We start from the raw sequence: 72,089 nt of genomic DNA, 5'->3' as shown, positions 1-72,089 counted from the left end.
TGGCCATTCTGACTCAAGAAAGATTTAGGATTGAGCTAGTATAAACATTTAAAAAGCCCATGCCACATTCCAGCTAATAATAGAAAAGATGTAACATGGCAATGTGCTCTATCCAAAAAAGAATCTCTTAGGCTATACTATTTTTCTATATTTCTTTATTTATATTGAATATTCCCATTGCCAAAACATCACCATTTGCACAGTGTTTTAATCCCAGCCCGCAGAGGTAATATTCACATTTAACTCCCCCATGTCACATGTCTGACTTATGCACTTACATGGCGTCTTTAACCTTAAGATTTTCTTTTTTTTTTTTTTTTTTTTCAACGTTTATTTATTTTTGGGACAGAGAGAGACAGAGCATGAACGGGGGAGGGGCAGAGAGAGAGGGAGACACAGAATCGGAAACAGGCTCCAGGCTCTGAGCCATCAGCCCAGAGCCTGACGCGGGGCTCGAACTCACGGACCGCGAGATCGTGACCTGGCTGAAGTCGGACGCTTAACCGACTGCGCCACCCAGGCGCCCCAAACCTTAAGATTTTCTACTAAGTGTGTGAAAACTTCTAATGCCTGAAATAAAAACAAAGAGAAGCCAAGTCATTTTGTTTTGACAAATTGATTCCCTTCAAATTGATGAAGGGATGATGATTTGACTTCATAAATCTCTTAACTCTGACATTTTCAAATGTACTAAACAGAATATATGGAAATGAAAGATGGAAGCGCTTACAAAGTAGACTATGACATTTACTGTGAAGGCCTTATACAGCTAATGGAGCTAAGTGAAGTAAAAACAAACCTCTGGACAAGGATGATACCCCCATAACATCTGTTAACACAAGTCCTTAAGAAAAAACAACAATAAGACTGCAGGCAGTTTTTCCCAATTGTCACCTGAGGACTTCTGAGCACCATAAGGACAGCTGCACTATCAACAGTCTCTTGGAACACATGACTTGATGATATACATGTAATGTTAATAGTAACGATAATGGTAATAACAACGTGTTAGCATTCTTGACTTCTTCCTGTGCTCCAGAGCCCTATGTTAAACACTTAGTAAACATTCAATTTACAAACAAAACCCTAACCACAGACTCATAAGGCTATAATTTTGGTTTGATTGAAGAGACTGAGGTTTAGAGAGAGCACTTTCATGGATTCAAATCCAGATCAATTCCAAATCTTGAGCTCCCAAACATTATATATTCTATTAAAAAATATTCAAGGGGCACCTGGGTGGCTCAGTCTGTAAAGCGTGTGACTCGGCTCAGGTCATGATCTCACGGTTTGTGAGTTCAAGCCCCGCGTGCGGCTCTGTGCTTACAGCTCAGAGCCTGGAACCTCTTCAGATTCTGTGTCTCCCCCTCTCTCTGCCCGTCCCATGCTCATGCTCTGTCTCTCTCTGTCTCTCAATAATAAATAAATGTTAAATTCTTTTTAAATATTAAAAAAACATATTAAGGAATACTCATTTAGGAAATCTTTTGTGTGAATTAAAAGAATTTTAAATTAGTTAAATTAAAAAATATTTTAATTGTACTTTAACATTTTTTAAATATTTATTTTGAGAGAGAGAGCATGAACAGGGGAGTGGCAGAGAGAGAGAGAGAGAGAGAGAGAGAATCTCAAGCAGGCTCCCCACTCTCAGTGCAGAGCCTGAGGTGGGGCTCGAACCCAAAAACTATAAGATCATGCCCTGAGCCAAGATCAAGAGTCAGATGCTTAACCAACTGAGCCACTCAGGTGCCCCTATTTTAATAAAATATTTTAAATAATATTTATTTAATATTGAATAAAATGTTTAAACAGTTAAAGTTTATAAAACTTTTTTCATATATACTTAGCTAAAAATTTCATGCTATTTTCTCAAAATGTATATATAATACTTTTTTCATCTCTCGTTGCCTTCATTTTCTATATATCATGTTTATTTAACCAAGCAATGCCACTTTTTTTCAGTCAGCAAAAATTTGCTTTGCTAACTTATAAGTTTTTCATAAAACTGGTTAGGCTCTGAGAGTTTAAATAAATAAATATACAAATATAATTTTGCATACCTGGACATTCTGAAAATATATCCTTATATTAGTTAGTACAGGCAAAAGAAAACATACAGCATGGGAAAAAAGGAAATCAGGACTAATCTTAAGACCTTATGTCTAACCTTTTTCCCTGATAACATTTCCAGCTTTAAAATCTTCAATCTTTATGACTTTTTTGTGGTTTGTAGCTTGGACATCAAGTGAGAAGGAGAAACACAGGATAAATTTGACAATTGTCTTTTATGAGGTTCTGATTCTCATTTCTATTGGAATCCCATTTTTTTTCCAGGGTAACAGAATGGGAATGTTTCTACATAGCTCTAAGTATATCTCAAATTAGATCTATTCCATTCTTCTTACAAGCAACAGGAAAATTAAAATTAAAAACTTCTTTAAGCTAGGATAGGCCAACTGTTTTGCCCACAGAGCTCTTAATTATTTAAGGGAAATGCTACAGAACTATACATAGTTACATATTTAATACTAAGGAATTAATGTACATTAAAGCTGATGTGGAGGAGAGCCTGGATGGCTCAGTTGGTTAAGCATCTGACTCTTGGTGAGGTCATGAACTCATGGCTTTGTGGGTGTGAGCCCCACATCATGCTCTGTGCTGATTGTGTAGAGCCTGCTTGTGATTCTCTCTCCCTCTCTCTGTCTCTTTGCCCCTCCCCTGATCATACTATCTCCATCTCTCTCAAAATAAATAATAAATTTTAAAAAAACTAAAAAAAAAAAAACAAAAAACTTATATGGCAATATTGGGGTTTGGAGCTAATGGCCAAGAGAGAATTCTTGAGATGTCTTCAGTGCAAAAAGGTGGTTTTATTAAAGCATGTGGACAGGGCAATGGGCAGAAAGAGCTACATTGGGATTGTGGAGAGTGACTGATTTTGAACCCTCTATATTATACTCATGAGAAATTTTAATTCATAAACAATGTCCTGAATAATGGCATCTGTAGAATTCTATTGACTATCATTGTGAGAAAAGGCTACTGTAAATGATTGTAAAACATTTTGTGTGCCATACAAATGTCCAGTAAACAGTGAATGTTCTCAAGTCACAGTACATGTGACTGATTTTTTTTCACTCTCTATTCCAAGGCAAGCCCTATTCCAAATGGTAAATTCTTGATGATCCCCAAGCAGTAAGTATAACCTTTAAACCATCCTTTATCAATGAATGCATTAAAAGCATGAAACTGGGGGAAGACAGGCAAGGAAGACCCTTAGAGGTGTTTGAGTAATAGTTTGTAAGCCTAGACAGAGAATTTTGTTCTCAGAAAATACACAGCAGAGAAAGTAACCATTGGGTAGAAAATGTATCATCAAATATCTACTTGCTTTTAAAAACTAAACTAATTTATTGCCACGGTTGAAAAGTATTTTTATCTTCTTTTTCAAAATCCCATTCAAATGCCATCTAAGCCATAGGGAAATTCTTCTGACTTATGGTCCCTTTTTATTACTTCAATAGAATGTCTAAATTAGATGCAACTGCTTTAGGTCCTGTTCACTTCTTCAGTTATTTATACCTGTTAGTGGGAAGGGAACACTGTTCAGAACATGAAGGCCTATGTTTTAGTCCCAACGATTTTACTAATGAGCTATATAACCTTGGGGAAATCACTCTACTTTCTAGAAATGTAGTTTTCACATTTAGAGGAAGAGAAGGTTGAACTAAAGATCTTTTTTTATATATATTTCTAAGATTTTATATTTTCAAGGACATTTAGCTACTTATTTATTATTCATTATACTTTTTCATGTGATGCTAATTAGTTTTTTGATTATGTGATCAATATATAAATCTGCACTATTTTTGGACTGTTCAGTTTTAAATATGTATAAGTAGATTTTATTCACCCACTCCTTCCATGCAGTGGCTTTGCCTTCCTTAAATGGAGAGCAGAGTTTGTTCAATGTGGCAGAGAATGTTGTTATGATTTTTGCTGATTTCAATGAACGATGATTTAGATTCCCAAACTTTCTGTTCATATCAGTTTCAATTTCATAAAATTGGAACTCTAAGCTATTGTGCCTTATGTAAGAAAGAAGTTCATTTCTATATCATATAATAATGAATTGACAGCTTTGCAGTCTAGATTAGAGCAATTCCAAGTAGCACAAAAAAATCCAGGCCCATTTTATCTTCGGACTCTACCATATTCTAACTGTGAAGGTCAAAGGAAAATATTCATTCTCTTAATTATTTTCTACCTTCTAAAAGAGAGGTATTTTCATTTAAAAAAAAATAATAGCTACCTGCAAACTTGTATTTAGGTCTAGAGACTTGGTTGGAATAAAAAAAACATTTTTGGCAAGGAAATTTCATAGACAATATCACATATTTTATATTATATTACATCAGGAGGCATATAATATCAGGTTGTTCCTTATTAGTGATGCTAATGAGACCATTTAATGTTTATTTATTTTTGACAGAAAGTGGGAGAGAGAGAGAGTGTGAGCAAGTGGGGAAAGGGCAGAGAGAGAAAGAGACACAGAATTTGAAGCAGGCTCTAGGCTCCGAGCTGTCAGCACAGAGCCCGTCGCGGGGCTCTAACTCATAGACCACGAGATCATGACCTGAGCAGAAGTTGGGATACTTAGCAGACTGAATCACCCAGGTGCCTTTTTTTTCGTTTTTGTTTTGTTTTGTTTGTTTGTTTTAAATGAGGCCATTTTATTGGTGGTTGACTGTAGGAGTGCTGACAATACTGACTCCATCTTTGGTCCTCTTCTTGTTCGTGTCTGCTACATGACCTCTCTTGGGGTTCTGGGCCTCTTGGAGATTCACATACATACATTAGAAATGTCCACCAAGGCAGTAATGTGGGAAGGCTTGCTTTCCCAAGAAATCTATTAAAGGTAACATAGCCTTTCCCTTTCCTGACACAGGTGGCACCACAAGATCTAATTATGTTAGCTGTCAATTCGGTGTGCAGGTAAACCCTTTTAAATGTGTATGAACCCTTTGATCTCATTATAGTGCCCTTCTGCATGTCCCCTCACTCTACAAAATCTGTAGACTAAGGTCTAGATTTTGCAGAGAATAGGTGCACAGATGTCTGATCACCATCCACCTGATTGTCCTGTTGGTAAGTTACCCTGAATAAAACTCTGTGTAAACTGTATGGAGTTGCCTGCTTCATTTTTTGGTCTCAAAGCACCGTCTCAGTTTGAAAGATACTTTATAGTCCCTCCACCCTCCAAAAATTGCCAGATCTCTCTTTTGCAATGGTACCTTGTTCCTCTGCAATTTATAAGTGACCTGAATAGTGTTATTTTGGCACCATGCTGATATATCCTGTTCCCCTACAACTTTTTACCTAATAGTTATAGTATCCATTGATGATCCTTGGCTAAATAGTTATTATATGGAGAGTCACAGTATGGCAATTGTCTAATTGTATCATTCCTTCTTCACTTATTAACTAACATTCTTTTGTAAAGATGAGCTCCTCTGGCACAATAAATATTCTAGACCCTCAAAGCAAAACTTTGCTGGACAGAGGTAAATGGACAAAGAAAACTTTATTCAAGATTATTCCAATAGGGGAGATTGAACTCAACTCTGCTGAAACAAAAGGGCAATTTTAAACCCAGTAGAAGATACTAGAGGATATAAGGGGGAGTGGCTGGTCAATGTTATCGGGCCATCTGTGTTTTCTAGTTTTAGCTCAGTTAGCTAGTTAGACTCCTATCTTCCCTCCCGTGGAGACTGGGAGATAGGACAGCTATCTGTCCTGATTATTACATTTTAAAGGGATTGTCCCAGGCCCTTGAGAGTAACATTCTTGGTCTGTAAATCTGACAAGAGACTGGGATAAGATTTATATCTCATAGAGGCAGACAAAGAATTTACAGTTGAAAGTTTTCTAAAATAAATGCTCTAAGGAAAGGAATGTAATGGTCCTTTGGTCAGGAAGAAACCTATCTAAAGTTCAGTCAAGCTGAGGGAACAACTCATCTTGTACTTTTCCATGAGATAATACACATGGCCTCCATTTTCAAAGTCATTTCTTGGTCCAAAATGACTGCTGAAGTTCCAGCCATCACGACCATTTGCACGTAGCAGGAGGTAGATAATTTAAAGAGGGAAACACAGCATGCCAAGTATCTGATTTTCAATTAAGGAGGCTTAGAACTACTAATATGTAACCGGCCATGGGCAGCTATAAGGGAGATTGAGAAATATGGTGTTTTAGTGGAGCACAATCCACCCAGAAAAGTCAGGAATTTTAAAAGATGAAAATTTTTAAAAGATGAAAATGGCTATTGAGCAGGCAACTAGAAGTCTCAAACATACTGATAAACACAGATGTCACAGAAAATAAAAGCACTGGTACCACTGAAAAAAGGTTCAATAAGTTGTTCTTCCTCAAACCTATATCACATCGTATTTTCTGTTTTATTAGGAGTATATTATAAGCTTAATGTTTCACATCTGCTTTCAGAAAATCAACCCAGTGAGATATGAGGATAATAATCTTTTTAAAATCCTTAATAATATTTAATCAATATTAGTTGGCAACTACTAAAAACTTACACAGTATATTAAAGTATCATATATTTGGAATAAATTTTGAGATCCACCTTTCCAGGGGCGCCTGGGTGGCTCAGTCAGTTAGGTGCCCGACTTCGGCTCAGGTCATGATCTCGTGGTCCATGAGTTCGAGCCCCGCGTCGGGCTCTGTGCTGACAACTCAGAGCCTGGAGCCTGTTTCAGATTCTGTGTCTCCCTCTCTCTGACCCTCCCCTGTTCATGCTCTGTCTCTCTCTGTCTCAAAAATAAATAAACGTTAAAAAATAAATAAATTAATTAATTAATTTTAAAAAAATTAAAAAAAAAGAAATCCACCTTTCCAAAAACATAAAATATTTTATATTTGAATATAAATATATATAGATATATATTAACATATAGACATATATTAATATGTATAGTACTTATAGTATATATATAGTATATATAAAGTATTTTATATTTGACTATAAATACATATAGATATATATTAATATATATAGAATATAAATATATAAATTAATATAAAGAAAATATAAAATGAAGTAAAGTAAAATGAAATGTAGAAAATACTTAGGATGTTGTGGTATCTAGAATCTGACCCACCATTTTAATCTGGTTTCATAAATTTTTGCTTTAGGAATGGTGAAATAAACCGTAAAAGTCTGTAAGAATGAACTTTTAATGAATGGCCTTCAGATCTTCTTAGAACGGGATCAAGTCAGAACTGAAAGTTCCAGATTAATCCTGTCTGCCTAATATTCCATTTGTGTAGTATTGCTCCAACAAACAGCCGAGGCTTCAATAAAAATCACAGCTCTTCCCATTCATTAAGTATAAACTGGAAGAAAAGTTTCAAACCTCAAAAAATGTTCCTAGTCAGGCAGGGCCAGCTTCCAACTAAATCAATATTCTAAGTTTTCTCTTGATAGAATTGCTTCTGCTATAAAAATACATCATGCATAATCGTTTACATGTTCTATATAATCTCTAAGCATCCCAATGAAAAGAAAAATCAGGAACTCACTTGGATTCATAATCATGATGCACATACACTTGTTTTCAGGATTGCATTTTTCTAACTACATTTTTAATCCTTACCTGATAGCATTATTAGAGTACTATACACATAGTCCATACAGACCATATTTTATTTTATACCTAAAAAACTGAGCTGAGAATTTATATATATAAATATATTTAAACTTCTATAAATAAAAATTCCAACTATGAATTATTATTTTCTTTAAGTTTCCAGCCACAGTTGCAGCTTAATTCACCTGTAAGCATATATATCGAAGAAAATACTGACCTTGCCTAATTATTAAAGTTTTTCTTAATCAGTATATGGTGCCCTTTACCAACATCATAATTATTTAAATAAAGTATTAATTAAATTCCTACTAAATACCTAATATTAAGTTAGAACTGAGAATACACACTATATGAAATATGCAATCTTTACAGAGTCCAACTGAAGAATACAGATGTGTGTACAACAATTAAATATCTTTTGATAGTCATTTGATTGAATTGTTATTTATACAAACATCCTTACTGTATAGTGTGTTTATACATAAAACAAAGAGTAACTCAGAGTTTTCATCTTGTGTATAGTTGTCTTAAAATACCTAGTTTTTGAAATTGAACTAAAGAATATAAAGAAGTCCTGCCATATAGCTAAGTGAAAGCAAATTAGTCATTCTATTGTATCTTTCCAAAATACTCGATTTAAAAGCTTCTATAAACCTGGGTGGCTCAGTCGGTTGGACGTCCGGCTTTGGCTCAGGTCATGATCTCACAGTCTGTGAGTTCGAGCCCTGCGTCAGGCTCTGTGCCAACAGGTCAGAGCCTGAAGCCTGCTTCAGATTCTGTGTCTCCCTCTCTCTCTGCCCCTTCCCCACTCACACTCTGTATCTCTCTCAAAGTAAAATAAAAACATAAAAAATTTTAAAAAAAGCTTCTATATGTCAGTGGTCTCAAAAGGAGTAAAGAAAACTTCTGTTTTATGTTATATTTCATCCAAACAGAAAGCTGTATTGTTCTTCTAAAATGCACTTTTAATTTAAAATGAAAAGTATCCATCCTTTTACAATGAACATACTAAAAAAGGAGCTTTATAATTCTTTTTTTTTAAGATTCTCCCCTTTTTGATGCAAATGCCATCCTATCCCACTATCACACTGCTTTTATGGATGCAATTTTCTATAATAATGAACAATAAGAACTATCAACTACATAAGGCTAAGAGGACAACCAAGACTCCCTATGTTGCAAATAAAACTTAGAACTTTCAAAAAGTTTTTATTTCTTCGAAAATTAAAGAATTCCTTTTAAGCACTAAGATCTACTAGATCTAATGAGAGCTAGATCAGAGTTCTCCAAGAATAGGTGAATTCATAATACCACAATGAATTCTATAAATTAAACTGCTACATTTGATTACTTTCAGCTGAGGTTTGAACATGAATGGGCATGGAATCATAATTCTCACTTGGTTTTCCTGATTGACAAAAGGGACAGTTGACTGCTATCACATGTTACCCAGATATAATGTATCAATAACTATCAAGAGTAGTACTCATAAGAACAGAGACAGGGAGTTTTCACACCTGGATGGGATAGGAGAAAGAATAGTATCTTCTAGAGTAGCCAGTGACCCAAATGAGCAGGTGCCATTCAAGACATTCTCCTTTCTACTCATGGATGCTGTTGCTTCCCACATGTACACAACTTTCTCACCTTCATATTAAAGCTAATGATAACAATTTCTTTGGGAATTCTCAGGAAAGAAAAATCTACCATTTGTGAAGCGTCACCTTTTTGGGCAGGCAGCATGCATTGATGCTTCATACACAATATTTCACTCAAAATGAATAATACTACATTATAAATTTGAGGAAATTGGTCCTCCATATGACAATCCAAGAATTCCCACTAGGTCTGTATAAGGTTAAAGCCTTTTCTCTGTCCATCCTGTGGCACTGGATATATAAGAATACTTGAGGCCATTGTCAACCACTTATAAATGGACATAGCAAAGGGTATTTCCTTTTCTAGAGTGTAATGGAATTGGCCATAGTAGTCATTCTGGTTGCAGCTTGCCAGATCGTAAACTTAATGTGACACAAACCTGCACGATCTCTCCCACACTTGGCTTAGAGACAGAAACCTGGGATGACCCTTCATTACCACAGAGCCATCAGAAGCATGTATGAAATGTTGGGATTTTAAGTACTTTTGTAAAAAAGATATGATACTTTGTGGACATCAGGGCTATCTAAATTCTGGTCAAATGAATATATGAAGGGGTAATATACAGTATCAACTGACAAGTGTAAGGAATTTCCTGGAAATATACTTTCCAATAAATCTACATTTCTTCCCTTGTAAGAATGCCTTTGAGAGACACAAGTGGTAGAGCCTAAATAATTTTGAAATGTGGGTAATGAAGGAAAATATGTAATGCATTTCAGGGAAATATATGGGTTTGAATCCGTCAGAAAATTAATACAACAAGCTGCAATACTATGTGAGAACAATGAATACTTAGGTTTTGTTTGTGCAAGGTGAGTTGAAGTATATGCACGAATAATCTCATTTTATACTAACTGTATAAACTTTATTTTTGAACTCCTTTGATGCTTGTGACTTTGAAGTAATAAAAAACCAATGAAAATCATTTGCATTCACCTAGAACTCAAAGAACAAAAAATTGTTCATCAACTACTTATAACAAATAGAGCTCCAATGAAGAATGACCCCTTTAGTACATATGGCCTCACAAAGCACCCTGTACAAGATAAATTACAGGTTAAAAAAAAAAAACCCTCGGGGTAAAGCAGAGCTAAAAACTCACTAAAGCCTGCAAAAACATCAAAGAGTTATGCTTTATAAACAAATTCTGATTGCTAGAAATATTAAATAGGGGTGCCTGGGTGGCTGAGTCAGTTAAGCAATCTACTTTGGCTCAGGTCATGATCTCATGGTTCAGGAGTTCAAGCTCTACACGGGGCTCTGTGCTGACAGCTCGGAGCCTGAAGCGTGCTTCGGATTCTGTGTCTCCCTCTCTCTCTCTGCCCATCCCCCCACTCCCAAAAATGAATAAATATTTTCAAGAATTTTTAAAGAAGTATTAGTAAATAAAAATGAGCACATTGATACAGTTTGTTAACATCCAATGCTATATATATAGTGCAGACAAAGCTTTATGCTATATAAAGTACTTTCAAACATACTATCTCAATTGATTCTACAACCGTATGGCAGCCTTCATTATCATACCACCACCACCACCACTATCCTCCCTCCATAGTGAGGAAGATAAAACTCACAGAGCTTACTCTACGCAACCAGGTTTGCAGGGCTACAGCTAGTCGTAGTGAAGCCCATGTTCACCCGACACAAAGTTAATGCAATTTATTTGTTCCATGAGGGCAAACATATATCGCAAATTTGGTCAATCATTGCCTTCAGTCTCATAAGGGCCCCAAATAAGAACATTCTGGCCGGGGTATCACGGTTGGCTTTCTTAACCCTTATTTTCCAAGCAGGGATGCCAAGGGCTGACTTCCAGATACCACTACGGAGAAGGTGAGTCCCGGTGTGACCTGCAGCTTGTGATGAAAACGTTCAAGTACCGGTAAGCACACAGGACTTCTCCTGGCCTCAGGCTGCCACAGCATGACATTCAAGCTCCAGGATCTCATTTATTCCTCTTTGCAGATTACGTGAACTATTCACACTCCACTGTTGAAAACAAAAGTGAGAGTCTGTTTCTGAGACAAAATGGATTAATCACACTAAATCAGAATAAAAGTAGGATATAGTGACTTACATGATTGAAATTAAGCCAAGTTTCTAAACGTTCTTTACAGACTCCCAGTATGGCTATTTCTGTAAATGTGGCCCAGACCAAAAAAAAAAAAAAAAAAGTCTTGCCTCTCATTGATTAGGTAGCAATGTGGCCAATATCACTAAAGGGATGACTTCAAAACATATTTTTTTTTATAAAAGCCTGATTCCCATTGTTCCTCTCACAGTCCCACCACTCAAAACACTCCTGGCAGCTACCACAGTAGAAAGCAGTGAGTAGATTGTGAAATATTCCACCAGCATGAGACACAGGAAGGAGTCTGAAATCAAGTGGCTCTGCAAGTCAGGAAAACATCAGAAATAAAGAGAGTTCAGAAATCCACAGGAATAAATTTAGGCAACCAGGATCAGGGCCCCATCCGCTCCAGCATGTGTCAAATAGACAATGAAGCAGACAGCTAGCTAAGAAGATGTTTGCCATTGAGGGAAAGTGGGAGAAGGGAGGCAAGATGATATGTGAAAGACAGATGGAAGAAAGAAGGGACGGAGGGAAGAGGGGAGAAAGAGAGAGAGAGAAGGAAACAAGGAAGAAAGGAAAGAAGAAAGAAAGAAGAAAGGAGAGAGAGAAAGAAGGAAGGAAAGAGGAGAAAGAGAGAAAGAAAGAAAGAAAGAAAGAAAGAAAAGAAAGAAAGAAAGAAAGAAAGAAAGAAAGAAAGAAAAAGAAAAGGAAAGGGAGAGAGAAGGAAGGAAGGAAGGAAGGAAGGAAGGAAGGAAGGAAGGAAGAAAATTTCAGTCCTCTGGGCAAGTGTTCTTTATCTGTAGCACATAGGAAGCAGCCCGAGCTACAGAGATGGCAATGGGATGAATAAAAGACGGGAAGGATGCAGAAGCATTATGAAAGGAAAAGGGAAGCAGCATGTCAGATAAAGAGAGCACAGGGAAGGAATGAGCCTATGAAGACAAATGCATGATCTCACGAGGCTTTGTGGAGAAGAAGCCTGCCAAATGATCAAGTTTGTGGGTGTATTTTAGAAATCCACACAGGGGCCCAAATCCTGAGGGCTGAAAGTCAGCAGGTTGTAGCCAGCTTTATTCCAATTACCTAGAACAACAATAGCAAAAATAAAAACACGGACACAAAAGCCAGCCTTTCTTTGGCCTAGTAACTTTCCACTGTGTCAGGGGCCTTCACATTATGTCAAATTTGCCAACCAAATTTGAAATGCAAATCACACCATGCTCCTGAGTGGGCATTGTGAGGATTTGCCTGCAAGGACTATGACAAACCATCTGCAAAAGCATTTTGGAACCTATAACATTTGCTGTGAGCATTACTTCCATCATTATTGTCCTCGGTGCCTAGTGAAAAAATAGAACTTCCAACATCACAAAACAACCGTGGCCTTTGAGGAAACAGAAATAAAAGATGAAATTTCCATCATCTGTGCATGATCCAAAGGTCCAGTGCTTCTCTTTTTCAGCCAAGGCTCTGGATCAAAGTCAACATTTGAGTCCGTTTCACACGGGGGGGGGACCCAAAGCAGTGGCCTCAGATGATAATCAGTCTTCTTACCAGCGTGAAAGTGGGTCCTGTTCTTCCTCCACTGCATACCCCAAGCTCAGGGCTGCAACCAAGCCCCATCCCAGTTTCCTGAGCAGAGGTAATTGTCAGTATAAAAGGGCAAAGAATGAATCAGATGATTTCACCAGAGAAATATAAACATGAGTTTTAAAAAAACTAATATAGTTGCCCACCTTTCTTTATTTCAAGGGGCAAGTGTTTTAGACTGTTCTCCTTTCAAATGCATCCAAGACCCTGCACATAGCTTCCAAATAGAGTTTCCAAATAGAGACAAATTAGTTCCTGGAACAATCTGTGGGCAAGTTGTTTACTGGAATTCATCCTGAGAGTCATATTTCCAGCTTCATGCTCCCCTAAGTGACAGCTGAAAATATTATATATATGCATGCGTGCGTGTGCGTATCTGTGTTCATAAATGATGTACTGGGAAGAATAGTGAGAGGCTAGAAAAAGCAGAATACTTTCAAAAGCAGAGATACTTTCAAAATCCGTGTCCCAGGTACCAAAGGTTTATTGAAGGTCTTGGTTTCTTTTCCTCTGGCTAATGTTTTCTATAGGACGTAGACAATAAAAATCATGAACTGTGTGGAAGAATATACAGAGAGGCACTTTGAGGGGGAGGGGATGAGTAAATTGGGTACTTTAATTTTACAGAGCAACGTAGACTGAGGTAACACCAAACAGAGATGACGTGCGGGAAAAAGATACCCTTGCTAGTTTCACTTGTGCCTGAGTCGGTGTTTTGGTGCTCATTGTAATGACACAAATATTTACCAACCTCCAGAAGATAGGAAAGCAATATATATGGGAGTTGTTCTCACAATAAACATAAAATAATAACAGCTATGGCACGTTTGGTAACTAGTATGTGCTATACTGTGAAAGGCACTCAGCATGTATACTCTTAACTGTTTATTTTCAAAACTACTCTGCAAAGTAGGCATTAGTATTCCCGTTTTATTCATGATAAACTGAGATATAAGAATAAATAACTGTCAAAGGTCTAAAGTGAGAAAGATTAAAAAACAGAATTTTTTCTAACTCAAAAACTATGGTTACTCCATTATGCTCCACTGCCTAAAAATAAATATTTCAAGAGTTAACATCAGATGAACCTCAGCAAACACAAAAATAAGATTTGAGTTTGCTAAGTGATACTGTTTTAATTAAAATCACTGTTTTTTTTTTAATTTTTGTAACGTTTAGTACTTTTTTGCAAGTGAGCTTTCACTACGCCCACTCCAAAGTCTAGGAGAATTAAATTAATGTATATAAGTTGAGTCACTATGTTAAAATGTGTCATTATTTTACCCTCTGTGCCTAAATAATCCTTCTGAAGGGACTGCCCAAGGATCTTGGACATATTCTTGTTAGCAGACTCTCCCAACAAATAACACTGAAATACCAGGAAATCAGAGGTAGAGGTGGGAAACTTGTTAGGTTAATTCCAGACCTAAGAAAGGATTACCTTACCTGAAGCTCACCTGTGAGGGGACTGCTGTATTTGCAAAAATATAGCTGAACATTTATCAAAATGGGTAACTGCTTCTCTGAGTTACTGACTCAATTTCTGAATTAAAAAAGATATCCCCATTTACATGATCATATCTGAACACCTAACATACTTACATTTAATATGATATAAGAGATGTCATACATCTCTTTAGCAGTTCCTGATTGTTTCTTTAAAAACCAGCAAAGTGGGGAGTGCCTGGGTGGCGCAGTCAGTTAAGTGTCTGACTTCTGCTCAGGTTCATGATCTCATGGTTCAAGAGTTTGAGCCCTGCATCAGGCTCTGTGCTGACAGCTCACAGCCTGGAGCCTGCTTGGATTCTGTCTCCTTTTCTCTCTGCCCCTCCCCCACTCGTGCTTGCGCTCTCTCGCTCTCTCTCTCTCTCTCTCTTTCTATCTCTCTCTCTAAAAAATAAATAAATATATTTTTTTAAAAAGCTAGCAAAGGAAGGCAAGGGATCATGCTTCTCTCAAGCATGCTATGAGGGGGGAGTAAATGCAGGAACTTTTGATTATAAAAGAAAATATGTTCAATTTAAAAAGTTTATAAAATTCAGTGAAGTATAAAATAACTCATCAAAGGACCTATTTTAGTCCATTTCTTTGGCATTTTTCCAAGGACTAACTTTTAGTCCATTGTATTAAGACTTTATTCTTTGAATGTATATTCTTTAATTGGAATCATTCTGAATATGTCTATCATGATTTTATTTTTCCAGTAACATTCCATTGTGGGTATTTTATTATAATGTATTTTATTTACATTGTGGGTAAATATTATATACATGTGGTATTACATCATGTGTGTTAACATAACTTACTTTGTTAATTAGGGATGAGGTCATCAGGGACCACAGTAAGAAATTAAAACAAATAAACTGTTCCCAGCATGTTTATTTTTCAGCTTCACTGGCCCTTGAGAACGGCCCTGTTCCTGGGAAGCCCACCAACTTGTTCAACAGAGCAGATGTTGGAGAACAAAGAAAATCATAACTGCTCCTAGAAAATTGCAGAGTTAAGCAAACCCCTTTTAAGCTGTGCTTGAAAGATTACAAAGGTTTTACTAAGTTCCTGTGACCGCTTCCTAATTGCAAGAATAACTGACCAAAAGGCTGCCAGCTGGCAGTATAAAAGCAGCTCTGAAGTATGTGTTGGAAGAGACAGTGCCATGAGAGCTATCTCCCTGTCTCTGTACGGGTAACAAGTCCCAAAAGTTCTTTGCTTTCAACACTCCTTTGGGTTATGTTCAATTTAATGCACCCAAAATGGCAATATCCTTGAGTTCAAATACTGTTACTTTGTTATTAGACATTGTTTCCAATTTTTCACTACTGAAAACAGAATAATAAGCACTTTTTATGTAAACCTTTGTTACATCCCTGATTATTTCCTTAGGATAGCTACTGGGGATCATTGAAATGAAATTAATAGGCCAAAGGTTATAGAATTTAAAGGACACTCAATACACATTGATTAATTGCCTTCCTGAAAAGTTTGTAACAAATCATGTTTCTAGATTGTCATTTCATGTCATTCTCATCAAATTTGGAAGCTTTTTTCTTACTCATTTAAGTAATCTCTACATCTACTGTGGGGCTAGAACTCATGACCCCGAGATAAGAGACTTGTGCTCACCCCCAGCTTTGTAGTCTTTTAAAGTTCAGTTTTCCCAAGAGGTAAAGCATTCCTGGAACACATCAATTTTCTACAAAGACTTTTCATTAGCTTCATGAATCAAAAAGTCACAAGTATTTAGACCATGAGTCAACTGAAAGGCAGGTTCTGTCTGTTTCTGGGCAGTATTTCCTGGTACCATGCTTTCCATATTCTAAGTGTTCAATGAATATTTGTTAAATGAAATGAATGAATGATGATCCAACTTTGTTGAACTTGAACTTGGATATGTTAGCCAATGTGTGTTTTACAAAGGGCTTTAACCAATATGTTTCTAATCAAATTATCACAACTACCCAGTGGGGAGCTACTATGACTCCAGTTTTAGATAAGAAAACTGAGGTGCATTAAAGTCCCACGATTTGCTTAGTCATAGTAAATGATGACACCAAACCCTGTCCCCCATAGCACACTCTTTCAAGTGCTTTCGTCCCACAGCAAAGGGAGACAGGCTAAAGGGAGTCATGAATGCCATACATGCTCTGTGCTCCAAACCAATAACATGAAAGTCTAATAATCACCCGATATATTGTGTTTTCTAGACAGCACTTGTTTTTTTTAACATTTTAAAAAATTTTTTTACATTTATTTATTTTTGAGAGAGAGACAGAGCACAAGTGGGGGTGGGGCACAGAGAGAATAAGACACAGAATCCAAAGCAGGCTCCAGGATCCAAGCTGTCAGCACAGAGCCTGATGCGGGGCCTGAACTCACAAACTGTGAGATCATGACCTGAGCCGAAGTCGGATGCTTAACTGACTGAGCCACCCAGGCGCCCCTAGACATCACCTCTGAACAATGTCATTTGCTTCACCAAATGTGACACTTTCTTTCAAAGAAATAGAATTTGTTTAACTAACTTACATTTAAGTTTTTAAGCAGTGAAAAGGAACACTAAACCTAGGTATAGTCCTCAATTTTTCCTGAAAATAGCAATGGTTACTGTAATGTTAATGAGATAATAAAAAGAGTAGTTAGAATCTGTTGAGCATTTATGATGTGCCTAATAATGTACACTATGTCATTAAAGCCTGACAACCATTGTATAAATTGTTATTCTCATTCTTACTGCAAAATGGAAATTATCAATTCCATATCATATATAGCAGTTCTCATATGCTAGGGTACACCTATATCACCTGGTGGGCTTGTTGGAAAATAGATTGCCAGGTTCTTCCCTCAATGTCTCTGACTAGGAAGCTGGCCTGGGACATGAGAATATGTATGACTCAAGTTTCCTGCTGATGCTATAGGTCCAGGGACGCTACATCAAGGTGCTCTGACTTTCCCCCAATAAATGGGAGAGCTAGGATCTCAACACAGGTTTGGCTGACTTCAAAAATAAGGCTACATGCCTCCTAGTGGAAAGACTTTGAATGAAAATGTTTTCAATCTTAATTTGGTCTTTGAGCCTTGTATATAAATTAATAAAACAGGGGCTAAGAAATTTACATTGGACTTCAAAGAAAGATTAAAACCAAATTAATCAACTCTCATTAAGAATTAAATTAGCCAGGAGGGGCCAAGATGGTGGAACAGCATGGAAGTTTTTTTAGCATCTCTCATCCCTGAAATACAGCCAAATTAACACTAAACCATCCTGCACACCTAGAAAACTGATTTGAGGATTAACACAACAATCTGCACAACCTGAACCCAGAAGTCAGCAGGTACACGGCACGGAGAGGTGAATTGGGGGAGAAAGCCATGGACGGCAGGGAGCTGTTTTTGCTTGTAGAGAGAGGACGGGGATGGGGGGAGAGTACAGAAAGCATCCTCCCCCCCGCCAGAAAGCCGCTGGAGAGAAAAGAAAGAGTATGCAAGGGCCTGAACAAAAAAAGGAGAAAGGAGAAAGGAGAGGGTTTAAATTCCATTAAGACTCTATAATCAGGGGGAGTGCAGAGTCTGAAACTCCACAGCTCGATACCTGGTGGTACTTTGGTGGGAAGGGCGAATTCCCAGCAGCAGAGCAAGGTCCTTGGGGTCCTTGGGCCACACAGGGAGAGGAAGTTCCCCTGCTGGGAGGACATTTGGTAGAGGCTGTGCAGCCACCCCACAGGCAAAAGTCCCAGAGGACCCTGGAGAACAACTACATTTGCTGGTGCTGGAACAAGGATGTCAAGGGCAAAGCCTGGCGCCAGATGTGTGTTATGATTTTCCATAATCCCTGAAACGCTGCTACTACATGATCGTGCGAACTTTTTCTGGGGCAGGCTGGCACCCAGGTGCAGTCTCTGGACATTGGCAGCAGCGGTCTCCTGAACTTCCTGGGGGTGGGCCAGCACCCGGCCATTGCTCAGCGAGACCCTCCCCCAGGTCTGAGCAGGTCAAAGCCACAGTCTCTTAGGGGTGAGGTGCTGGGAAACACACTCCCATCTGAGGTAAAACTCAGGAGGGAGGTGCTATCTGGCAGCCTGCTGGCTTGGTCATGGACAGTGTAAAAGCGGGGAGTGGACGAAAGCTAGAGACAAAGGACCGGTGTGTGATTGCTGGTCAGGGAGAGCAGAGTTATGATACAACAGACTGGGTAGCTGGATGATGCCATTTTCACCCCTCCCACTCATGCCCATACATGCCTACATGCACCACAGCAATCCACTCTGGTAAGCTAAGCAACGCATCTGTGGAGAATGGAGCCATTACACTAAGCCCTGCCCAAATGGGCTAACCTCGTTCTTCAGGAACAACACAAGTCTCTCTGCCTACTTGGTTTATGGACTATAAAGTGCTTCATTTTTTGACTTCTAGGGGAAACCGATGTACTGCCAATCGTACTTCAGTGTGTTTGCTGGTGAATCTATTCAATTTTTTTTCTTTTCTTATTCTTGAATACAGAAAGAGAAAAAATTATTTTTATTTTCCATTTCTATTAAAATAATTTTCTTTAATTTTTTTCTACTATATTTTTTACTTTTTTGTAAATTTTTCAAATTCTATTTTACTTCCATCATTTCATTTTATTCTCTTTCATTGTATTCACTGTTTTCTCAAATTTTCAAAAGTTTTCTCTTTTTTTTCTTTCCTTTTTTATCTTTCCCTTTTTTCTCTAATCTATCAAGCTCCTTTCAACAACCAGATGAGAAAACACCTATGATCTAGCATCCTTTATTTGATTTTTTGAGTGTTTTTTTTTACCTTTTTAATTTTCTTTACCTTATTAATTCCTTTTCTTCCTTCCAAATGATGAAATGAAGGAATTCACCCCAAGAGAAAGAACAGGAAGAAATGACAGCCAGGGACTTAATCAACACAGATACAAGCAAAATGTCTGAACCAGAATTTAGAATCATGATAATAAGAATACTACCTGGGGTTAAAAACAGATTAGAGTCCCTTTCTATGGAGATAAAAGCTAGTCAGGATAAAATAAAAAATGCTATCACTCAGCTGCAATCTCGAATGGATGCCACAGAGGCAAAGGTGGATGAGACAGAACAGTAAATCAGCAACATAGAGGACAAACTTCTGTAGAACAATGAAGCAGAAAAAAGGAGGGAGACTAAGGCAAAAGAGCATGATTTAAGAATTAGAGAAATAAGTGAATCATTAAAAAGGAATAACATCAGAATCATACAGGTCCCAGAAGATGAAGAGAGAGAAAAGGGGTAGAAGGGTTATGTGAGAAAATCAGAGTGGAAAATTTCCTAACCTGGGGAAAGACACAGACATCAAAATCCAGGAAGCACAGAGGACTCCCAATAGATTCAACAAAGCCAACCATCCACATAGTCAAATTCACAAAATTCTCAGGTGAGGAAAGAATCATGAAGGCAGCAAGGGAAAAAAAGTCCTTAACATATAAAGGAGGACAGATCAGGTTTGCAACAGACCTATCCACAGAAACATGGCAGGCCAGAAAGGAGTGGCAGGATATATTCAATGTGCTGAATAGGAAAATTATGCAGCCAAGAATTCTTTATCCAGCAAGGCTGTCATTCAAAATTAGAAGGAGAGATTTAAAGTTTCCCAGACAGATAAAAATTAAAGGAGTTTGTGACCACTAAACCAGCCCTGCAAGAAATTTAAAGGGGGACTTTCTGAGAGGAGAAAACATGGGAAAAAGAAAAAAAAAACACCAAAAGCAACAAAGACTAGAAAGGACCAGAGAACACCACCAGAAACTCCACCTCTACTGGCAACATAATGGCAATAAATTCATATCTCTCAGTACCACTCTAAATGTCAATGGACTCAGTGCTCCAATCAAAACACATAGAGTAACAAAATGGATAAGAAAACCAGATCCATCTATATGCTGTTTACAAGATACCCACTTTAGACTTAAAGACACCTTCAGATTGAAAGTAAGGGGATGGAGAACTATCTATGATGCTAATGGTCACTAAAAGAAAGCTGGAGTAGCCATACTTATATCAGACAATATAGACTTTAAATTCAAGACTGTAACAAGAGATGAAGAAGGCCATTATATCATATTAAGGGGTCTATCCACAAATTAGATCTAACAATTGTAAACATTTATGTTCCAAATGTGGAGCTCCCAAATATATAAATCAATTAATCACAAACATAAAGAAACTCACTGATAATAATACCATAATAATAGAGGACTTCAACACCCCACTTACAACAATGGACAGATCATCTAAACAGAAAATCAAGGAAACAATGGCTTTGAATGACACCCTGGACCAGATGGACTTTACAGATATATTCAGAACATTTCATCCTAAAGCAGCAGAATATACATTCTTCTCCAGTGCACACAAAATGTTCTCCAGAATAGATCATACTGGGACACAAAACAGCCCTCAAAAAGTACAAAAAGATCAAGATCATACCGTGCATATTTTCAGACCACAGTGCTATGAAACTTGAAATCAACCACAAGAAAAAATTTGGAAAGATAACAAATACTTGGAGACTAAACAATATCCTACTAAAGAATGAATGGGATAACCAAGAAATTAAAGAGAAATTAAAAAGTACATAGAATCCAATGAAAATGATATCACCACAGCCCAAAGCTTCTGAGACGCAGCGAAGGTGGTCATAAGAGGGAAGTATATAGCAATACAGGCCTTCATAAAGAAGGAAGAAAGTTCTCAGCTATGCAACCTAACCCTACACCTTAAAGACCTGGAAAAAGAACAGCAAATAAAACCCAAAACCAGCAGAAGACAGGAAATAATAAAGATTAGAGCAGAAATTAAGGCTATCGAAACCAAAACCAAAACAAAACAAAACAGTAGAACAGATCAATGAAACCAGAACCTGATTCTTTGAAAAAATTAACAAAATTGATAAGCCACTAGCCAGTTTGATCAAAAAGAAAAAGGAAAGGACCCAAATAAATAAAATCAAGAATGAAAGAGGAGAGATCACAACCAACACAACATAAATAAAAACAATAATAAGAGAATATTATGAGCAATTATATTCCAATAAAATGCGCAATCTGGAAGAAATGGACAAATTCCTAGAAACATATAAACCATCAAAACTGAAACAGGAAGAAATAGAAAATTTGAACAGACCCATAACCAGTAAAGAAATTGAATTAGCGATCAAGAATCTCCCAAAAAACAAGAGTCCAAAGCCAGATGGCTTTCCAGGGGAATTCTACCAAACATTTAAAGAAGAGTTAACACCTATTCTCTTGAAGCTGCTCCAAAAAATAGAAATGGAAGGAAAACTTCCAAACTCTTTCTATGAAGTCAGCATTATCCAAAACCAGACAGAGACCCACTAAAAAGGAGAGCAATAGACCAATTTCCCTGATGAACATGGATGCAAAAATCTCAACAAGATACTACCCAACTGATCCAACAATACATTTAAAAAATTATTCACCATGACCAAGTGGGATTTATACCTGGGATGCAGGGCTGGTTCAATATCCACAAACCAATCAATGTGATTCATCACATCAATAAAAGAAAGGACAAGAACCACATGATCTTCTCAATAGATGCAGAGAAAGCACTGGACAAAATACAGAATCTTTTCTTGATAAAAACCCTCAAGAAAGTAGGAATATAAGGATCATACCTCAAGATCATAAAAGTCATATATGAAAGACCCAACACTAATATCATCCTCTAGGGGGAAAAACTGAGAGCTTTCTCCCTAAGGTCAGGAACAAGACAGGGATGTCCACTCTCGCCACTGATATTCAACATAGTATTGGAAGTCTTATTAGCCTCACCAATCAGACAACACAAATAAATAAAAGGCATCCAAATAGGCCAGGAGAAGGTCAAACTTTCACTCTTTGCAGATGACATGATACTCTATAAGGAAAACCCAAAAGATTCCACCAAAGAAACTGCTAGAACTAATCCATGAATTCAGCAAAGTTGCAGGCTATAAGATCAATGCACAGAAATTAGTTGCACTCTTATACACCAACAATGAAGCAACAGAGAAATCAAGGAGTCAATCCCATTTACGATTGCACCAAAATCCATAAAATATCTAGGAATAGATCTAACCAAAGAGGTGAAAAATCTATTCACTAAAAACTATAGAAAGCTTATGAAAGAAATTGAAGAAGACACAAAAAAACGGAAAAAGTTCTATGCTCCTGGTTAGGAAGAACAAATATTGTTAAAATGTCAATACTACCCAAAGCAATCTACATATTCAATGTAATCCCTATCAAAACAACACCAGCATTCTTCACATAGCTAGAACAAACAATCCTAAAATTTTTATGGAACCAGAAAAGACCCCAAATAGCCAAAGCAATCTTGAAAAAGAAAATCAAAGCTGGAAGCATCAGCTTCCATCAAGCTGTATTACAAAGCTATAATCAACAAGACAATATGGTACTGGCACAAAAACAGACACTCTGATCAATGAAACAGAATAGAGAACTCAGAAATAGACCACAAACGTATGGTCAACTAATCTTTGACAAAGCAGGAAAGAATATCCAGTGGAATAAAGACAGTCTCTTCAGCAAGTGGTGCCAGGAAAACTGGACAGCGACATGCAGAAAAATGAACCTGGACCACTTTCTTACACCATACACAAAAATAAACTCAAAATGGATGAAAGACCTAAACATAAGACAGGAAGCCATCAAAATCCTCAAGGAGAAAGCAGGCAAAAACCCCCTTGACCTCAGCTGCAGCAACTTCTTACTCAACATGTCTCTGGAGGCAAGGGAAACCAAAACAAAAAAGAACTATGGGACCTCATCAAAATAAAAAGCTTCTGCACAGCAAAACTAAAGGCAACCAACGGAATGGGAGAAGATATTTGCAAACAACCTATCAGATAAAGGGTTAGTATTCAAAGTTTATAGAGAACTTATCAAACTCAACACCCAAAAAAACAATCCAGTGAAGAAATGGGCAAAAGACATGAATAGACACCTCTCCAAAGAAGACATCCAGATGGCCAACCAACACATAAAATGATCATCACTTATCATTAAGGAAATACAAATCAAAACCACAATGAGACACCACCTCATACCTGTCAGAATGGCTAACATTAACAACTCAGGCAACAACAGATGTTGGTGAAGATGCAGAGAAAGAGGATCTCTTTTGTACTGCTGGTGGGAATGCAAGCTGGTGCAGCCACTCTGGAAAACAGTATGGAGGTTCCTCAAAAAACTAAAAATAGAACTACCCTATGACTGAGTAATTGCACTACTAGGTATTTATCCATGGGATAGAGGTGTGCTATTTTATTTATTTTTTTAACGTTTATTTATTTTTGAGACAGAGAGAGACAGAGCCTGAACAGGGGAGGGGCAGAGAGAGAGGGAGACACAGAATCCGAAACGGGCTCCAGGCTCTGAGCTATCAGCACAGAGCCCGACGCAGGGCTTGAACTCATGGACCATGAGATCATGACCTGAGCCGAAGTCGGACGCCTAACCGACTGAGCCACCCAGGCGCCCCTAGGTGTGCTATTATAAAGGGACACATGCACCCCCATGTTTATAGCAGCACTATCAGCAATAGCCAAAGTATGGAAAGAGCCCAAATGTTCATCGATGGATGAATGGATAAAGACATGGTATATATATAGAATGGAGTATTACTTGGCAATCAACAAGAATGAAATCTTGCCATTTACAACTACGTGGATGGAACCAGAGTGTATTATGCTAGGTGAAATTAGTCAGAGAAAGACAAATATATGATTTCATTCATATGAGGACTTTAAGACACAAAACAGATGAACATAAGAGAAGGGAAGCAAAAATAATATAAAAACAGGGAGGGGGACAAAACATAAGAGACTCTTAAATATGGAGAACAAACAGAGGGTTACTGGAGGGGTTGTGGCAGGGGGGATGAGTTTAATGGGTAAGGGGCATTAAGGAATCTACTCCTGAAATCTCTGTTGCACCATGTGCTAACTAACTAACTTGGATGTAAATTATAAAAAAATAAGTAAATTATAGAAAAAAATTTTTTTTAAGAAATTTAAAAAAAAGAATTAAGTTAGCCACTACCTGCTCCCCTAAGGTCTTTTATTCAGAGAACCGTATTTTAAAGCTAAAAGTGCCCTTAGATCTCATTCATTTGAACTCCTTCATTTTATAGCTGACTGAGTTGAAACCCAGAGAGTGTAAGTTCTTAAGATGCTTCAGAGGCTCTTCTATCCCACTAGTAAAATAGCTACACTTCAAGAGAGTTTAACCTTTTCTTTCCTCCACCACACTACAGAGCCCTTTCCTTCTTTTTCTACGTTGTGATTACTTCTTATCAGAAGTCTTCCTGTGATTGACACTACCACCCATATATTAACGCGAGCTTACAATTTCTCCTCTTCTTGATGAGAACCACCTGGAAAGCATGTATTACATTTCCTTATCCTCTATAGCCACTAATAAAATGCCCATTGGATTAAATGGAATTAAGGGGGATTTAATTTCTTTTTGGTTTTCTCTCTATATTACTATACCTATTTGCCCCACTGTGCTTTGCTTAAACTGAAATGTCATCATTGGGAAATACTTCTTTCCCTTTTTTAGCATATTTCATTTAAAGGGTCAGCATTATTTTTAGGATGAGTGTTCTCCATTGTATTTAAGGTATCAAAAAGTATTTTACATATATAAAATATGTGTGTATATATGTGTAGATACATATGTACATTTCATTAAAATCTTCTATGCCTCTTCTCTTTCAAATATGTCCACCTCCCATTTTCTTAGAGAACATGATTAAAAGCCAGACCATTTTTTATGATAAAAATGTAAGTTATCTGGAGATGTACAATGACAGAGTAGGTTACACACATAACCTGAAATTCTTATAATAATCTTTTACTGCTTAGTCCAATTCAAAAGAAATAATGACTTTTAGATCACATAGACTATACAAAGGGGTTTTGCCCTGCTACTGTAGTGATGTCAGCAGAAAATAAAACCCTGCAGATGCTTCTGTTTGAATTAACACAAAAGCTAGTATTGACGCACACAGTGGGAGAGTGGAGGAGTGGCTGAATCATAGGCCCCTGACATTCCTGAAATCTTTTGTAAAATATGAGGTCATACAATAGTCTAAACTCCTTTCCCAAAAAATGTATAGACCGGAGCATTTTTACAACCCATGTGCTCAACACTTTCCTATGGTTAATATGAAAACATGCAACACTATTCCTGAGAGAAGGGGTACATTTCATAATAAAAAACAATACAATAACAGTAATAATAACACAACAACCCTTTAGAGGGTGCTTCTCACATTCCAAGCGCTTTGCAAACATTCTCTAAATCAAGCCTTGGGAAGAACCCTGAAAAGTAGACATAAACAAATCCATGATACTGATGCAAAAAGTGGTCACAGAGCAAGAGTGTGACTCTAGACTTTTTGATTTTAAACCATGCTATTCAGTTAAATTGTTACTTGTTCCATAAGAAGTATAAACAGACATCTGTATTTCAGTGGAAAGGGGGACACATATTTAAGAATGATATTTTTAAGAAATTAATTACTCTTTCCTTGAGCCTCTGAGACAGATGTAGAGTTGCCCTATTTTCCATCTAGTAGAAAACTAAATCAGAGCATTTCTGGGCATATTATTTCTGCCCAAAATTTAAACAAAGCAAATTAATGGAATTTTTCTGTAGGACATTCTCCATGATCAAGTTGCCATTCTGAGAGAACCAAAAAGCACCCTGAGACAGGCTTCTCTACCTTATAGTAGCAATCAAAATGTCCACTCACTCCCTCGCAAACTCTAATTTTCTAAAGCAAAAGATGTCTAAATAAAATTTGCAAAAATAGAACCTTAATTTCAAGTGTTGTTTTGATTCTTCTCAATTAAATATCGAAATGCCCCAACTCTTTTGTGACCAAAGTCTATCTCCCAGAATGTTTCCTTCACTCTAAAAATGTAGTAAAGGGGCGCCTGGGTGGCTCAGTCGGTTAAGCATCCGACTTCAGCTCAGGTCATGATCTCGCGGTCCGTGAGTTAGAGCCCCATGTCGGGCTCTGGGCTGATGGCTCAGAGCCTGGAGCCTGCTTCTGATTCTGTGTCTCCCTCTCTCCCCCGTTCATGCTCTGTCTCTCTCTGTCTCAAAAATAAATAAACGTTAAAAAAAATTTTTAAAAAATGTAGTAAATCCAAATCCTCCTTAATTTAGAAATACTAGATTTTCCTCTGGGTTCTTCAAGTTCAGAATAATCAAGAGTGAAAAAGTATCTTCTAACCTCCTTTGAAAGGTAGCTGAAAACAGCTAAGTTAGTTGTTGATACCTTCGTATAAAAAATGAGTTCTCCAGTGTAAAGGCTCCACCATGCATGGCTATTTTAAATACCTCCAGTTACAATGAGGTGGAAATAATTTACAACATTGGTGTTAACTAGACAATGTCAAATGAGGATAGTAGCATGCACTATAAATATTTCCACCTGTAAGGAGGGTGATGATTTATCCCAAAGCCCTCTATTTTGTGGACCCCAAGAAGAAAGAAAAGAAAATGAAAGGGACCTAACTCTGGAGCCAGCAGGAATGGACTCAAGTTCTGACTTGATCATTTAAAGCTGCTTGACTTTGAAACAACTAATCTGAGCCTTAGTTGCCTCATTTATAAAGCAGGAATAATAATTCCTACATTACAGATTCATTTTAAGGATTAGAGATATGTTACTTCAAATGTAGTTGATAATAAATGCTCAAAAGACCAAGAACTTTAATTGAGAGAGTTTGTGGCTTATACAATTTTAGGCAACTATGGTTAGAGGCACAGCGGGAACAAAAAGCCAGGACTGCCTCCCAAACAAGTACTCTTTTTTTTTTTTTTTTAACGTTTATTTATTTTTGAGACAGAGAGAGACAGAGCATGAACGGGGGAGGGGCAGAGAGAGAGGGAGACACAGAATCGGAAGCAGGCTCCAGGCTCTGAGCCATCAGCCCAGAGCCCAACGCGGGGCTCGAACTCCCGGATCGTGAGATCGTGACCTGAGCTGAAGTTGGACGCTTAACCAACTGAGCCACCCAGGCGCCCCCCAAACAAGTACTCTTAATACAACGTGACAAAAAATTATTACAAGCAGGCTCTGTTTGTCCTCTTTAATAAGGTTTAAGATTATTTTGTTTCATTTAATTCTTATGCTCTGTAGCTTTTTGCTTTTTGTTGAGGTTCTTATTTGGTTGGGTTTGGTTGGGTGTGTTTTGTTTTGTTTTTCATTATTTCTAGGTGAGAAGAGAAAGAGATAAATTTCTCTTGAAGTAACTGTAAATGCTTAACTGCAAAGTTGAGAGCCCTTGCTACCCCAAAGACACAAAGACACAGAGTCAGCTGTGGGCAGCTCCCGGACTCAGTGAATGCCCCATATACCTGGGAAACATGAAGATCCCATAACAACACACTTGGACACAAATTCTGCACAAAGTGCTGGAAGATGACAGTATAGAGTCAACTTCTTGCTGACTAGTATGGCAAAGACCATCTCATTACTGAAGCTGGAATTAAGAACTCTCGCAGACACTTCAGCCAGGAGCCTGAAGTACCATCACTTGCTACAGGGGCCTAGTAGTCTGCAGTCACACAGAAAGCAATCTCAGGATACATGCACCAGGCCCTGGGAAAATTACATCTGTGGACATCCATCCAATGTGACAATTCAGACTTGTTCAACTATTTCAAAACTACTTCTGCTTTAGTTTTCATTTGTTTTCATTATTTGTATTAAATATTGACTAGATACAAAAGAATATTTATAAAAAGCACATGAATTATGAAGAAGAGTGATGCAGATTTTGTACCCACCCACTGCTTAATTTAAGTAAAAAGATGATACATTGGAGGCCCCCCTCATGTGCTCCCCAACCCCATTCCGGTTACTCCCTGCTCAGAGCTAACGACAATCTTCTAAGTATACCATTCCCTTGCTCTTCTTTAAAGTTTTACCACATGTCTAAGATAACATTGCTTAGTTTATATGGTTTTGGACACTATATAGAGTCGTATTGTATGTATTTTTCTGTAACTTGCTTTTTTCCTTACAACATCATGTTCCTCCTGAGAGTCACTAATTTTGGTACTTAATGGTTCTAGTTCTTCACTATTCATGATTCTCTAGGATTCCAGTATGTGAGTGTACCATTATTTATTTGCTCATTTTACTGGTTTTGGATTTCTTATCTGCTTCTATTTTGCCCTGAACATTCATGACCATGTCTCCTGAGGCAGGTGCAGGAGTCACTCAAATCTCTCTCAAACTTTCTCACATGGACTATGCCTTCAGAATCCACATCACTCCACACCCTCACCTTAAAACTACAAGCCTGTGCAAAAATGATACCCGCTTGTGGTTTAACTTACATTTTCAGTGATTACTAATGAGGGTGAGCACAATTTCATATATTCATGGGCCATTCACGTTTCTTCTTTTGCAAAAATATTAATATATATCTTTGACCTATTTTTCTGTTGAGTTGTCTTTTTATTACGAAATCTGTTGAGTTGAATTTTAATGCTTTATTGGTTTTGTGTGCTGCAAATATTTTCTTCCCTTTGTAGATTATGTTTCTTCTTGTTCCAAAACATTTGTTGGTGAACGGAGGTTCCTAATTTTAATTTAGAGAAATTCATCTTTCATTTCCTTTACCGTGCATGCTTGTTTTGCCCTATTTAAGTAATTTTTCACTATTCTGGAAGTTATAAATATATTCTGTCATGTTGTCTTGAAAAGGTTTTATAGGTTTTCCTTTCACATAGAAGTCTTCACAGTTTTGTATGGTTTCTGATTGCTTCAACATAATTTTTAAGTCCTTCCTTTCTTCCCACTTAGTTGTTGTGCTAGCTTTGACCAAAATTAAGTTTATAAAGTTTCCAAAATATGTATGCATCTTTTTTGAGGGCATTGCAATTAATCACATTGGTATTTTTATCTATCACTGCACCAGCACCACATTATCTAATTTATTATGAGTTTTCTTTTATCTGGTAATATAAATATTTCCACACTATACTTCTTCAGAGGTATTTTGGCTCTTTGGGGATTTTTTAATTTCTATAGACATGGTTTAGCTTATTAAACCAGAACACCTGTGGGAATTTTTGTTGGGATTGCATTATGTCTATAGATCAACTTATATTAGCACTATAGATTAATCTATGGATCAGTTGGCCTTTAAAAATTGAGTGTCCCTATCTCCTTTATTTAGATTTGGTGTAATGTCTAGTATATGCTAGTAGTAGAGTTTTATGATTTTTTTCCATGAAGTTCTTACTCATATTGTGTTAGGTTTATTCCAAGCTACTTGTATACATACAACTAAAATAATTTTGCTTAAACTTGAAGTCAATCTCTGTTGGTTACAAAAGCTTCCTTTTTTTTTTTTTTTTGTCTCTACCTGTCTTTATTTTGCCTTGCTTTGATAAATGCTTCCACTGTATAGTAAATTCCAGTTTAACAATTGCAGTGTTTTCCCTAAGCTTACTGAAACCATTACTCACTTCTATTTCAACTGATGTGAAAAGTCAATGTTAATCTAGCTGTTATTTGAAGGTAATTGTTTTGTGTTTTTTCCTAGCTGCTCCTAAACTTTTTCTTTCATTTTTGACCTTCTATAATTTTACAATAAGTTTATTTCTCTTGCTTGGAATTTGAGAGCTGACTGAGTTTGCAGATTCATGTCTTTAACCCATTTCAGGAAACTCTTGGTTATTGGCTCTTAGGACTTTCCTCTGCCCTATTTGACCTGACCTCCCTGTTCTCCTACGTTATTGAATACATTTAGACATTTTCATTTTGTATTCCATGAGTCTTAATTTCTCTTTCAAATTTGCCAGCTATTTGTCTTCCATTGCTCATTTTAGTTAATTTGTTCAAATATATCTTTTATTAATTCTCTTTTCATCAACATCTAATCTTTTCTCAAAACTATCCACTGAATTTTTAGTGTCAACTAAATTCTATTTCTAGGAATTCTATTTTGTTTCTTTTTAAAATTTGCTTGGTTATTTTTAACATCTCTTTTATTTACTTCTTCTATCACTTCATTTTTATCTTTTAGTATATTAAATATTCTATTTTGTATATTGTGTGTCTGAAAATGCCAACACAAAAAGCTTTTGAAGATTTCATTCTGATGTATGTTGTTTCTACTAATTTTCTCTGATAGCATCATGTCAGATCTTTTGTGGTTTTTGCCTGACTACTTCTATTTCTTGAAACTTTTTCAGTGGGGATTTTTTAGTCCTATGGTAAAGGTAGATTCTTCCAGAGATGATGTACATTTGCTTCTTTCAAGAACTTCAGGATACCAGCTCAGAATTGTGCTAAACTGGCTAAGCTAGTGATTTATTGTTTCTCAACTACCTAAGTAGTGTGAATTCAGGCTACAAACCTGTTTAGAGCTGTCTCTTAGCTATGAATTCTCAGGAAGATTCCTTTCCCTCTATTTAGTACCATGGCTCAAATCCAAGAGTTATCCTTTAGTTATATTGGGATGGAAGGAAGCAGCATGTTTACTTTACCCTTACACAGAAGGTATGTGCTTTCAGTGTTTCTGTTTTATGTCGAGAAGGTCCTTTGACTACTCTTAGTGGTCCCTGATCTTTGACTCTTGTCATCTCTGTACCCTATGAGAATGAAAACAAGGTCCAACTCAGTGGGTTGGGCAAGTATCTAAAAAGTAAAATCTGATTTCCACACTCCATTTACCTTCTAGTTTCAATGTTCCACTTAGCCTATCTAATTTCCTACTTTCATTTAGCTTTAGACACTGATTATTCTTTTCTTGCTAATGCCAAGTTAGCTCATTTTAAAAGACTGTTTCTATATTTTTCAGGGGGGTTGTTTTGTTTCATTTCATTTTACTTTTTTTAAGTGGAGTACTGATCTAGGGCACCCAATTCACAATGATATTATATATAGTCACACATACTTTGACATAAATATACCAAACCTATCAAACATGCTACATGTAAAAGTTAAGTAACCAACGATGAAATCTTCTAGGCAGGAAGAGTCGAAGGCAGAGTGGAAGGCAGGCGGGAGGCAGAGTGATGAGGATGAGAATGAGAAAAAGACGGGCACCTGGGTGGCTCAGTGAGTTAAGCTTCGAACTCGGCTCAGGTCATGATCTCACAGTTCATGAGTTTGAGATCTGCATTGGGCTCTGTGCTGACAGCTCAGAGCCTGAAGCCTGCTTGGGATTCTGTGTCTCCCTCTCTCTCTCTGCCCCACCCCCACCTGCATTCTGTCTGTCTCTCTCTCAAAATTAAACATTAAAAGAAAAAGAAAGTAAAACTAATGCACAGTAGTTTTGCACTTCAGAGCTAAAAGATTCAACATTCAGTCTATAAAATCACACAAATGTAAAATATATTGATCACTGTTTCTTTGATCAACTCTCACTCACTCCTGGGGACTTGTTCATTGTTTGAAAATATAAGCTGACTGTCTAAATACACACACACACACACACACACACACACACACTTGAATTTTTAAAATTTAAAGAACATAAGACACAACCCTACTGTGGTCTTTAAATGTTAGTATTTGTTATAAAACTGAGTCAAAAAAATTTACTGAATCTGTTAAATTTCCTCATATTTTCTCTATTATTCATACCTCAAATTAATATGAAAAAGTAGCTCTGCTAGTCTAGTATATTGATAATAATCCTTTGCTTTCCATCACAACCAGTGATAGGATAGTGCCTGAGAGCAACATAAAACCTCTTAAAAAGCTAAGTAGAAATTCTTCAGAAGTGATGAAAATTTTTAGTAAAAGAATCACACTGTTTAAGTTAATTTCTCTTCTTTTCAGTGAAGCACAATAGTCAGGTGGCAATAACATAATTCTTTAAGCTTTTATTTTTTTTTTTCAACGTTTTTTTATTTATTTTTGGGACAGAGAGAGACAGAGCATGAACGGGGGAGGGGCAGAGAGAGAGGGAGACACAGAATCGGAAACAGGCTCCAGGCTCCGAGCCATCAGCCCAGAGCCTGACGCGGGGCTCGAACTCACGGACCGCGAGATCGTGACCTGGCTGAAGTCGGACGCTTAACCGACTGCGCCACCCAGGCGCCCCAACATAATTCTTTAAAACATTACTGATGATTTTTGATTTGATTGATGTAAAAGGGAAAATTATAAGTCAATTTCAGCTTGATTAATTCAAAACCAATTTAGAATTCATAATACAAAAAAAAAAAAACCCTCCCCCCGCCACACACACACAAAAACATTCTTAGAACTCTTAGAAACTAAACAACTAGAATTGCAAGGAAAAGAATTACTTTCCTATGCTTTTTCAAAGGAAAAGAGACAAAGAAATAGAAATCACATAGGAGGAATTTAACTTGTAGGAACCCTACAACCCAATTTTTTGTGCAACCTATAACTACAATACTTCACCATACAGATTCATTTTCAAACAGAGAGTTTCGAAGGCCTAAAAGCTCCACCTGTAGTGGCCAGTCACACACACAGATTCGTGACACCGAGGCTTTTCTTTCCAGGAAGCAGCTTTATTCGTGCCAGCACAGACTCAGCAGGCTAAGACCCCAAAAGGCTGAGCCCCGAGCTCGGTGGGGGGCTGCCTTGTGTACAATTTTTGCTCCTTTGTCTCCCATATATGGTAACATACAGTATGAATGAGCGGTCTATGTTACAGAGTCGTGGGGAAGGTCGCGCACACACACGGATAGCTAGGTTGCCTTCCCTTGCCTTGAGGCTTTCACCACATTCCTTAGGAAGGGGCTCTACCACATTTCCCCCCTTTGATGCTCAGACCACCTATTTTGGGTCAAAGAGCATCATCTTGGTTTAGAAGTTTATATTTCCATAACATCATCACATATTTTCTTTGTATGGCAGATGCCTCTGGGCATCATCTTGGTTTAGAAGTTTTTTGTATGGCAGATGCCTCTGAGCATCATCTTGGTTTAGAAGTTTATATTTCCATAACATCATCACATGTGTAGCCATTTTCCTTTCGACCATTACCTCAATGAGGCTGGAGACAGACCATATAACCAGGGGAGCTAGGCAAGGTAGAATTAAGCAAGATCCCAAAATCAAGAGGATAATACCTATGAGGGTTTTGAATCCCCTCAGAGTTGAAAAACATCTTTCAAATAACTCCCCAGGGTCCCAACCTTTCCAGGTCTGGACTGGGACATGAGCACCCTTTCTCATTCGATCTCACCCGATCTCATTTGATCTCTATGATTTTTCCTTCACCACCTATCTGTAGGCAGCAGTTGCTCAGGTTAAACTTTCCACAAACTCCTCCCTCAGAAGCAAGAGTAATCCAAGGCCAAGTGATTTTGATAGACAGCATTGCACATTTTGGTTTGCTGCTTGGCTAGCAAGTTGAGAGCTCTGGCAGTTTCATTGGTTATAATTTCTGCAACTACTTGCAGTCTGATTATGTGGTTTAGCATGTAAATGGGAGTGCAGTAGCCCCAGGACCCAACCTCTGCCCATGTGGCAGGGCCATCACATTGGATTATACGCTCAGGAGGCCATTTATCATCTTTCCAATTGCCAATTTGTAGGGCATGTCGTTTCCTTTGAGTCTCCCTGTCCCCATACACTTGGACTCCCAAATGTTCCCCTCTGGCAAATGGGAGCAGGAAGAAAGATGGATGAATAGTTGCCAGCACACATGACCATGATCAGCCTGACCGTACTGTATAGGCTATCCTTCCACATATCCAGTATAGTCCACCTGGGGCCTGCTATTCGATGGCTGCATCGACATTGTCCCAGCACTCTCGGAGATGAGAGAAGTTAGACAAGGGGTGTGGGTCTGGCTCAAGATCAGAGGTGATCTATGGTCCTCCACCATTGGGTTTCCCATGCAGTTGAGTTAGAAAATCTTTGGGCTAGGCATGTTAAGCTTTCAACAGAGATGGTGAACTTTCTTCCCCATTGGGCAAGGCAGTTTTTCCTGATAATTAAGGTTTTGAGGAGCCAAACCCCAGCAGTAGGACTGGGGTATTCTGTCCCATTATAAGGTCCATGGAGATCTAACTCTCTAGCCCCCCATGGCCATTGATCCCCCATGTTGATTCCCCTGCATACACAGCAAGAAGATATCTTTAGACACTGGGCTATAGTCTCTGCTAGGGCTAGAAACAAGTTCCTTGTGTGACTGAAATGAGAGAGGGTCTACTTCTTATTTCTTCATAGAAGGAGAGGAAGCCTTGATGGGATGTGGTTGGATGGATGGTAATGACTCCCTTGAAATATAGCACAGTCCCTGGGTCTCTGCCTCACCCATGGATCTGGATGCCGATTCAGGTGCCCCATTGCCATTTGGAATCTCCTGGGTTAATGATGGTAAAATTAACAGGGTTACAGTCCTTTGATTGACAACCTGATGTAGCGGCCTCCATCTGAAGGAGCGCTGTTGTACCTTCTTTTTGCCAAGTAGGCCATGAAACACATCTCCAACTGGGGCATGAAAACTCAGGTGTATAGGCACATAAACTGTTTTCCTCACACATGTATTTGTCATTGAGTTGGTATTTCCGCTCCCAATCTAAACCTCCACATAGTATATCAAGAGTCCTTGGGTCCTCTATGACAAGTGCCTGCTTTTTTTGTATGGCAGATGCCTCTGGGCCAATAGCTATAACTGCACATATATCAAACATCATTGACACTGGTCATTTGGGGTTAGCAATTTGTGTCCAGCTGACCAAGGCCCCCCACTCTTGGTAGGGTCAGACTTCTAACCAATCTTTACTGGGGGAGTACTGTGGGTCAAAGCAAGTATATTGACTTGCCCATTGGCGAATAGGTGGTCTCATTGTGTCCACAGGACCCCAGGACTTTTCCTTGGCATGAGAAGTGGGTATGGTATACTAAGGTCCAAGTGACTCCCTGGCCTGACCTGGTTATGCGAATACATGGGTCACATGATGAGGAATCTAGGTCTACAGAAGGGGTCCAGATTAGAAGCAACCAGTATCAATGAAGCATCCTATCCATAAAAGGAAGGTGAATGCTAACAGAAACCTCTGACCACAATCTCAGCCGGCCAGGGCAGCCTCTGCCAATCCTATGGTGAAAAGTAGAGCAAGAATCACAGTAACAGTGAGACACAAGGGGTGGCAGGGCATCACAGTGAGGAAACAGACATAGAAAAATAAGGACAGTCTATTTGTTCCACTGGACTGTCGATTCCTCAAGCTTCTGCCATGCATAGTCAGCTTCCAGAGTGACTAAAGCAGGGCTGCAGTCTCCCAGAGCCTCTGGAGTTTCAGATTGCTTCTTCTGTATGGTCAGCTTGCACAGCGTTGATAGATCAGGAATGCACTCCCAGTTTCGAGATGTGGGCTTCACTCTGCTGTGGTGAATCTGGGGACGCACCTCAGCTACCTTTACTGCAGAAGGGGTGGACAAAATGACAGTGAATGGGCCCCTCAAGGGGGGTTTTAGGGGTTGGAAATTCCTCTCCTTCACCCATACAAGCATCTCCTGTTTCAAAGGGGTGAACATCTGTGGTCAGACTCACAGTGGTGTAACTCACTTAACCCCCTTAACCCAGTGGTGTAAAGTGTTTAGGGTAGAGCCAAGGGCCCACATCTGTTGCCTTAGGGTTAGATTGCCTATCTCATTTAGATCCCCCTTATGTTCTTGATAATGGGGTGGAGGGTGCCCATAAGGATTTCATAATGGGAGAACCCCATCTGCTTAGTGGGGCTACACCTGATTCTTAACAAGGCACTTGGCAACCTTGTTGGTCCCAGTGTAAGTGGGTTTCCTGACATAGTTTACTTAATTGCAGCTTCAGGGTTCGCTTTATTCATTCCACCTTCCTGGAGCTCTGGAGTCAGTTTGCTGTAACTTCCAGGTGGTCTTTACCCCCTTTGCCAGCAGCCACACCACCTCACCATGAACACTGGCCTATTATCTGATCTCATAGCGATAGGGATCCCAAATCAAGGAATGATTTCTTTTAGAAGAAGTAGGACCACTTCATGTGCCTTTTCTGTTGGATTAGGGAAGGCTTCCACCAGGCCTGAGAAAGTGCACACAAAGACCAACAGATATTTACAGACTCGGAAGCTCAGTGAAGTCTGCCATCATATTTTCAAATGGGGCTCCCCTGACACTCTGCACCCAGGGGCAGCCTTGGGTCCCTGACATGGGTTATTCTGGACACACATTTCACATTGCTCACATACTGCTCAGGCTACACTGCAGAGTCGAAGGATATAGAAATGGTGGCTTGACATAGTTTCGAGAGATGTCCAGCTAATAAGGGTTTCCTGATGAAACTGCTTGACAAAAGCTGGAGCTAGGGCCTCAGGAATTGCTACTCAGCCATCTTCAAATTTCCACCATCCACCTGGGAGGTAGTTTCTGTTTTCAGTCTTAAACCACGTACTCTCATCTTGTGAGTAATTCAGGTCCCATTCTGCCAGTGGACTCGGGAACAGTGCGGTGGTTAAAGCTGCTGATTCCGCTGTTCCTTTGGAGGCTGCAAGTTTTGCCTCTAGGTCTGCCTTATGGTTTCCCTGTGTAGCCATGGTGTCTCCCCTTTGATGTCCCCAACAATGCATGACTGCCACTCTTTTAGGGGCCCACTCAGTGTCTAAGTTCAAGGATTTCCTTACCACACTTTATATCTTTTCCTCCTGAGTTTATTGGATCCTTCTCTTTATATAAAGCCCCATGTACTTGGAGGGTGGTGAAGGCATACCTAGAGTCTGTGCATATATTAACACGTATCCCTGTCGCCCATTGAAGGGCTCAGATTAGTGTGACGAGCTCTGCTTTTTGTGTGCCTAAGTACTTTTTGGCAGGGGTTTTGCCTCAATGACAGAATTCAGGGTCACCACGGAGTACCTTGCAAGGCATTCTCCCTCTTTCACAAAACTACTACGGTCGGTGAAACACTCAGCATCAGGGTCCTTGAGAGGCTCATCCCTCAAGTCTGGTCAGCTGGAGAACATCTCATCCATGACTTCATTGCAGTCATGATCTGGTTGACCTGGCCCAACAGGCAGTAGGGTTGCAGGGTTTAGGGTCCACACTACTTCTAAATGAATGTGCGGATTCTGACATAGCATTCCCTGATATCTGATCATCCAGGCATTGGTTAGCCAACATTCTCCCTTGTTTCCATTAGTGTCAATACTGAATGTGGCAAGTGGACTGTCAATTATTTTCCCATAGTTAACCAGTCAGCCTCAGACACTAAGAGGGCCATGGCTGCAGGTGCCGGTAGGCAGGATGGCCAGCCTTGGGCAACAGAGTCAAGCTTGGAGAGATATGCCACTGGGTGATGCCATGACCCCAATGTCTGGGTTAGGACTCCCACCATGATGCCAGTACGTTCATGAACATACAGGAAGAAGGGCTTAGACATGTCTGGGAGCCCCAGACCAAGTGCATTGGTGAGGGCCCATTTGATCTCTTCAAAGGCCCTTTGCTGTGCTTGCTCCCATAACAGTGGTTCCTGCTCTTCCCCTTTTGTGGCTTCATAAAGGGGTATTAACAGGACTGAGAAGGTAGGTATCCAAATTCTACAGAAACCTGTAGCTCCCGTTTCTACAGAAACTCTCAAACCTGACATTGGGTCAACAGGACTTGGATTGAACAAATGGCCTGTTTTCTCTCTCGGCTGAGTTGGCATTGCCCCTGGGACAGATAAAAGCCAAGGTACTTGATCTTCTTCTGACATATTTGGTCTTTCTTTTCCTTGAGACCTTACAGCCAGTTTCCCATAGGAGGGTAGGGAGCTGTGGAGTTCCTTCCTTGCAGTCCTCCTGAGACATTCCAGCTGCAGGAAGTCATCTACGTGCTGAAGCAGGACACAGCCATGTTGATCCGCTGGGAAGGCTCTTAGGTCCGAGGCTAATGCAGTGCCGAAAATGGTTGGGAAGTTTTTGAACCCCTGAGGCAATCTGGTCTAAGTCAGCTGGCCCTTGTCACCATTTTCAGGATTCTCCCACTGGAAGCCGAAGATCAGTTGATGCTGGGGGGACAGGTGGACGCAGAAGAAGGCATCCTTGAGATCTAGGCATGTGAAGAAGGCAGCTTTGGTGGGGATAAGACCCAAAAGAGTGTATGGGTTCAGGACAACGGGGTGCAGGGTGACAGCGACCTGGTTTATTGTGTGCAGATCTTGGACCAGCTGATAGTCATTGGTGCCCGGCTTCTGGACAGGTAGGAGAGACGTGTTGCAAGATGACTGACAGGGTCAGAGGATCCTGGATTTTATAAGTCTCTCCAGGTGCTTCTGCATCCCCATCTGTGCCTTACAAGGGATGAAATATTGTTTTTGGTGGATGGGCCCGGCCCCTGGCTTTAATTGTACAATTACTAGAGAAATGTTCCAGGCCAGTCCTGGTGGGTTGTCCTCAGCTCACACACCCCAGTACCCTGAAAGGCAGCTCAGGTCCCTGTTGTGTCTCCTCCATAAGACTGTAGAGGTGCTACTCTTCCTCTTGGGGAATTGTGAGAGTCATAATCTTTCCTTCTGGCTTTTGTAGGGTCAGAGCAGCTTGTCCATGGGAGTTGAAAGTTATCTGGGCCTGCAGCTTTCCCAACAGGTCCCATCTCATTAAAGTCACTGGGCAGTCAGGAAGGTACAGGAATTCATGGATGACTTCATGGCTGCCTAAATTGCACCATTAAGGCAGCAGGAAGGGACAGCTTGTCCGATTGCCCATGGTCCCCATAATGGTGGCTTGCCTCTGAGAGAGGGAGCCCACAAGTGTTCCACCCCAGTATCCACCATGAAGTTGATGGGTCCACCCCCCACATTCATCTGGATCACAGGCTCTTGGGAACCTAACGAAATAGAACTCAGTCTGTCCTAGTCCTCCTCATAGTCGTCCATGGAGGCTAGCCCCATAAAATCATCTTTGGGGGCCCCATGAGGCTGTGATGCTGGTTGGTACCCACCCAGGACCACATGGCCTTTTTCTGCTTGGGGCCTGCTGAGAATTAGCCACAGGGGGCACTCATTTTTCCAGTGGCCCTTCTGACGACAGTGAATACACTGGTTCCATCCTAACCTTGGTCCTGGGCAGATGATCCTTCCCACCATTCCCCTTTTTGGCCCTGGCCCCGTCTCTCTGGGGCACCTTTCCAGGAACATTCTGACTGTTCCACCAAAGCAGCAGCTAACAAGTCTGCCTTTTTCTGTATCTTCAGGCAGATGTTCTTCCCTCCACACCACCTGGTCATGGTTGACAAACACCTTAGTTGCTACTTCCTTCCAGCAACTGACTGGCATTCATGCTGGTGAAACCCTCTAGCTTGTGCAGCTTGCAATGGATGTCCCCTTGGACCTGACCTATGAAAGCTGCATTGACCATCCACTGGTAACGGGTGTCTCTGGATCAAAAGGGGTATAGAGATGAAATACCTCATATTGCCTCTTACAGATCTGGTTCAGGCTCTCCTGAGGTCCCTGGAGCACTTCTGATGTTTTACTCATATTTATGGCCTCTCCCCTGCCTTCCTTCATTCCATTTAGAAGGGCTCCTTGATACCGTTCAGTCCTTGTGAGCCCTCCATCTACGCTTGAGTCATTTGGGTCCATTTGGGGTCTTCCTTAGGAAAGTGACCTGAGCATAAGCCTGGTGTCTAGTGTCCCAGCCAGGGCATTCTCCTCTAACCATTTTTAGGGCCACCTGAGTAATTAGGCGGCACTCCTCACTGTCAAAGAGGATCAGGAGGAGTTGGTGGCAGTCTGTCCAGGTAGGTTTATGGGTTTGAATTATGGACTGCATTAGTTCAATCATAGCCTGAAGCTTCTCCTTATAGGAGAGAGTATGGTGCTTCCAATTTAGGAGGTCCTTAGTGGTAAAGGGTTGGTATACAAAATACACTGGCCTCCTTGGATCTGGCCTTCCTGATCACAACAGACAGGTCTCCTAGTTTCCGTCAGTGACATCTGTAGGGCTCCCTGGTGTTGCTGCAGGGAGGGACTGTCTCTGCTGGCCTGATCTCCTAGTCGTCTTCCAGAAGAGGTGTATGGGGTCAGGACTGATGATCTGGGTGAGCCGCCCACATCCAGAGTGGCTGGTGGTGCTAGAGGTGGCGAGCCCTCAGGACTAGGGGCAGACTCTGGTAGGTTTTCAGCAGCCAGGGCAGCTGGAATTACGGTGGGCAGTGGGGAGTACAGTGGGACATATGGCAGTGGGGTCCCCTCAGGCTCTCCCAACAGTATGGGTTTTTCAGTTTTTGGCTGGCATTTGGAGGAAGCCATCACAACTTTACAGTTCTCTTCAATACAGACTTTTAGCCAAGGCGGCCAGGATAGAACCAGGTGTTACCAACAGTCAATGTAAGGAGATTGGTCAGGGTGGCCTGGATCCCCCACATGACCCTGAACACTCAGCCAACTAGTTCCTTATCCAGCCCACCCCGAACAATGGCCAATCAATTTCGCAGAATGTCTGGAGCTTTCAGGAAGTTAATTTCACACCATAATCTCCTGAATATCCCTTTTTGAAATTCCTCAACATACATTCTAGGAGAGTCAGTTTACTCTGCTTTCCACCCATTTCATCCCATAAGGGACAAATTTCATGCACAAGAGAGGAAAAAGGGGGAAGTAGGGACTGACTTGAAGAAGATACACACTTGCTTCATCCGTTTCCAGCCGCTCTCTTCTTGGAGATATTTCAGGTGCCTCTTAGCATTGGTGGGTTCAGAATTAAACCCTGACCTGGATCAGACTCCTGAGGAAGTCTGATAACACCCTAAGCCATATGAGGTAGCCACAGAACCATGGATCATATGAGGTAGCCACAGAACCATGGATCAGCACTCAACACTCACTTTGGCCCACTAGTCAGGTCAGAAACTTGCCACTGTCTGTCTCATTCACACACAATCACACAGCAACTCCAATCCACTGCCCAGTGCCCAGCCCCTTGGAGCTGAGATTTCGGAACTACTCGGGCAACTCTGGGAAGGTAATCAGGCTTCCCTTCTGCCTGTTAGGGGCAGGTCTACCAAAACTAACCCGGGTTCTTCCACTCTGATGGGAAGCTCTCCCTGAGCTGGCTCCTGGGCCTCACTGGGTTCTTTTGTGCATCCAGGGCCCTTGTCCTGGTGCACCGGGAGAGGCTAGTCTCCTGTGGATGAAGCAGTCTTGTGGCACCAGGTGAAGTCACCTCTCCCAGTGCCCCAAGGTTCATACCCTGGTGACAAGGGAAATGAAACACAGTCTCCACCTCCAGGGCAAGCCCTCCATGAAATGTAGCAGCCAGTCACACACAGAGATTTGGGACACAGAGGCTTTTCTTTCTAGGAAGCAGCTTTATTTGTGCTAGCACATGTTCAGTGGGCTAAGACCCAACAGGCTGAGCCCCAAGCACAGCAGGAGGTTGCCTTTGGTATAACGTTTGCTCCTTTGTCTCCCATATACGGTAACATACAGTATGAATGGGTGGTCTATGTTACAGAGTCATGAGGAAGGTCACGCACAAACACATAGCCAGGTGGCCTTCCCTTGCCTTGAGGTTTTCACCACATTCCTTATGGAGGGACTCTACCACACACCTTCTCTACCCAGCTTCCAAGGCACAAGGCTTGGTGGAAGGACAACGGGCTGTGTGGATAAGCTGTGGAGCTGGTAGTAGTAACCGAGGCTTAAGTAGTAACTGCTTAAATAAGTGGCAGAGCTGGGTCCGCAACACAGATTTTCTTGACTACAAGTTGGTGCTTTTTTAGCTGCTTTACAACTACCTCTAGTGTATACACAGAAAAACAATAAACTTGAATTTTTGCTAATTTGCTCTTACCTATTATCCAGTACTAGGAAAGTATAAGCATATTAAGAAAATTTTTTATGAGGATACATAAAATACTTTTAGAATAGGATACTTTTAGAATCCTAAAAGTTCAAAAGCTAGATTTTCATGATTTCACATTTAAAACTCAACTAAAGAATTCCCTCTCATCTAACCACCTGCTATAGAATTACTCCATTGTTAACGCCTTCTTTTTATTCATTAATGTTTTGAATACATTTGAGCAAGAATAGAACAATGTCTTGAGATGTCTGATGATTCCTACCTCATCCTGAATTTAGTAAAGTTAACTTTTTTCTTGTCTTTTTGTGAAGTATTTCTGCATCATATTTGGAAGATCTTAGAAAAGAAAATAACACAGAAGCATGATTAAAAAAAAAAAAAAAACAACTGATTTACTTACAGGAAGTGCCAAGAGATTCTTATTCAGATTTCTGACTTCATTTCTGATGATGGATGAGAGCTGACAACCCCATCTAGGTGTTTTCTTGCATTGCTGATCAAAATGAGAAAGCAGAAAAGCAGGAAAAGTTTATTAAGGCAGTAAAATCCTATTTAAAATATTTATTTCAAAGACACTTACTGCATTAGCATCTGGGTGTCCATACTGATGTCAGAATTAAAAAGGAGGTGAACTTTTCTCCCCTTGGGAGTCACATCAGGTTTAAGAGATTATTTTAAAGGAGCAGGAAATGCCTATATTTTAGAAGATACTGCTCAGAACTTTTATAAGTGGATTAGAAGACAGTATGAGGAAAGAGTCAAAGCTTAGATCTACATAGTACGGTTAGTCATTTCATTCAGGTAAGAAAAACCTAAAGCATCTATTAAGTATCTGGTGGTAATGATAGAAATAGCCACATATGTAATTCATTTAATTCTCATTGTAATCTTATGTAGTAGGAATTATAATAAGATTATAACAAGTAAAAGAAGGCAAATTCTTCTAACTGCAAGTCCATGCTCTCTCCCGCAATGAAGCATAATGCTCAAAGGTCTTAATGAGTTTCCTTTTAACTTCCTTGTTGGTGTTGTTTAGCCTTAGCTTGCAAAGTAAGAGGCGATATCACATAAAGGGAAAAAGTTGAATTGTTTCAGCGAGAGCTACATTTTGCAAGCTGACTTCAACAATTCTGTGTCACAACAGTTGCTTCACCCATCTCAGCCATCATTTCCTCCTCTATTTTTACAAAGATAGTAACACCTATTTTATAAGGCTAATGAGGGTTAGACTTACACAGTTGTGGTTAAATTAGCAGACATAATAGAAAAAGAAAAAGATATTCTCTGTGATTTGGAGCTTCTATTAAGTCTTCAGAAATACCAATAGTGAAAGTTTTATTTTTCTGATAAAAATATGTCATCCCATTTTCTTGAAATGATATCTTGTGTCCATTAATATTGGCTTTTGTAAAGATTTGAGGTGTATGTGAACAGAAGTAGAGGAAGGGAGGATCTCCTAACAAGTCAATAGCAGTGTTAAGGAAAACCAGAGCCAGACTGAAGTTAAAATGGTGAAAACAGATTTTATTCAGGAACTATTCCAGTAAAGGAGAAGAGACCTCAGTATATAACCTGATTCCATTCCAACACAGCACGGACAAGTAGGGATTTATAGACAAGGGCAGAGTGGGGGGAAAATTACTAGGAGGGATAAGGAATCTAATCAATGTCAAGGGGGATCAGTATCAAGGGTGGAGATTGTTGCTAAATTGAGTAAGCAATATTTGGTAATACTAAGTGATGACAAGATGAACAAGTCCAAAGGTCAAGTCCTAGTTGAAAAGAGGATACAGAGGAGGCTGACCAAAGACAAGGAGCAGGTCTTGTCAATGGGATAGAAGTGTGGGCAGTTTTTAAATTACAAATCTGATTATCTTGATAAATAGAGAACTATTCAGCTGTTCTATTTCTTCCTATAATCAGTTTTGCTAAGCTGTATTTTTCTAACTCATCATTTCACCAAAATGTTCAAATACACAACATTAAATACCAGGCACACTATCCAGACCCCTGTTCTCCTCCATCCTGGCCCCGTAATTCTTTAATATCTTATTAAGGTACACTGATACCTTCTAGTAGATTTTGTGTCTTTCCAGATTTTTTAGCTAAATTTAATGGGGTATTTTATTTGAAATACTAGTCTGCCTTAACCAAGAGCACTGCCTATTTGTTCTTCCTCCTCCCCTGAAATGTGATATCTGTAAGAATAAAATAATGACTATGTCACTATTACATCTCCAGTGCTTAGAAGAATGCATAGAGTAGCTGCACAACAAATATTTATGAATTATTAAATAATTCTTCCATTTCAACATTATCAATCATTCTTCTTGAATCAGCAACTTTCCAAACACTCATTTCCAGAAAGAAAGCATTTCAGAGGCCCAAAGTTTTGGCTGGCTACTGCATAGCTTTCAGATCTACAACTAGAGTAATTGGGTAGCTATCCTTTCTAATCATTTCTGCAAAAGCCCCAGGAGTGCTAAATTCATTGACCATTATAAAATGCTTTATCATCTCTAAAATTAAGGTTAGAAAGTGCCAAATTATATGCTTAATTAAAACAGCTTTAATTCCATGTGGATTTAAGATTAATGTTGCTGTGCAAAAAGTAGAAGCATTAGGGACTTTCCATGTGAGAATAATATTAACTATTGTGTTTGAAGTTGACAAGTCTTTCATCTGATAAATTCTAAGAGTGCGAAGACGTTTGAAATGCCTATTTATTCCCAGTTATTTCCCCAAGGAGCTTAAAAAGATTTTTCCAAACAAGATAACTTTTACCTTCATTTAAAACACAGTTCAGATATTACTATACCAATTTATATATGAGAAGAAAAACAGAGATGCCATGAACTTATCCAAGGTCACAGAAGGTAGTCAATAATTTTCAGATTCATAGTCCTATCTCTTCACTGGGCTCTAAGCTGCTATATAAGTGGTAGAGTTTAAAATGATTTAACAGGGAGCATCTGAAAGGACTAATAAAATTAAGATTCTATCTTTGAAAAACAAGTGAAATAAAGATTACTAGATAAGTAGATATTAAATTCCTAGGAAAACTCCTAGAATGAATTATCTAAAGAATTTTGTACATTTGTTCAAACCATGTTTTTCTATTGCTTTCTTTCCATCCCTTTTGAGGAGTTAAAATGACAGGCCAAAAGGTGAAGGGCATCCACTCTGCTCTCCATGGACAGCTTCACTATTAACTGACCTACTACCATGGTAGTGATTAGTGGCTTCAGGAATACCTGAAATCAGATGCCGAAAGTTGGATATTCAAAGATGACAAGGCCCTTCACACATCCAGTGAGTCAAAAGTTCTCTAGCTTTAATTCTATTAGAAAAAGGTAACTGTCTAGCAATTCTAGATGAAGGGGTAAAAGGGTGACATAGCCAGCAAAAAAAAAAAAAATGTAGCCTTCAGGAGATTTGGATCCCCAGAACTAGATGTCATGCAGGCTGACAACTTAAGAAGGCTGATATTCTTTATTCATTGTGAACCTCCTGGCCCTAACCTGATCCCTGGTATGTAGTAGGAGTATCACAGTTGCAAGTGATAGAAAGTCTGGTTCATTTAATCCCAAACAGAATCATTAAAGTATATTGGTGCCCTAGTAACAACCAGAAGACCAATGGGCTTTGTTCATTGGTATGACCAATATGAACTCAAGAATTTTATGTATTTGAGGGGCACCTGGGTGGCTCAGTCAATTAAGCAGCCAACTTTTGATTTCAACTCAGGTCATGATCTCACAGTTCATGAGATGAAGATCCAGCCCCATGTCGGGCTCTGTGCTGACAGCATGGAACCTGCTTGAGATTCTCTCCCTCCCTCTCTCTCTACTCCTCCCCGGATCATACTCTCTCTCTCTCTCTCTCTCTGTCTCAAAATAAATAAATAAACATTTAAAATAAAGGACTTTTATGTATTTGATATTTTTTTTCAATTCACTGCAATCATTAATGTGTTTTCAATTTAAGTGCTATCATATATTCTATGATTATATCTGTCTACATTTTATTGTTTAAATAAACATTTTTATTGAAATATAACATCATATAAATAACTGCATCAAAGTATATGATTTGATTACTGTCCTCAAGATACACACAACCATACAAACACAACCATGTCAAGAGATAAATAAGTGTCAACAACTCCAAAATCTCCTCTACAATAACTATTCCCTTTCTATCTTGAATCCTATCATCATATTGGTTTTGCCTATTTTTGAACTTTATATAATGGATTCATGAACTATGTTCTCTTTAGTATCTAGCTCCATTTGTTCAGCATTATGTTTATGAGATCTGTCCATGTTGTTAAACACAGCAATGGTCTGTTCATTTTCATTGCCATACAATATTCAATTGCCTCAACATAAAATAATTTCTTTACCCATTCTAATTCGGTTGTTTACAGATTTTAGATTTTGTGAATTGTCAGCCTCTAGAAGTAGTAGTCTTTTAGGTGTCTTTGGCACACAAATGTATGGAATTATATTGGGTATGTAACTAGAAATGTAATTGCTGAGTTAAAGAATGTGCATATGTTATACTTTAGTAGATACTGTCAAACAATTTTCCAACGTGGACATTTACAATTCACACCCCCCTCAAGAAGGTTAGAGTCCAGGCTACTCCACCTACTTGCCAACATGTGACATTTGGAACGATGACAGTATTTTCCATCTTCTTAATTTTAGCCACTCTCTTAGGTGTTTGGATAGAATTTACTGGTGTTTTAATTTGCATTTTCCTGCTAACTAATGAGGTTGGGGACATTTTCCTATATTTAGTGGAAACATTTGATATCTCTTTTGTTACATTTGCTAAACAAGTGAACTCATTTCAGGGAGGGCCTTTGGGTTAGCATTCACATGGGATACAATATTCCCATACTCTAGGCTCGTTCTGAGAGGTCCACCTAATAACTCTTCCTAAAAACCTCCTCCTTTCTCTCCTTTTATCATGTTTCTTTTAAGTACCTGACCATCCAGCCAAATTAATTGCCACATCTTACAAACGGAGACAGATCCATGCCTCCAACTATTTCTCCTTCTAGAAAATGTAGACAAAGTTTGAGTGTCTACCTCTTAGGAATATGTCCCTCCTCAACTGTCCCACAGACATACCTGAGGGGACTGCAATGTCTTTCCAGTGCACCTTGGGCTGATTGACCTTATTATGCAACCAAGGCCATGGGTTAAAAGAAGTAGGTGCACTATAAGTGTTACTCAATTATTCATGTACCTTGTTTGTGCCTTTAAGATCTCCTTAGATCTAAGTCCATATTTCTGTGTCATCTGATAAGGAAGTACTACTGGGAATGATCCAACTTTACAGATTGATGTATCAATTAATGGGTAGCTTTTGTTGCATGATAAACCAACGAACCATGGTAGGGTTTTGATCGCTCCTAGTGGCTGGTAGCAAAGCAGGAGCTCTTTCTCAAAAGCAAATTAGTTGTTTGCTGAAAAGGGTCTAATTTTTCTCTAAAGTTCTAGGGACTACTGCTATTAGTCTCCAATTGGAGTTTAGCACAGCTATGTAAAATTCTTATTTTCCTAGATAATTGAGACATCATGGAGTCTTAAGACCAACTAACCAACCAAAAACCCACAGATATGATCCAGCAAAAGAACTACTGCCACTGGTATGGACAATAAACTCAACACTTTGTACCTCTGACAAAACTGATAGAAGGCACTACTCTGAAAATTACAGCCACTCTTGGATTTGATGAGTGTTGCAGCCTCTGTGATTTTGCACATGCCCTGTTTCTTCATATCTCTAGCCTTTGACCTCAAGTTCTAGGGCAGGTATACTGATGAGCCCATGCCCCAGCTGCAAGGGAAACTGAAAAAGTAGGTCCATAGCTTTTTTTTTTTTTTTTAGGCAATTCTGAAACAGGAAGGAGATTTAACCTTTGGGTGGCCAAAATGAATACAAAAAGTTCATTTCAGGGGCACCTGGGTGGCTCAGTCGGTTGAGCATCCGACTTCGGCTCAGGTCATGATCTCACAGTTTGTGGGTTTGAGTCCCATGTCGGACTCTGTGCTGACAGCTCAGAGCCTGGAGCCTGTTTCAGATTCTGTGTCTCCCTCTCTCTCTGCCCCTCCCCTGTTCACGCTCTGTCTCTGTCTCAAGAATAAACATTAGAAAAAAATTTTTTTAAAGTTCATTTCATTAGGCATTCAATAGGTGTTTTTTTTTAATCTGAATTAAACTGACCTCACTTCTCTCCTTTCACATCATGATAAAATGAGAGGAAGTGTGAGCCAAGGTTTAACAGCTGGTCCCACAGCACAGGGACACCTGGGAAATTTGACCCTGGATTTACTCCTTGAACCACTGCTCTTCAGAATATAATAAGTTAAGATAAAAATATAATTTAACTGTGTGCCATTCTCTAACAAACAGATGCATCTTGTTAATAAAATAAATTATAATCTCCTTCAGCATATGGTTGAACTTCCCGTAATAAAAATCTTGAGAGTCTGTATGAGTTATGACTATTTATGTCGTAAAAGATCAAAAATCAAATGAGCTTACTAACATTAATTTATAACCAGAAGTAGTTCTTAGTTCAGGCAGAGATTGATCATCCAACTCAAAAAAAAAAAAAAAAAAAAAAAATGTTGCCCAGGATCCAATTTATCATTATTCCTCTGCACTGCCTTATATAGTCTCAGTGTCACCTACAGGCACTACACAGCGCTCAAGGGCCCCTCCCATCAGAACACACACATCCACATCCACACACATGTATGCACACACTCACGAGACCAGGCTCAACCTGCAGCGGCAGCCAAATAGATGCCATGGTTGTAAGACTCACGTGCACATTCCAGTAACTACTGCAGACAAAAGTAGAAGCTTATCTTTTCCAGAAAACTCTCCTCACATTTTAATGTCTTTGACTGGTTTATGTGTCTATCTCTGAACCAGGTATTATGACTGGGAAAATGGGATGGCCAGCCTAATTTATGAAAACTCAACCTTGAAGCTAGGAATGGGTAAATCCTCTGCAAAAAAGATATGACAGAAAACAAAAAAGAGTGGCTCCACCAAAAGAAACATCTTGGAAAGGCAGGGTACTATTGGTAGAAAAGCAAGGAAATAGGTATGAGAAGACACACAACAAAAGTCCATTACAGATTGTTTTGGATTTTTCTGTGCAATTGCAGTCACCCCCATTTTTAGTGGTTAAGAAGTATGCAGTCCTTTAAAGACTATTCTGACCATGCCATTTTTAAAGGATTAAATGATTTTTCAGGGATGGAACCCATTCATATTTTTTAATTTATTATCCTCAAATGTCCATGTGCTTACTATTATATGTCAATACAAAAACTCAGACATTAATGTTTCTATTTGACTCTGTACTGCTGATATTAAAATTTATTGTTAGGGATACCGAGGAGTGTCACAGGTAGATGAACAAACTTTATGTGTTCTCCCAGGCACCATGCTCTTTGACTGTTCTTTAGATCAGAATTCTTTAAGATGTTCCCAGTGCTCAGGATGGTCTCTGAAATTATTGTAAAAAATCACATTTACAGCTTAAACGTCTTCAGTTGAGGGCACTGAAAATCACGATCACTTGGATAACTTCTATCTCTAAAAATGTTTTTGGACTTGTAGATTTTCACGTCCTAACAACCAATGCCAATTTGTGCAGTGTATCTGTTTCTTTCTCTAGGAGATCCCATGAATCATCAAAATCAATCCCTGACCTGTCACACCAGCTTAAGGAGTCTGTACCACTACAATACATTTACAATTCATGAAAAATCAATAATAGGCTAAAACGTTAAGAAAAAACTTAAATTTTGCAGTACTGGCAGACAGACTTATTGTAGTTAAGCTCACTATCTCTGGCGCCCAACTGAGTAAACGGAATAATGCATTTTTATACCAGTGACAACCTTTGTATAGGAAGCAGCCTAGAAAGGAGAGGAAGAAGACAGGTATGTCATTTGGTGCAGAAACAGGCAGCTTGACATTGGCTTCCTCTGTACTTGGTCTCTGAAAGAAAACCAGGCAAGCCACCAGCTTTCATTCCAATACCCCAGAGACAAGAAACCTGCTGAGATTGCATATCCACTTCCAGGTGAGAGAGAAATTTTCGCCTTTGTGGATGCCCTCTCTGGAAGCTGCTGGCTTTCTGCACTGCCCATCTTACTCAGCAAACCAGGGATACAAGAGTGCTAGGGAAGCATTTTCTATTCACTTTTCACAGCCAGTCATTTGCGGTGACCTCAGGGATAGAGTATTCAGCATTTGTCAAAGCAGCAGAGACAACCTGTCTGGGGAACTTTTATTCAGGTTGCTTTCTAATTTGGGATGGCAGCAATCTGTAGGAACAGCCCTGGCAAGTGTAAAGGAAAAGAAAACCAGAGGCTGCTCAGCCTTCGGAGCCATGTTATTTCTGATGATACTGAATAATATTCAGAGAATGAATGCTGTGAAGTCAAAGTGTACTTAATTCTACTGCCCCCTGAAAAGTAAATTTCTTTTGTACAGTAGCAAAATAGACCAAGCATTTCATTTAGAAGTCTTCCCTTTCATATATCTGGTTGTTTACCAAATCATAGAGATTCTTTATTTTTACATTATTATTCACTGTTAGAACATTAGAGATAACATTTGTATCACTCTCCAGCCTTGCCAAAACCACAATAACTTGTATGATTCTATACATTCTAGTCTCCCACCATGTGCATATAGAATTTCCATCATAGTCATAGTGTCATAGGAATCTTAGAGTAAATAATATTTTACATTCTCCCTGATCTCACAGAATATTATTTAATAAATGTTATCCCAACTTGTTGCCTGTGCTTAATAGAAATCACGTTACTTTGCATTACTCCATGAAATTGGCAAGCAATCTTTTATTAAATGATCCTTCTATTGTTGGACATTTAAGTTGTTTGAAATCACATTCTAAATCATGCTGCAATTAACATTTTCAGGCAAGGAAATTGGGGGCAGAAAAAAACCCCTTGCTTTCCTAATTACAAAATCAACACATGCTCAGTTCATAAAACTTGGAAAACAAAATGAAACCTAGTAACAAAAAAATTATCTGTAGTCCCTCTACCCAGAAGTAACTGTTTTCACTTGGGTAATGCCTTTGGGTCTGTTTTCTCTATTCATTTAAGGATTTTTTTAATGTGATAATATAGCAATACATTATGTGCATTTCTCTATGCAACTAAAGATTCATAAAGTCTGATAGGCTTCAGCCTTATAAAGTCACACTTGAGTCTGAATTCAATTTCAATCATTTACTAGATATGTGGCTTTCAGGTGTTATAACACATTTAAAAGGCATTATGTTGCTATGAGGATTAAATTTTAAAATGCACTTAAGTGCATTAAGTGGTAAATAGTAAATATTCAGTAAATAAAATCATTACTATTAGTACTGTATATGCTTTTAATGGTTCCAAATAATTTTATTGTATAAAGAACATAATTCATTCCCAATTACTAAATATTGAAGTTGTTCCCACTTTTTTAGTATCATAAAGACCATAAACATCCTCATATGACTATTAGTGCATGTATCCCTCTATGTTCTCAGTATAAGCACATAGGAATAAAATTGTTGTATCAATGAATAGAACTATTTTCGGGTCTTTAATGGATGTGGCAAAAAACAATCCAGGAAATTTTCACCAACCTATACTCCCACACACAACTCACTGCCCTTCCAATTTGCTTACAAAAACAACTGATTGATATAAAGAATGATAAAAATTTATAAGCCACGTTTTCACAATGGCCTCTGCATAACAAAGGATCGAGCTGATACAATTTCATAAGTGCAACCAATGCTGTACTTCTTCCATTCAAATCTTTGTGTGCTGTTACTGCTACTAAACTGAGTTTGAAAAGAAACTGTGTTGGAAGAAGGCTTTCAAATCACAGCATCCAAAGTGTCAAACTAGGACTTTAAAAAGGTAATGAAGCATATTCCAATCACATTGCTTTAAAAATTCATTACTAACATTTTTATAAGAACAAATGTTTGAGCACATAATAAACCAAGATTCAGAAAGGTAATAAATATTTCTGATAATATTGTTGTTATTAGTGACAACACAGCTCACATTTTAAGAATAACACTACAATTTAATAATTTAAGACACTATATTGCTTCTAAAATATTCACATATGACATGATAATTATTAAGCACTTTTTCCTTAAATGCATAAAACAACCAGACTAACAAATTCATAAATGTCTCATTATACAAAAGCTATTCTTTACATTTCTGAGTATCAGTTATTGGGTCTTTGTCATATCAAAAGTTTACCTTATAAAGAAAACATTTTAAGTATCCTTAATGAAGAGATTCTTTCATAAAATTTTTTTTAAATGAATCTTGAGATTAGATAGTGTACTGAAATTGTTCAAGCTGCCCCAAATTAAGCCACTTTGTTAATTTTATAAATACTGGGTCAAAACTCATCAGAAAGTCCCTGAATGACCAAAACCATGAACTGTCAGACAAGACAGTTCTGAACTCTTGGGGAGGAAACCCCTCCCCTAAGGAATAATGGCTAATGACATTAAAAAGATAGCACTTGTCTAAAGTATGTAATAATTTAAAATAAAGTAGTAAAAGGAAATCCCATAAAGGCTTTAAGCCTTGATAACTGGAAGGATGCTATTTGTAGAGTGTGGACTGACATGGTAATGACAATACCCTACAACCTGCAATTTTCATTGAAGGGAGCACCTTGCCAATGTGCATCCATCTGTCGCAAAGTAAATCAGAAAAGTGTGGTCTAATCAGCAAAATTCTATCACCCCTTCAGAAGACTAACTCTATTCTTTCCTGTCCCATAATACTGGACTAGTAGCAACATCATCCCATAAAAGGATTCAAATATTGCTACATGTTAACTTTGCAAGATATTTGCCAAGAGTAAGATCTCAGCTGTCTGCTGTAATACTGTGAATTCACTTGGCATTAACTAAAGTACAATTCAGTTGCATCGTAGTGTTCATTTTATTACATACTCAAATTCTCAGAATGCTTTTGTAACTGTGACTCTATTTAGGACACAAAATGATAAGTTAAACATCTCTGCTCTCTACTATCCGTGTTATCTTGAATAAATTTCTCCATTTCTCTTTAGTTTTCTCATTTGTAAAACTGGAATAAGAACCCCTTTCTTATAGTGTTGCTTTAGAGTTTTTAAAGATCTAGATGAAATTTATAGCACAGTATCTGGTACATTGCTCAGCAAATAATAATCATCATAATTCCAGTACTTTATAATTGATATTGATCATTAGAGTATTCATAATACATCCTTAAGAGTCTTTCTAACAGAGATTAGGTGTACCAAGCAATTGCTAAGTGAATCAAATGTTAGCTTCACAAAAATTGTGCCACTGTTAAATAACACTTTATGCAGTTCAAATGAAAAAAAAATCTATTTAAGGAGAACTCAGATCTAGACACAGATGCACAGCAAGCAGTAAAAAATCCAAGAAACATGCTGTTTCTGAGTTGCCTAAGTGGCAACTCCACAGTAGTCAATTTCACATCAACAGAAGATAATAGTCCAAATCAGAGATGAGTTCAAGCTCATTTGTGCTCAGCAGACCTACACCTCACACTGTAGGTCATGCTGTTTGAAAGATGACCTTGATGGTAACAACAAAGTTTCACCAGAGTTTGCAGTCTCCTCTGTTCTTTGTATTAAATAGTCACTAAACTCAAACCTTGTACACGCAACAAAATGAAATGCAAGGTTTAAAACATCAGAGCCAAATAATGCATGCAAAAATTGATGGCAAATATTGACCAGCTGCTTACTGAATATAGAGCAAAAAAGCAGCAGAACACTTAAAAGTCTCTAACAATCAAAAATATTATTAGATATTGAGGTCAAATTTCTACCCCACTAGCTGCTCCCAGAAGCTGCTAAGCATTCAAAAGAGCAGAATTTTCTCCCTTCTTTTTCCTCTGTCCTCTGCCCTATTCTACAACACGTCCATATAAAGCACACCAAAACATCAGCCAACATATCAATTAAAATTCATCAAATTATTTTCCATAGTTCAGAGAACAAAGTCTCCAACTCCCAGTCTCTATCTTTGTAATTTCATGTCCTGTCCCCTTTGCCTGCATTCACACTATATTTAACCTTGACTGCTTATTGCACATCAAGTATCTGTCACATCCTCCTCCTTTGCCTTGTTTAATTTTTTTTTTCATTCTTATTAAGTTTTTTTAATTCTAATTCCAGTATAGTTAACATAGAGTGTTATATAGTTTCCGGTATACAGTACAGTGATTCAACGATTCTGTACATGACTCAGCGCTCATTATACTAAGTGTATTATTTAATCCCCATCACCTATTTCACCCATCCCATATTTCATTGCCTTGTTTAAATGTTTTTTATGCTCTCCCATTATTGTCTAAATATCCTACCTTACCCTCAAGACTTAATCCAAGCCTTTTATATCATGGATTGCAAAATGAAACCTCAGAGCTTGGTTGTTAACATAAGTGAGTAGATTCATAAATAGATGAGTGTTGTAGGAGTACAGCACCAGTATTGCTCTTTGATTTTTCAAGAGAAGTCAGAAAGCTGTATTTTCCCATGAAAACTCTTCATGCTTAAGTGATTTAAAATGTTTTAATGTGTAATGAGACAATATTCTGGCAAATTACCTGATGTGCTTTGCATTCTTGGTAGTTTCAGATAAAGTAGCTACACTCTGTTCATGCTCCCTTACCCTAATGCCCCCAACCCTGGCATTCAGGTGCTGACACCTCCAAACAGGTGCTTCTCTGACACCCACCCCCATCTTTCACACTCTATAAGCACCACCTGATGGAGGGAGGAAGCAAAATCCAAATGACTGAAATTAAACATCCACTAATCAGAAGAACAGGAGCTGAAAACATAAATTACGTTCAATTACAGGAAAGTTCAGTTTATTACTCAGAGTAGCTGAGTTTTTGGCCTACAGACGTACCTGCCCCATAGATCTGCAAGTCAGACCAGCATGTGCGATCTTCCCCACCAATCCTACTGCCCCATGACTTCCCTTTTCTTCCTTGAGAGTCTATTGATTTCTATTTCTATCTCTTTGGGAGCTTTTTCCCCAACAAGACTGTTTCTCAAGCTTCTCGATGGGCCACATCTTATACTTCATCCCACCAACCAGTACCAACGCCAGAATTATTCATACTAGGTCCTTCATGTTTTGCTGAGGATTATAATTGGAGAAAAGGACTAACGGTGTGAGAGAGAAGCAGAAGCACAGATAAATGCACTGCTGCAAAGATTGGATGAAATACTCATTTTGAATAAGAAATCCTAACTTTCATCACATTCCCAAAGGAATCGAAATTACTCAAAGCCAGTGAAATTATGGTGCACGTCCCTACAATCATGGCTTACATGTTTGACTCCCTCACTGTCTGCCAGGGTAGGGAGATGATAAATACTTCCTTGGAAGTATTTATTCCACTGCCACATCAGTGTAACATAGCCATCTTGCAGAACATGAGCAGATTTAGCCTAAATCAAGGAAATTTGCAGCCCAGGAGTAATTGGTAGATTCCATGGGAATAAAGTTCTTTTTTTTTTAATGTTTATTTTATTTTTGAGAGAGAGAGAGAGAGAGAGAGAGAGCACATACAGGGGAGGAACACAGAAAGAGGGAGACACAGAATCCGAAGAAGGCTCCAGGCTCTGAGCTGTCAGCACAGAGCCTGACAAGGGTTTCGAACCCTCGAGCAATGAGATCATGACCTGAGCCGAAGTCGGGCACTTAACCGACTGAACCACCCAGGCACCTCACCAGGGAATAAAGTTCTATTAGGAAAGGTTTCATATTTGCAACTAATTAAAAAAATAAAAACCTTAAAATATGAAAGTAGGCAGAAAGGTTTGTCCTTACACAGGTTAACATCTGCCCTATTTTCTGTCAATACTTAACTGTCAAAGAAGAATCTAACATGAAAAATTCTTCCTACAAAATACAATGTTCCATTTCTATCTGTCTTCCTAGAGCTTCGGAATTCCATTTTAAGGAAATAGCTATCTTCTCTGGAGTGATAAAATGTGGGGTATTCTGTATACTGATGTGATGTCTTGCATCACCCCTTCCTTTATTTTTGTTTTTATCATACAGTACACAGGAAAGAATGGAACACCAGGATGTGGGTCATGCTGAGAAGTGCCACTGGGAAAGGGGACTTTTGTCCTCTAGCATTTGCAGGACTGTTTCATGTACTGACACAGGGCAGCCCTGGTGCTCATCAGTCCAGGAGGCTTTGATAAATGGCTTCACGTAAATCTGCTGTTTCTCTTTAAAGGATTAAGTGAGTTTTTGTAATCTTCAGAAAGAAGAACTGTCCCCTGTGATGTGTCATTCAAACAGCCAGAGGCATTTAGAGTTTATAACAGCTGGAACCCAAAGACCCCTGTAAGGGGAAGTCCCAGTGCCACCATTTACACATTCTAATTCAAGCCAGAAGTTCCTGTGGTTTGCTGAAAAGTAGCTGAGAACTGCCCAACAACACTTAGAACCAATGCCCTGCAAGGGTCAGTTATTTTCATGAACTAACTACAGCTGAATTGCCATTTTTTTCTGCATTCTCCTAATATTTTTTCTACCATATTTTAGCCTTTCCTATAAACAGGTAGATTTTGTGGAGGAAACCTGTGTTTTTTAAAAAATGCTTATTTATTTTGAGAGAGAGACTGCACACAAATGAGGAGGGGCAGAAAGAAAGGGGGACAGAATCCCAAGCAGGGTCTGCACTGTCAGCACAGAATCCGACATGAGCCTCGATCCTACAAAACCCTGAGCCCATGACCTGAGCTGAAATCAAGTCAGATGCCCAACCGACCGACCGAGTCACCCAGGTGCCCCAAACCTGTATTTTTTTAATTCCAGGGGAACCATAATTGCTACATAAAGCCTCAGTGTCACAGTCCTTGTTAAAACTGATGTATGGTTTAATCAAATGTTTTACTTCTGTATTTCAATATTCTTTACCTTATATATTAATCATCAAAATTTGAAAACAGAAGAAAATACAATCTCCAGACCATCTCTTATCGTTACTCAAGTCTAACTTAGGCTATTTTTAACTTTCAATAATGAGTGTTCCCAGAGAAAATTGTATGTAACACATTTGTGAGGTGATGACAATGCATATGCTCCTCATACTGTGCTAACTGCTTCCCAGGCTTTATTGAATTTATCCTTCACAACAACCTTTTGAGTCAGGTGCTAATATTATTCCGATTTTATAGGAGACAATTAAGGCTTGGAAAGATTAATTGCTTTGACCAATGTGACAAAGCTAGGAAGATGAAACAGGGAATTGGACCCAGCTATTGGAGCCCCCGAGTCCATATCTATGTCACTACACATAATAGCCATACAATGTGCTACTACTGAACAAGGATGCCAATGTTCCTGGACAATGATTAAAACAGTAAACCTTGTTCTTGTACTCAGAAGCCCAAAACTGCTAATTAAGGAAGGGAATTTGATTCTCTGATTAAGTTACATCGTCAAGATTGAGTTTCCATTCCCCAGGGCATTTATTCCAAAGACCTAAATTCAAAGAATAGATGAAACTGTATAAGCCACTGTTCCAGTTTTCATACATTTCATTTAATCTTCAAAATGACATTTGCAGGTGAATTTTGTTATCTCCATTTTTATAAAAGAGAAAAGAAAAAGACTCAGATAAGTTCTTCAACTTATCCAAGGACTCACAGATAATAGAGAGTAGTAAAGCTGGAATTCGAATCCAGATCATTCTAGCTCCAAAGGTCATTCTACTAGATAGAGCCAGTTTGGTCTTGGGTCAATCAGAGGCAACAAAAATCATCATAATCAGACTGATTTTTGTTCTAAAATTCACTCTCAGCTCCCAGTGTTGTAAGAGCCTAAATGGCAGAGAAGGTGGGTAGATTCCAAGTTCTGATGATCAACTGGAAAGGACTGATTTGATTTATGGCCCAGAAAAAATTAGAAGCTTACAACTGAAGTGAGATAAAAAGTGACAAACTCTTCTTGTGTTCCTAGATGAAACTGCATGTTTTAAGCAATTATCTTATTTAACTGGCTATTTGAATTAGATAATATCAACACCAGGCTAAGACTAAGGCTTTTATGGAATAATATTTTCAGCAAGTTATATTAAAGTTGTTCAACATCCCAATGGTTAATAGGAAACTTCAAAGGTCATCTTTACCATCTTGAACATCTCACCATATTACACAAGTCAAACACGTAGGAGGCTTGCTTGGTATTTCCTACCCCTTTGTCCGCATACTCAAATCCTAGTCCACATGAAACCCTGCGTTTAGAAACTTCACACTGAAAAGAGAGAAAATACCTTCTTAAAAGGACCTCTGTGATAGTTCCCCAAATTGACCACACATTTTGCACAAAGAAACTCTCAAAAAAAAAATCCAAAACTTATATCCCATACAAAGTCTATTCTCTAATCACAATGCACTATCTTCAGAAATAAAAAAGGAAAAAAACAGGTTAAATAGCTATCAGGACAGGTGAAAGCTCTATTTCCATAATGTTCTAGTTTAAGAAAAAAAAATACAACAAAATTAAAATGAACAATTATGACAAAACTACATATTTGAGTCTACAGAACACAGCAAGATTTGTAATGCTAAGTATGAAGTAAGAGTGAAAATAAGTGAATTAAACATTTCATCTCAAGAAGCTAGCATGAAGAACAAAAAATACCTCAAGGAAAGCAGAAGAAAGAGATTAATAAAAAAAAAATCACGGGGCGCCTGGGTGGCCCAGTCGGTTAAGCGGCCAACTTCGGCTCAGGTCATGATCTCGCTGTCCGTGAGTTCGAGCCCTGCGTCGGGCTCTGTGCTGACAGCTCAGAGCCTGGAGCCTGTTTCAGATTCTGTGTCTCCCTCTCTCTGACCCTCCCCTGTTCATGCTCTCTCTCTGTCTCAAAAATAAATAAACGTTAAAAAAAATTTTTTTTTAAAAATCAGAAACGTATGAATTATAAATCAGAGAAAAAGAAGTAACAAATAAATTCAACAGCTGTGTTCTTAAAAATAAAATAATAAGCTAAATAACCACTGGCATGATTGATTTATAAAAGAGAGACAGGGATAGAGAAATCACAACACAAAAATAAAAATATAACAGGGGAAAAGTTCAGATAGGAATTAAACAATTACTAAAAAAACAAACTATATCTAGCATAACTTACACTCTTTTGGCAGAACAGTCATTAATGAAATATGAATATTTTATTCATTCAAATGTATAATTATAACTGCAATTTAAAAACTCATCCTTTTTAGATACAATTCCTAATGAATCTAATCACTGAACTCATGAGGGACCAACATACAGATGCTTAATAATTACACTTTTGGAAGGAATAAGCAGAATGTTTCAGAAATCTATCCCTGAAAAAACATCAGGAGCTCATACAATTTTTATCAAGTATCTTATGTTCTGCATTAAGTTCAAAATAGATCATTTCAAGAACTGTGAAGAGTCTGAGATTTTTCTAGCTCGTCAGATAACAAGTGAACCTGCTACGGTTCCATAACAGTGATAGAAGACACGGATGCCCAGATCACAGACAGAAGACCTGATTACTCATGACACATCAGACAGCATAAGCTTCATGCTTGCTGTGTTTCCTCTCCACCTCCAAGTCTCAAGGCAGCAATGTGGAAGAAATCAAGTAGGTATTGCTCACATAGTGGGCTTGGGTCACAACTGAGAAACTCTGAGTTTAGGCAAACCTGACTAACACTTGCCACAGAAAAAGACATTATCTTTATTGTCCCATGTGAAAAAAACAAATCTGCCTTCTCCTCAAAGGGAGATACTATCTCTATCTTTCAAGGCTGTTCACTCTACAAACATCTTTGAAAACAGCCCATCATAAAAGCTATCGATGTTTCTGATCACAAAGCATGTGGAAATGTGAGAGACCCACGGAGAATTATCTCCCAAGAGATAGCATGTATAAAAATAAAATATTAATTTCAACAAGATTAACTATACGTTCAGAAATTCATAAAATTCTTAAAGCCAGGCAATACTCTAAACCTAGAATGTCAACATTCCCAAATTATCAGGTATGGTTTTCACAGGTATATCAGTTAACTCTTTCTGAGTAATAAACTAGCCCAAAATTTAGCTAAAAACAATGGTTTCTTATTTCTCATAAATCCCTGTGTTGGCAAGATGGTCCTTCGGGTTCTACCTGGTTCACTCACAGGCTGCACCTTCTGCAGAAACTGGAGGCCTGACTGAGCTGAAAAGTCCCAAGTGGCTTCACTCATATGTTCAGCAATTTGTACTTGCTGTTAATTAGGAAATCTCAATTTTCCTCCACCTGGCCACTTACCCTCTAAGAGGCAAGATCAGCTTCCTTCTATAAACTCTATGGCATCATTCTAAGAGGCAGAAAGTCCTCACCTAATGCCACTTCAGACACAATCCATTAGTCAAAGCAAATCACGAAGCCATCCCAGATTGAAGGGATAGGAAAACAGTTTGGTTCTCATAATAAAAGAGCTGCAAAGAATTGTGACCATGTGACAATTCTTATCTATCACAATATGACTGCTAGATGCTTGGGATTTACTGCCTGAAGTAATCATGCAAAACAATGCCCAGATGAACACTGAAGAACTGTAATACAATGAGGCTCTGGATGAACCAAGAAGGTTCACAGTAAAAGTCACAAAATAAAAATATTAACTCCACAGAATATGAATCACAAAGAAAAATCACCATAGCAAAAAGTTTGGCCATTCTGGTTAAGCAAAACTAAACCGTGTCCTCTACTGAAGAAGTTGTCAATCTTAATTAAGCAGAAAACTCATTTTCTGTGAAACCTCTCACTGGCATGGTGTTCCATATAACACTCTTTAGGAAAAGAGTGAATTTTAGAGTCCAACAAACCTGGTTTTGAATCTAAGCACTGCTACCAACAAGCTTTTGACTTGGAACAAGTTGCTTCACTTCTCTAAACTTGAGGTTCCTGAAACAAAACGTCAAGGTTCATTGTGAAGATTGAATGTAATAATGCTTGGTGGTGAGAGATACGTATTTGGATAACCAATCTCAGGCCATCAAATACTACTGCTACTAAGAATCTCCATTTCTTCCAAATAATGGGTCTGTCATTCTGTTATGGGCATATATGGAGTATGCCCTAAAGTTGAAAGAAAAATTATAAAACTGTTTTTAAAAGGTGACTTATAGCTCACAATGATAGCTATAATCTTTTCTAACTTAATATTATCTATTGGAGTATAGTATTTGCGATTTAACAACAAAAACAAAACGTGGCAGGCAATGGAGAAAAAGAAAACTGGGTATGAATCTTCGAGGATAAAAGACAAGGAGAAAGGTGGAGACGTGGGAAGGGACAGAAAACAAAAAACAAAGTGATTTTAGGAAAACAAATTTTTCCCAGCACTCTGGCAGAAGAGACAGCTTGATGCAATTGAGAGTCTGAAGTAGCCACTCCAAGGACCTTGGAAAGTCTTGGAAGCGGTAATCACAGTGGATCACAGTGCAAACTTACAAAAGACTGGCATGGAGAGCAGTAAGGGACTACGACTCCCCCTGGACATGAGAAAAAGGGCCTCCTGTCAAGCATCAAGATTAGAGAACTGCGTTTGAAAGGACTAGCTGTAAACACTGTTTGCCCTATCTTGATAAAATTGTCTCCAGCACACCCCCTGGAGACAGCTGAAGTTAGCACATCGGTGAATTTTACACAACTGGAAAATAGCAAGGGCTGAAATGTAAGGCTGTACATCAAAGTTTTGTGTAGGTGAGAAGTGGACTTTCAAAGGTGGAAAGGATTCTCAATGCCTATTCTTATTGAAAATGTGATATGCAAGCTATGTGACATTAACTTGTTCAAAATACATTCATGGTAGGGATGTCTGAGTGGCTCAGTTGGGTAGGCATCCAACTCTTGATTTTGGCTCAGGTCATGGTCTTCCAGTGCGTGGAATCGAGCCCCATACTGGGCTCAGCACTGACAGCATGCAGCCTACTTGGGATTCTTTCTTTCTACCTCTCTCTCAAATAAATAAACATTAAAAAATAACATTCATGATAAGAGAAACTACAAATCCCATATTATAAATCTTCCAATGCATTCTAGAGAGTGCCTTATTTGAAATGATCCATGCAGAGAAATTACCTGATGAATTTACATTTTTAAATGCACTGGTTTAGGAATTAAGTGAAATATTTGGATATAAAATAAAAAATAGCTCAGAAAATATCATTGTTAAACTTTGGTGAATTTTTATTCTTTAAATCCTTTATTCAATTCCTTTATATCCATTTGAATAAAGAGTTATATTTGTGTCACTCTTACTTAAATATATTCTGGAAATAACTTCTAAAAGTTTATCCAATCATCATTTTCTTCATTTTAGAAATCCTTCCAGTAACACATTAGAGAACAACTCAAGTGAAAAAGTTAGCTGAGCAGCAAGTTCTGTATTTGTAAGAACACACAATATAATTTTCATTAAATGCTTATTATGATAACAATATAATAGTATAACATGTTTGATGATGGAATCTAAGTATTTTTGTTATAATTAATTCATGGTTAGAAATATGGGGCACATGGGTGGCTCAAGGTTGGTTAAGCGTCCAACTCTTTTTTTTTGACATTTATTTATTATTGAGAGACAGAGAGAGACAGCATGAGCATGGGAGGGGCAGAGAGAGGGGGAGACACAGAATCCTAAGCAGGCTCCAGGCTCCACGCTGTCAGCACAGAGCCCAACGCGGGGCTCAAACTCACAAACGGGGAGATCATGACCCTGTCAGATGCTTTACTGACTGAGCCACCCAGGCATCCCTTAAGCATCTGACTCTTGATCTCAGCTCAGGTTTTGATCTCAGGGTCGTGAGCTCAAGCTCCGTGTTGGGCTCGGAGCTTACTTAAAAAAAAGGAAAGAGAAAAAAGAAGAAAGAAAGAAAGAAAGAAAGAAAGAAAGAAAGAAAGAAAGAAAGAAAGAAAGGAAGGAAGGAAGGAAGGAAGAAAGAAAGAAAGAAAGATCCTCAATTCGTGATCAGATAATTCAAAAACTAATGCAGAAGTGAGAAATTCTGAGGAATAGTGACTGACCAATCGCTGGAACAATTCATCTTCAAGTATTATGTTCTTGACACACCACCATCAGCAGAATATGAACATCAGTCCTATTTATGGCCAGAGAGTTGTAAGAAAGTGCTGGGTGTAGGGATACGACCTGTGTAAATGTTCACTGTCTCACCTTGACCATGAAAATCTTAGGCCTCATTAGAAAACAGTGTAACTACCAGAAATGACCAGGCACAGCTCATAGCTAAGCTTCAAAGTACTCATTACTTGGAGAATTTTATAATAGCATGTTGGAACTAAACAAGATGATGCCTTTGATTATAATAATGAAGAATGCAGCAAATAAGAAGAAAATGATATAATAAGTTAAATATCATGAAATACATTTCTTAAAGCTCATGCAATATGCCATGACTCATACAGAGGGACAAAGTAGACAGCTTTAAATATTGGCAGTTTTAGTAAGTTTCAATCATATTCCTGAACCTTGGGTATTAACCTATTTGATACCTAAAATAAGTCTCATTCTAGAATTATCTTAAACATATCCACAATTTCCATCTCCAATTCCTTATTCTCCAAACTCTCTACAACTTCAGCTCCTCAACATCAGGTAAGGAAAAGTTAACTGATCATCCAGAAGAGAGATGGGCCCTTCATCAGGGAGGGGTGCCCAGCATTATTAAGAGGTAGCCATGAAATTTTGCCACAAAGCCATCCACAGTAACACCACTAGAGTTTTCCAAAATCCATTTAGTTGGCTGTTGCTCAATATCACATAATCTGCACTTAGAAAATTCCCTCTGGCTATATCATCCCTCCTCCTGTCTTTACAATTCCAGACAAAGTAACTTCAGCACGTTCTATAACCATTTCCACCTTTAAATTTTTGTCTGGCAGGCTTTTTAATCCCAGGAGTCTGTTAAAAATAAAGCAAAGAATATGGAAAAAGCAGAATGGATATGTATCATTAATGGAAAAGAGTCCTTAAATATCACATGAAACTATATGACACCTTTCGAAGTGTTGAAAAAGTTGCTAAAACTCCAAGCCTAGAAATAATATTCTCTCTACTTTAGTTCTATCATATTACCCCTTACTTAAATTGATTCAGTCAATAATTGCATACTGGTCAGGCACAAGACTGAGTGTAGCAAAACTGAGTATAGCAGATATAAAGATGAAGTCTCTATAAAACTTACTGTACAGTTTATAGGACATATACATTATTAAATATAATTCAAAGAAGAAAATAAGTTCCAAAGTCCACAGGACACAGAGGGCATCATGCTGGGTACCTGGTGGGGGTGGGGTGGGATACAGAAGGACAAAAGAAACATGAGATATAGTACTAAGCCATCTAAGACATGACAATCTAATTAAGGATGTGAAATGTTTTAAGGGACCATATAATTAAAAATAAATGGTTAAACAAGAGCTATATGGTTATGTGCTTCCTTCTTCCCAACTCAACCTTGCCCTCAACCACTAAATCTATTCTGGAGCCACCTTTCTATGGTTAACAAACTGCCTCTCTCCTGCCCTTCTGCACTTGACATACTCAGGCTTCCCCTAAACTTGTGAACTAGAAGCTAAATTATTCCCTAAGCCCTTCAAAGCCAGGAGTGAGGTAGACATTGTCCTTGATTTGACTGTCATTTACAAACTGTACAGGCAGGTTTCAATACCTTCCCCATCCAATATCCATTTGAATTGAAATACATTGAGACTCCTGAGAGTCAGAAGTGGATATTAGATGTCCTGAAACTCAAGGGTCTGGTTGACACTGGGTATTACGTGCCGAAAAGTAAGGTGAAGAAAATCAGAGAGAAAACAGAGGCAGAACACAGAAAAATGAGAGGAATCTTTAATATATCCTTTGAAAGGATATATATCCTGAGAACCTACTTTGTTTCCAGCGTCTTGATATTAAATCTCCATACATCAAATTAGTTTAAACTGTTTTGTTAATTTTCTCAGAAGAGACACAAGAGAATATAGACCATTACCAGGGCACTTGAGTGTCTCTGCTGGTTAAGCATCCCACTCTTGAGACTCCTAATTTCAGCTCAGGTCATGATCTCACGGTTCGCGAGTTCAAGCCCTGAGTTGTCTGCACTGTTAGCATGGAGCCTACTTGAGATTCTCTCTCTCTCTCTCTCTCTCTCTCTCTCTCTCTCTGTGCCCTTCCTCTACTCATGTTCTCTCTCTCCCTGTCTCTCAAAAACAAAATAAATAAACTTAAAAAATATATATAGACCATTACCTTACCACATGCATAAGAATCCTATTTATTTTGAACTTCCCTAGTAACTGCCTGTCCCCCACATTGATTTCTTCTAGAATCCTGATCACTCCAACTAATCCAAATACTTTGACATATCACCTTGACCTTACCCCAAATACTGCCACAATGTTAGATAACTGTGATGGTAAATTTTATGTGTCAACTTGATTGGGCCAAGGGATGCACAGATAGCTGGTAAAACATTATTTCTGGGTGTGTCAATGAGGGTGTTTCCAGAAAAGATTAGCATTTGAATTGTTAGACTGAGTAAAGAAGGTTCATTCTCACCAATATGACAGGCACCATCCAATCCTTTGAGAACAGTGGAGAAAGGGCAAGCACTCACTCACTCTCTTTTTCTCAATCTCTCTCTCTCTCTTCTTGAATTGGGACATCCATCTTCTGCTCTCAGACACTGGAGTTCCTGATTCTCGGGCCTTTGGAATCTTGCATTAGCCCTCCCCCCCCCCACCCCCCACTCTCCTATTCCCCTCCCGTTCTTAGGTCTTTGGATTCAGACTGAATTATACTACCGGCTTTCCTGTTTATCCAGCTTGCAGACAAGATATTGTGAGACTTCTTTGCCTCCATAATTGTGTGAGCCAATTTTATTTCCAATAATAAATCTCTTCTTATCTTGGTTCTGTCTCTCTGGAGAACCCTGACTTATACCAACCCACACTACAATCTAACTGCTTAAAAGTATTTGTTCTCCTTCCTTCCCAACCACATCATGGCCACATCCCATCACTCCCATCACTGGAAATTGCTTTAATTTGATCCTTAACCTCTCTGAGCTATACTTTCAGAACCCACTCCCTTAATGATAAATCCAGAGAACACATTTCAGCTCATGTGTTACTTGACCTTGCTATGGTACTGGGTCATCATCAGCCACCCTACTTGCTTGACATACTTTTGTCCCTAGGCTTTTCTGACACTGTGACTTCTTGATCTTCCACCTTCTTCTCTGGATGATTTTTCTGAGTCAACTTTATGGCTTCTTCGTGTCTACCCCTTTATGTGGATGCTCCCCAAGGTTCTGTCTTCTGTGCCTGGGAAGTGTCTGTGGAGAAAGGCTAAAATGAGGCTACCTCATCTAATTTATCTACTATCTTTATGACAATGACTCCCCAAGTTTGTAGCCCAAATCCATATGTTTACAAGCTATTTCTTCTCTATGTCCTTAGGTAGCTCATATTCTATATATACAAAGCCAAATTCATCTTACTCCCCAATATGTTTTCTCTCATTCACTTACTCAAGTCAGAAGCATGGCATACTTCTTAAATCTTCCTTCTCCCTTGCCTGTCAATTCAACTCATCACTGACTCCCACTCTATCTCCTGAGTATCTCTGGACTGAAGTTCTTCATGCTTTCCATTCTCTCTGCCATCACTGTAGTTTACAGGAAGCCAAACATTATATCAAGTAGAATATACTCAACAGGAGTATAATCCAACATGGGGCTTGAACTAAGGACCATGAGATCAAGAGTCCTGTGCTCTACCAATTAAGCCAGCTAAGTACCCGCAAGCACAGTCTTAAATAGAGGCATAAGCTATACTTCCATCATACACATGTTATAGAAGAAAGCTATTATACTCCCCTACAATGATAGACTGCTTTGGGAAAACAGTGAAGCCATAATTCAAAAGCACTCAAGCTCTCTAAAACATTATGTTATCACTATTCCCTTAAAGAAATAATGCAGGAGGGACAGGGGGTTCCAGCTCTGCAGATTGCAGAGCCCTAGGCAAATATGTGAACACAAAACCATGTGTGTTCAGGACTAACAAAATTTCTTCCTTTTTTCCATTTTTTTTTTTTTTCCTTTCTTCCATTTTAACTTCTAGGCATGACATGAAGAATGATTCTAAATATTTCTAAAATATCAATCGGGGGCACCTGGGTGGCTCAGTTGGTTAAGCAACCAACTCTATATTTCACTCAAGTCATGAATTCACGGTTCGTGAGTTCGAGGCCCTGCATCCAGCTCTCTGCTAACAGTGTGGAGCCTGCTTGGGATTCTCTCTCTCTCTCCCTCCCTCTGTCTCTCTCTCTCTCTCTCTCTCTCTCTCTCACTCTTGCTCTCACTCTCTCTCAGCCCCTACCCCACTCACATGTGCTCTTTCACTCTCAAAATAAATAAACTTAAAATATATACATCAATCATACTAGAAACCCAAAAGAATAAGCTTATGGAAGAAAATAAATTATTTGTACAAAATCCTCTGAATTGTTTTACAGAACAATTAAGATAACAAGACTTTTTCTTCACAGACCAGTCATGGCCACAAAGATTCAGTGTTGAATATGTATCATTACTATCATGTTTGATTATTATAACTGTAAGAAGGAAACAGGGCTTGCTGACAGAATATTCTAACATTAAATGAGAAAACAGACATATGGAGTATTTTGCCTTTAGAATTACTAGGTAGGTTGATGTACCTTTGTCCCATAACTAGAAAGCCACTAGATAAATAATGACTCTCTCCTCCAATATCAATTTAGTCCAATGAGTTCTGCACTGCCATTTACTGCAGTTTCGTGCATTAGGACTAACTGTGCTAGTATATATTCCAACAGTTCCACATGTCCTGTGAAGCAGAGTTTCTACCATAAGGCCTGGAGGAAGCACACACACAGCTCCAAAGAATACCTGCAAACTGCTTAACCATTGATTAGTTACAGCAAAGTGCACAGTTGCAGAGAACATATTGGTTCTACTATGTAGGCACCTGGGATTTAACAATAAATGCCAGGTATAACTTGATCTGGAAACGATGAAGTGTGTGACTACTCTAAGATCTGATCTGACAGCTCAGCTCTACCTAGCAACCTGTAGGATGCCTTCTAATGACCCTCCAAGAGCTAATTTATATTACCTGGCCCAAAATCAATTCACCTTTCATGAACTTCCTCAATGGAAAGCAATGACTTTAGCAAATAATTCAACCCGTTGCTTCTTTTCTTATACAAATCTTTACTCTGTGTATGGCTTAAATAGTTCCTTGGTTCCAGATTTCTGTGAACTTGACTGGATAGCACACATACAAAGACAGAGTCCTACTCAGTCAAATTAAATTAATGTTGTGAGGACATTGCAAAGCTTGCCTGTGTCTGGGTGCCTAAAGCTCTCAATTTTCTTTTTAAATAAATATTTTTGGATAGGAATATTGATTCCAGAAACCACATCTAATGATATCAGTGTGTCCACAGCTTAGGCCTGCCATCATATCACATTAGGTTATATGCCTTCCTCAAAAAACCACCTTGTCAAATGTGTTTCAAAAATGCCTGACATATGACACTGGCAAATTCTAGGTGTTACATGACATTCTATGTCTGAGTAATAGGACATATTTCACAACATGTCTCTTACTCATTTTTAAGTCAGTTTTATTGAATGACGGTAGAAAAGAGAATATGTTTTAGATACTTTTTTTTTCCTTAAAACTATCACAGAAGCTTCTCTCAGAGCCAACAATGGCAAGTGTCACTAAGAACCAATGTCAAAAAGTAACGAGCATGTAACAGTTGATCAGTTCTAATGTTCTACTCAGGAGCCGGCAAGTCACAAAAATGTTCATTTTAGCATATGTCCACCTCAAAAACCACTCACTTCAAACATCTTTCCTCTCTTTATTTCATTCAGCTTGAAAGCAAAATTGGCACAGTCTTATTCACTACTGGAGATTAACTTTTAATAGAGTCGTTAGAGTACATATACGCATATGAATTGTTTGCCATTTTTTTCAGAAAAGGAGAAGTGCAGATTAAAAGAGAAATTGGCCCAGATCTTCCAAATGCTTAGAATGAGCCTGAAAATTACATTCCTGAAAGCCTTTTTCAATTTAAGTAAAAATAATGAAACAAGCATTTACACAGAAAATAGCAGCACAAAGAACCATTAGCAAAAGCAGCACGAGCATTGAGGGAATAAATCAGACCAAGTTGATAGCTTTTCAGTGAAGTTATAACATTGATGAATAAAGAAACAAAGAAGATATCTTTTATGTTGTGGATATATTTAAGAATATTGATTCTCTATTACTCAAGAGTTCTAACCATATAACCAAAATATAATGATAAGCAATTCAGTGTTTTGACCAATGAGGTAGCTACTTTAGTCAATGTAACCCTTCTGAAGTTTTAACAAAGAAGAGTCAGTGCTAGTAAGTTCTTAATTCAGTTAAACATTGCTCTCTGATCTGGAAGTGACAGCATACCACATACTGAAATTTTTCTAATCACATATTTAGGAAACCTGTCTAAAAGTCCCAAAAACAGAATATATCAATGCATCCATTTAATTTTAAGATACTAATATAATTGAACAAAAAAAAAATTAGCCTAGAAAAATATAAATTACTCTTGGAAGACAAGTTTAGACTGAGAAAAAAATATTTTCTACAATAATAAGAATGAGAAAATCTAGAAAATATTAATACTACAGTCTTGGGAAAAAGCAATAAACTATTTATGGTAAATAAAATTATTGAAAATAAATTACTTCAGAAAAAGCATTTACCAAATGGTGAAAAGCTGAAAACTTTTCCTCTAAGATCAGAACAAGACAAGGATGTCCTCTCTCACCACTTTTATTCAACATAGTACTGGAAATCCTAGCCAGAGCAATTAGGCAAGAAAAATAAGTTGGAAAAGAAGAAGTGAAACTATCACTATAACACTGTACAATACAATGATACAAAATCAATATACAAAAATCTACTGCTATTCTGTACACTAATAATGAACAATCAGAAAAAGAAATTTTAAATTTTTTTAATGTTTATTTATTTTTGAATGGGGGGGGGGTGGTGGGTGGGAGGGAAGGGACAGAAAGAAAGAGAAACACGGAATCTGAAGCAGACTCCAGGCTCTAAGTTGTTAGCACAGAGCCCAATGCAGGGCTCTAACTCACAAACCATGATATCATGACCTGAGCTGAAGTCGGACACTTAACTGACCGAGCCATCCAGGTGCCCCAGAAAAGGAAATTTTAAAAAAACAATTCCATTTAAAATTGCATCAAAAAGAATAAAATACGAAGAAATAAATTTGACCAAAGAGGTGAAAGATTATGAAGACTATAAGGTAAAAACTATAAGACACTGATGAAAGAAACTGAAGAGAACACAAATAAATGGAAAATTATTCCATGCTCAAGGATTAGAAGAATTAATATTGTTAAAATGTCCATGCTACCCAAAGCAATCTATAGATTCAACACAATATCTATCAAAATTCCAATGGCATTTTTCATGGAAATGGAACAAAAAAAAATCCTGAAGTTTGTATGGAATCACAGAAGACCCCAAGCAATATTGAGAGACAAGACAAAACTGTAGCATTGTGGTCCTTGCTTTCAAACTATATTACAAAGCTATAGTAATCAAAATAGTACATATTAGAATAAAATATCCCTAGGATATGCAAATCAAATGGAGCTACATGTCTTATATATAATAAAAACAAATATGTCTCTATAGGATGATCACACAATGATTTTACATTGGAAACAATAGAATTAGCAAAGCTATAAGAATGTAAAAAATACTATTTGAAACTCTGCTACTGGTTTATATTTGAGTATGTTTTTCTATTTGTTCTTCTCTAATGACGTTGGTAATAAGCTTTTCAAACCATCTTACCAATATTTAAAGTACTACATTCAAATTGCTTTGACTTTAATTATGTTTGTATTATGATATGCTAGTTGGCACATAATGAGAGGAAAACCACTTAATACCCATTTAGACCAAGAAGGTTTTTCCATTATCAAACTTAAAATGATAAAACAATCATAGGAAGTGTGTTGTTGTCACTGTTGTTTGTTTGTTTATTTGTTTGTTTGTTGAGAGAGAGAGAGAGCAAGTGGGGGATGGGGGGCAGAGAGAGAGAGAGAGAGAGAGAGAGAGAATCCTAAACAGGATCCATGCTCAGCATGGGACCCAATGTGGGGCTCAATCCCACAACCCTGGAATCATGGTGGAGCCAAAATCAAGAGTTGGATGCTTAACCAACTGAGCCACCCAGGTGCCCCAAGAAGTTCTTTTTAAAAAAGTAATTAGCCAAGCATTATTCTAATATCTACAGGACTAGGGATTTTAATATCTACAGGACTAAATCTACATGACTCAGGGGTTTTGTTTTTTTATTTTTTCTCTTACTAGATTTGTATTGTTAGAATGGTTCTCAAATGATTGATGGAAGTCTACTCCGTAAAGGGCCATGTCAAAGTCAGTTTCCTAGGATCAACACAGCCACT

This window comes from Panthera leo, chromosome B2, assembly GCF_018350215.1.
Source record: "Panthera leo isolate Ple1 chromosome B2, P.leo_Ple1_pat1.1, whole genome shotgun sequence".
NCBI lineage: Eukaryota > Metazoa > Chordata > Mammalia > Carnivora > Felidae > Panthera > Panthera leo.
Note: the sequence above shows the minus strand (reverse complement) of the source record.